This window comes from Anabrus simplex, chromosome 4 (genome assembly GCF_040414725.1).
Source record: "Anabrus simplex isolate iqAnaSimp1 chromosome 4, ASM4041472v1, whole genome shotgun sequence".
Lineage (NCBI taxonomy): Eukaryota > Metazoa > Arthropoda > Insecta > Orthoptera > Tettigoniidae > Anabrus > Anabrus simplex.
This window is the reverse complement of record NC_090268.1, coordinates 114,956,710-115,028,798: the sequence shown is the minus strand read 5'-3', so window position 1 is coordinate 115,028,798 and position 72,089 is coordinate 114,956,710. Positions and strand designations below refer to the sequence as shown.

The 72,089-nt window shown below is 39.6% G+C and overlaps 1 protein-coding gene across 2 annotated transcripts; it reads right to left on the bottom strand.

Annotated features, from left to right (window-relative positions):
• Positions 1 to 31,053: 31,053 nt before the first annotated feature.
• Positions 31,054 to 52,448, bottom strand: AIMP3 (aaRS-interacting multifunctional protein 3). Of its 2 annotated transcripts, XM_067146276.2 has the most exons (4): positions 52,311 to 52,448; positions 41,501 to 41,701; positions 39,521 to 39,616; positions 31,054 to 32,315 (listed from the first exon to the last, which is right to left on the bottom strand). In XM_067146276.2, the coding sequence occupies exons 1-4, from the start codon at positions 52,398 to 52,400 to the stop codon at positions 32,184 to 32,186; spliced, it is 519 nt and encodes a 172-aa protein (XP_067002377.1). In that variant the 5' UTR covers positions 52,401 to 52,448; the 3' UTR covers positions 31,054 to 32,183. The 2 variants fall into 2 exon arrangements, with proteins under 2 accessions (XP_067002377.1, XP_067002379.1); XM_067146278.2 differs by lacking the exon at positions 39,521 to 39,616.
• Positions 52,449 to 72,089: the final 19,641 nt, after the last annotated feature.

The following is a 72,089-nucleotide window of genomic DNA, read 5'->3' as shown; positions in this document are numbered from 1 at the left end:
AAGTTCAGCAATCACACCTTTGATCAGTTGCGCTCTATGAGGACGAGCGTTATCATGGTGCAATAAGACTGGTTGTTGTCTTTATCTTTTGTTGTTAATAGCAACGGCAAGCCGTCTTAGCTGGTCACTATACACAGCAGAGGTAATCCTTACGTTTTTCGGAAGACGTTCATGGTGAAGAATGCAATCTTTGTTGCACCAAACACACATGATTTTCTGTGGATGGGCTGAGCCGCTCTTTCCTCTTCTTCATGTTGACATACAGGCACCATTTCTCGTCACCGGTGACAACGTTCGGAAGGGATGCTTCGTGCCTATCACAAGCCAACCGGTGCCCGGCAAGCAATGACGAACATCGTTAATTTTTGTTACTGACACTTAGCAAATGCGGTACCCATATAACCAATTTCTGTACCTTACCCATCGAATGTGAATGGCATACAATAGCTGACTAATCACATTCAAAAACTTGCACCATTTCCCACGTTGTTTGACGAGGACTCTCATGAAGCAACTCATTATTTTCGTCAAAATCTGAAGGTGTTCCAGAACGTGGATCATCAGACAAGTCAAACCGCCCTGCTCGAAAGCGTGAAAACCATTTTTGTGCTGTTCTTTCAGCAATTGCTACATTCCCGTACACTTCATAAATTGTTCTCGCAGCTCCTGCTGCAATGGATCCTCGGTTAAACTCAAAGAGAAAATGTGTCGGAAATGCTCACTTTTCTCGACTTGACATTCCATATCCGTTTGTCTGAAATATACACAAATAAATGGTTCACAATCAAGAAAAACTGTGTTTCACAAAACACAAACTCCAAACTCAGTTAAAACAATGGAATAACGATAAGCAATCACTTCACACCGCATTGTTGCCAACCCAAAAGAATACCGTACGAACTTATGCATCGAGCCTATACAATACAGTACATTCCACGGCATTGAAGATATTGCCCGAATATATCTGTTACGGGAGACACGTCATCGATGACGATGATGATGATGACGACGCTTGTTGTTTAAAGGCACCTGACACCAAGGTCATGGCGGTGGTGGTGATTATTGTTTTAAGAGAAAGTACAACTGGGCAACCATGCTTTATATAACACTAATCACAGAGAAAATTTGGAAGGCATCCGACACTTCGAAAAATAAATGTATCGCCCAAAGAAAGGCAACGGTCACGAAGGCGCTAAAATGAAAGACTCCCTAGGATTCGCAAACCTAATAACGTCGACCAAGGGGGGTCGAATAAGATAGATTAAAGTGGTGGTGCTTATTGTTTTAAGAGGAAGTACGACTAGGCAATCATCCTCTATGTAGCACTAATCAGAGAGAAAATATGGAACACTTCGAAAAATGAAGGTATCGGTCAAAGGAAGACAAGGGCGCGAAGGGAGTGTAAATGAAAGACTCCCTTGGCCTCGAGTGCTCTAATACCGCCGGGGTCGGAAAAGAACAAGAGTTAACCAAGTGCGGTTGGATAGATAGATGAAAGTGTCGAGCTGGCACAAGTAAGTGGAAGCAATGTCAGGGCTCAGCTAAGGGCCCCGTGGTCGCCAACCCACGCTCACAAGTTGAGAGCCCCTGGGGCCAGGATAGATGAAATTGAGGAGCCTGAACAAATAAGTGGAAGCAATGCCAAGACTCAGCTGAGGGCCCCGTGGTTGCCATCCCACGCTCTCAAGTTGAGAGGCCCTGAGGCCCCTTTTTGTCGCCTCTTACGACAGTGAGGGAATACCATGGGTGTATTTTACCCGCCCCCCCCCCAGCTCACAGGGGTAATAAAAGCCACTAAGAGCGTGAAAATGAAAGACCGCTTCGGCCACGCAACTGAATACCGTCGGGGTCAGAAAAGAACAAGAGGTGACCAAGGGAGATCGAATAGAATAGATGAAAGTGAGGAGCCTGGCACAAGTAATTGGAAGGAAAGCCAGGACTCATCTCAAGGCCCCGTGGTCGCCAACCCAAGCTTCCAAATTCAGAGCCCTTTTAGCCGCCTTTTCGACAGGCAGGGGATACTGCACGAGATATTCTACCACCCCTATACAAAGGGGGTAGTGATCCGACAATTCGAAAACTAAAGATATTCAATAAAGGAAGACAAGGGCTAGGAAAGGCGTGAAAATGAGGTGGTAGTGGTGGTCATTATTCTTTTAAGAGGAGCTGCCCTCTACGGTATATAAAATTAACCAAAGAGAAAAAATGAAAGGAATGCGACACTTCGAAAAATGAAGATATTGGCCCAAAAAAATGCCAGAGCCACGAAGGGTGTCAAAAGGTTGATAATGATGATGCGTGTTGTTTAAAGGGGCCTAACATCGAGGTCATCGGCCCCTAATGGTACGAAAGGGAATTACAACAAAAACTTCAAAATCATCCACTGACCAAAATAAAGAAAATGTCATGAAGAATGAATGGATGGACATGAAACAAAAAAAAACAACAGTGGATCCAACTCAAGGAAAGATCATATATAGTAGTATTACTGACCAAGGGACCACTTATAAAGCGAAATCTTGAATCGAGTATGCTTGATGTCTAAAGGGGTTCAAAATCCAGGTCTAAGGCCCCTCAAAATGGTACTTATCGCTAGTAAAGTAGAACCATGGTATTTGTCATGTTGAGGTACTAATCAAAAGTAGGGAAGACTCACGGTGTTCCACACAAGATGGTACTACTCACGAGTATTGTCCTTCGTACAGGTAACGCAGACCTATGGTGTTTCTCACACAATGGCGCCACTCATAGCCAACGCAAACCGATGAGTTTCCTCACCTAGGTGTACTAGGCACGGGTGCCGGTCCCACGTGCCCCGTGGTGTTCCTCACATAGTGGGTACGAATCACAGGCAACGCAGACCCACGGTATCGCTCATATAGTGGTACAACTCACAGGCAACGCCCAGACCCGTGGTGTTACTCTCAATGGTACTAATCACGGGTACTGGAAACCCACAGGGGAACCACTCTCTGCTGCTACTAATCACAAACCTATTGTGTACGAAATATAGTGGTACTACTCGTAAGTAAAGGCGACCCATGGTGTTCCCCAAGTGATGCCACTTATCAATAGTAGTTTTATGGTTCTAATACCAGCATCCCTTGGTCGCCCCTTTTAGTCGCCGCTCACGACAGGCAGGGGATACCGCGGGTGTATTCTTCGCCTGCGTCCCCCACCCACAGGGGGTAGTGTGTTTGGTCCGCGAGAGGTATTTTATTTCACTCAAGTCCGCCGGCAAGCTGGTTAGGACCCCCCCTATCCGCCACCTCGGACGCGCCACGTGGGAGTATCACCTCTCCCCCTGCTACGCCAGCGTAGTAGGTTCGTGGGTGTGAAAATGAAAAGGTAGTGATGGTGATTATTGTTTTAAGAGTAAGTACAACTGAGCAACCGTCCTCTATTAACACTAATCAGCGGAAAAAAATGGAAGTGATCCAAGGCTTTGGAAAATGAAGGTACTGGCCTAAAAACCTAAGGTGTGCAAATGAAATATTCGATGATGACGAAGATTATGTTTAAAGGGGTCTAACATCTAGGTGGTGGCGGTGATGATATACTTTAAGGAGGAAGTACAACTAGGCAACCATCCTCTATTCACACTAATCAGAGGGAGAAAAGGAAAGCGGTCCGACACTTCAAAAAAAATGAAAATATCGTTCAAGATAGACATGGGCCACGAAGGGCGTAAAATTTAATACTCCCTAGACCTCGCAACATAACGCCGTCGGGGTCGCTTGAGAACAAGATTTCTCCAAGGCAGTTCGGATAGGATAGATGAAAGTGACGATCCTGGCACAAGTATGTGAAAGCAATGCCAGGACTCATCTCAAGGCCCCGTGGTTGCCAACACACGCTCCTAATTTCAGAGAGCCTGGGATCCCTTTATTCCCCTCTTGCAACAGGCCGGGGATACAGTGGATGTTATTCAATCGACCAAACCCAGAGGGGCCTAACATCTAGGTCATTGGCCCCTAATGGTACGTGACGCACCGCAATGATATGATTATAAAATTTCAAAAACCATCTACTGACCATAATTCAATAAGACGACAATGAAAAATGATTATGAATTTAAAAGAGTCAGTAGATCCAACCCGCAATGCCCTTTCTTCCCATAAAATAGGTTTAAACAATGGCAGAAACTGAACAAGGGACTGCTTCCAAAGCAAAAACCGTTTAGTTTGTTGTCCAAAGTGATCCAAGAACCAAGCCTCCGGCGCCTCATAATGGTACTAATCACCGGTAAATAAACCCATGGTGTTCCCTCTATAGTGGTACTAATCACAGGTAACGTATAGTCAAGATTCTCCACACATAGAGGTACTAATCACACATAACTCCGAGGCCCGTGGTGTTCCTTACATAAAGGTACCACTCAAAGGACCCACGGTGATCCTCACATTTTCAAATTTTACATGTCTGAATGACTGAAATAATATCTTCTTTATTTTTATTTGATGTGTTTGTGTGTAGTGTAAGAAGTCTTTGCATAGAATTTGTGCTTTATTTGGTACATTTTGATTAACTGCTTTTTCTCCCCACCGCCGTTAAGGTGATTCCCCCCCCCCCCCCCAAAGAAAACAAGGCATGTTCCTTTATGTTTTAATGAGATTCCAAATACCAATGTTCACGTCAGTTACCTTCAGTTTTGAGATATAAGTACCTCCATAAAAAGAATTAACCTTTTCGCTTTCTTTCACACTCCTCCCCCCCCCCCCCCAATCTAGTGAATTTTCCGGAAAAATACTTTTCTTTATTAGTAAAGGATCTTCTAAATACCAATTATCACGACTGTAACATCTTCAGTTTTGGAGATATGTGACCTCATAAAAGGAATTAAACTCTTTTTCACACACACACCCCCCCCCCAACATGATTTTCCCCAAAAAATGCGTTTCTATTTGATTTTAAAGGAGATCCAAGTACCAATTTTCACGTCTGTAACAACTTTAGTTTTAATTAGATGTAAGTATCCTCATGCAGTTAATTCAATTCTTTCACCCCCTCCCCTTCATTGGATTTTCTGAAATCAAAGGAATGCGTGTTTCTTTACTTTTAAAGCAGATTCCAAATACCAATTTTCACGTCTGCAACATTTTTCGTTTTTGGGACAATATATCTTCATAGAAAAAACTCAACTAATTATTCAATTACATATTTCTTACTTTTTAAAGGAGATTCCAAATACCAAATTTCACTTCTGTAACATCTTCAGTTTTTGAGATAACACTATCCTAATAAAAAGATTTCAACCCCATGTTCAATCATTTTAACCCCCCCCCCCCGCCATCCAAGTGTTTTTTTCGAAAAAAGAAATACACGTTTCTTTATTTTTAATAGAGATAAAAATGCCGTTTTCAATTCTTTAACATGTTGAGTTTTTGAGACATACTGTAGACATGCTCATTTTAAAATTTCACCCCCTTTTCAGTTCCCCTTAAGTGGAGCGTCCGGAAACAAATAACCTATGTTTCTTTACATTTACAGGAGATTCCTAATACCAATTTTTACGTCTGTAATATTTTACGTTTTTGAGATATACTGTAGATATATTCTTTCTAAATATTCACCACATTTTTCACTCTTGTTTAACTCCGGTTAATTGGATTTTCCAAAAACAAAAATATACGTGTTTATTTTTAAAGGAGATTCCAAATACCAAATTTCAGGTCTGCAATATCTTCAGTCTCTGAGATATAAGTATTCTCATTAAAGGCATTCAACCCTTTTTTCACCCCTCCTAGCGCGATTTTCCGAAAACAAAAAAATACGTGTTTCTTTACTTTTAAGGGAGATTCTAAATACCAATTTTTACATTTGTAAACTTTTAAAGTTTTGAGAAAATGATATACTCATTTTAAAAATTCAGCCCCTTTCTCTCCTTAGCGACGGAATATCCAAAAATCCTCCCTTATCGAGCACATACATTGGAATATAAATGTATCCTCAAAATTTCATTTCATATCCAGTAGTTTTGGCTCGACGATGATGAGTCAGTCAGTCAGGACATGACCTTTTATATACTGTATATAGATTTCGCACCTAGGATTTAAAATATCTACCGCTATTTGGAATTTCGTTTTCGTACGTTAAACCGTTTCGGAGGAAGGAATTAATATATTTGTTTACTGATTTTAACCCCCATTTTAACCCTCTAAAGGGTTAAATTTGTTTCAAACCTTCTTTTATTTAACACCTACGATATCATTCGACATTTTAACTTCGTAATTCAAACAGTTTGATATAAACGTCTATTTTGTCATCATTCCTCATCCGTCAATAAAAAACCCTTAGCGGTGTATTGTTTTAAGTCCCCTTCTTATTTGTATCCTCATAAAAAGAATTCAACTCCTTTTACACCCTCATTAAGTTGATTCCAAACCCCCTCCCAAAAGATGCGCGTTTCTTTATCTTTAAAGGAGATTCCAAATACCACTTTTCACGTCCGTAACATCCTTCGTTTTTGTGATATAAGTATCCACATAAAAATAATTCAATCCCGTTTGCAGTCAATTTTACAACCCCCCTCTCCCCACTGATGTGGTCTTTTCCGAAAACAAACAAATACTTGTTACTTTTAATTTTTAACTTTTTTTTACTTTTTTGTGATATACGCATTTTAAGAATTCACGCCATTTGTCACTCCTGTCACCACCCCTTACGTAGATTTTCCAAAAACAAAAAAAAATACGTGTTTTTTTATTTTTAACGAAGATTCTAAAGAACAATTTTTATTACTGCAACATCTTCAGTTTTCGAGATACAAGTATCCACATAAAAGGTTTCAACCCTTTTCACCCCCGTTAACAGGATTTTCTGAAAATAAAAAAAATTCGTGTTTCTCTACTTTTAATGCAGATTCCTAATACCAATTTTCACGTCTTTAAACTGTTCAGTTTTCGGATCCCCTCAGCGACGGAATATCCGAAAATCATCCCTTTATGAGCACCTACACCCTAATATAAATGTATCCCCAAAATTTAATTTATCTTCAACAGTTTTGGCTCGGCGATGATGAATCAGTCCGTCAGTCAGTCAGACATGATAATATATATATAGATAACTCCTTATCTATGGACCGACCTTATCTTGATGTCCAAAGGCATCCAAAATCCAGGTCATCGGCCCCTCATGATGGTACTTTTCGCTAGTAAAGTACAACCATGGTATTTCTCAAGTTGCGGTACTAATCAAGAGTAGCGTTCACTCACCATGTTCCACACGTCATGGTACTACTCATAAGTATTGTACGTCGCACAGGTATTGCAGACCTATGGTGTTTCTCACAAATTGCGCCACTCATAGGCAGGTGGTGGTGATTATTGTTTTAAAAGAAGTACAACTAGGCAATCGTTCTCTATATAACACTAACCAGAGAGAAAAAAGTGGAAGGGATCCGACACTTCGAAAAATAAAGGTATCGCCCAAAGAAAGACAAGCCACGAAGGGCGTGAAAATGAAAGACTCCCTAGGCCTCCAGTGCTCTAATATCATCGGGGTCGAAAAAGCACAAGAGTTGACGAAGAGAAGTCGGACAGGATAGACGAAAATGAGGAGCCTGGCACAAGTAAGTGGACTCAGCTAAGGGCCCCGTGGTCGAAAACCCACCCTCCCAAGTTGAGAGCCCCTGAGGCCTTTTAGTCGCCTCTTACGACAGGCAGGGGATACCGTAGGTTATTCCTCGTCTGTTTCCCCCCACATACAGGGGGTGTGAGCAAGAAGTCTGACCGCAATTAAAATTTAGCAGATTGATTTTACTGAATACCGAGCAAGTTGGCCGTGCAATTAGAGGCGCGTAGCACTGAGCTTGCCTTCAGGAGAGAGTGGGTTCGAACTCCTATTTCGGCAGCCCTGGAGATAGTTTTCCGGTGTTTCCCATTTTTAAACCAGGATTATTCTCGGGCTGTACGTTAATTAAGGCCACGGCCCCTTCCTTCCCACTCCTAGCCCTTGCCTATCCCATCGTCTCCCATCGTCGCCATACGATCTATCTGTATTGGTGCGACGTAAAGCAAAATGAAAGGTTAAAAAAAAAGATATTACTGAATTGTTAATACATAAGCAGATGTATTGTACGGCAAGTGTTTCAGGAATTAACACCACATAGAATGTAAAATAGTCTCACCTTGCCATTCTTCTTCCGATATCATCTCATGGAAGACTGGTGATCACCAAGGAGTAATTTTTCCAATCTTACCTTCTATGATCAGATGTATCAAGCTGTGTCATCTCTTAAAATGTGACCGAAATAGACTGCCTTCCTGCGTTTGGAGAGGGTGAAGACTTCCCACGACTTCCTGGCATGACGGAGTAGTTAATCGTTAGTGACGTGACCTTCCCCTGGGATATTCAACGTTTTGCGATACATCCACAATTCAAAACAATATAGCTGCGTCACTGACGAAGCCTTCAGTATCCATCCTTCGATAACTTAAAGCAGCACCGGTAAAACACCACTTAACGACAAGCAACAAATTTCGAATCATGTCATGGTTGCACAGAATATTTCATTTATAAATTTCAACAACACACTCATCTGGTTTTGATTTCCACATTCGGATCGCATGTTTGTGTTATCCAGCACGAAGGCATTTGAAATGGGACTCCATACTGTTTCCGTTAAACAGTGTTGTTGATTTTCTGATTGCTGATTACCACAATGATTGTTTTCCCCTCACCTTGTGTATAACAATATTTATGAGTCAGTATTTAGAATGCAAGGCGTACAAAGCAGCCTCCGTATCTGAAGTTAAGTCTTTTGAACTGTTACGAGTAGCCTCGCCCATGAAAGCTTGCCCTGCCAACTCCGGTTCGACTTCGCATGGGCCATGATCAAGGCCCGTGGCATTACATGACAAAGAAAACCGATGAACTTGCTATTATCAAGGACAGGATCTATGTATAAATAGTGGGACAGAGGGTGGTAAGAGCATAGTCTCCGCAAGAAGCTCTTGTACAAGACAACCCTCCAAGATGAACAAGTACTTCGTAAGTACAATCAGCACCATTTCTTAGCTTTGTGTTATTTTTATTCCCTTAGGATCTAGCAGCTTCGGTCATTAATAACACAGGGCGTCGATGGATAACTGTTCGAATTCAATAAAAATGAACACGACATGGAATCCTTTAGTTACACCTATTTATTTGCAGTGCATATGAAATGCACGTAAATTCTATATTTTGCCATTCCGAAATAATATTCAGTACGATCAGGTGGTGGTGGTGGTGATAATTGTTTTAAGAGGAAGTACAACTAGACAACAATCCTCTATATAACACTAGTCAGAGGGAAAAAATCGAGGGGATCCGACACTTTGAAAAATGAAAGTATCAGTCAAAGAAAAACAAGGGCCGCAAAGGGCGTGAAAATGAAAGACTCCCTAGGCCTGGAGTGCTCTAATACCGTGGGGGTCGGAAAATAACGAGAGTTGACCAAGGGAGGTCGTATAGGACAGATAAAGTGAGGACCTGGCACAACTGGAAGCAATTTCGGGACTCAGCTAAGGGCCCCGTGGTCGCCAACCCACTCTCCTAAGTTGAGAGCCCTTGGGCCCCTTTTAATCGCCTCTTGCGACAGGCAGGGGATACCGTGGGTGTTATTCTACGGTCCCCACCCACAGAGAGACAGATTTTAGGGTCAGAAGAAATTAATCTCTAACAGTGGGAAATAGGATAGGGAAGATTAAAAAAAGGGGGTTCAGATGGCGGTGCTGCTGATGGTTACTGTTTTAAGAGGAAGTCCAACTGGGCAACCATACTCTCTTAACACTAACACCGAGCTCGATAGCTGCAGTCGCTTAAGTGCGGCCAGTATCCAGTATTCGGGAGATAGTAGGTTCGAACCCCACTGTCGGCAGCCCTGAAAATGGTTTTCCGTGGTTTCCCATTTTCAGACCAGGCAAATGCTGGGGCTGTACCTTAATTAAGGCCACGACCGCTTCCTTCCCACTCCTAGCCCTTTCCTGTCCCATCGTCGCCGTAAGACCTATCTGTGTCGGTGCGACGTAAAACAACTAGCAAAAAAAATTAACACTAACAGTAGATCTCGGATTTCTAGGTGCTAATAATTTTATTTTAGGTGCCTAAAATACACTCTCAAGTATGAAAAAAACCTACAAATACATTTTAGGCAGCTTCAATTACACGTATTTGAATACGCATTTATCAATTCAAGTACCCTTTTTTATTTTATTAAATTGATGTTATTTAGCGTATGGCTTTTTGAGTACAAGCTGAGAAACACAAATACATTCTTCACTATAAACAAACATCTAGTTCTTGGATGTATTTGATAGAATTCGGGGTTGCCATTAGAATTCCTCATACTCTCCTCCGTCAGCTCTATTTCTGCAGTCTTTCTGTATTATGTTGTATGGTCTGCCGTGGTGCACCGCAGTCGCATGCTGGTAAGAATTGCACTCCCCACTTGAAAAGCAAGCGAGGATCCACATCTTCATGCCCTGTTCTCAAGCGACTGAGTGTTGTCCATACTTTGCGAGGTAGATCAAACCCAGGGACTGTCTCAGAGATGCAAGGTAACAGCTGACATGTTTCTGGAGCAATTTGAAGCCATTCTCTTCTCAAGGAATCAATGATGATAAATCTAGCGGGACTATTTCCATGTGTGAGAGGGGATGTCTTGAACGAAGTCTGTTGATTCTGATATCAGGAATATACGAATCCGTAGTAGTCCAGGGTTTGCTAAGATATTATTGTATTCCCTAATCAATGCTTTTTTTTTTTTCTTCGAAGATTTGGAGGTGTTATGTGACTTAGGAGAGGCAACCAGATGGCGGGTGTAGACCTAATTGTTCCTGAAATAATACGCCTACTAATATTAAGGTGCACGCCAATTGTGTATACATGGGCATTATTCAACCATGCTGGTGCACATTATTCCGCCGCAGAGTATACCAGGCTCAATCCAGAGGTCCGCAAATTTGTCGCACGAAGTGTTTGAATGATGTTAGTTAAATTATTATTATTATTATTATTATTATTATTATTATTATTAATAATAATGTTATTTGCTTTACTTTTCACTAACTACTTTTACGATTTTCGGAGACGCCGAGTTGCCGTAATTTAGTCCCGCAGGAGTTCTTTTACGTGCCAGTAAATCTACCGGCATAAGGCTGACGTACTTGAGCGCCTTCAAATACCACAGAACTGATCCAGGATCAAACCTGCCAAGTTGAGGTCAGAAGGCCAGCGCCTCAACCGTCTGAGCCACTCACTCCTGCAGCTAAATTGATAATAACTCTTTAGGTGAAATATACATTTAAAAATATTCACTTCTTTGCTACAAACGTCACAGAATATTCTTTTACTATCCCATATGAAATGGGGAAACTTCTGTAAACATTATTTAATTAAAGATGACTTGAAAGCCGACGCGTAAAGCACTCACTGACAAACGGACAACTGAAATGATCTCAAAGGTAATGATGATGATGCTTGTTATTTAAAGGGGCTTAACATCTAGGTCACCGGCCCCTAATGGTACGAAACGAAACGAAATGTAATGACAATTAATGACAATTTAGAAATCCAAAATCATCCACAATCGAGAATTCCAAACGTGATGACGAAGAATGAATGGATAGATATGAATTTAAAACAATCAGTGGATCCGACCCCCAATTCCCCCGCATTCCCAGAAACTAGCGTTAAACAATAGTAGTACTGCCCAAAGCACTGCTTCTAAAGCACAATACTGAATCGATGATGCTTGTAGTCTAAAGGGATCCAAAATCCAGGTCATCTGCCCCTCATGTAGGTACTTATCGCTAGGAAAGTAGAACCATGGTATTTGTCATGTTGCGGTACTAATCAAGAGTAGCGTAGACTCGCGGTATTCGACACATTATGGTACTACTCACAGGTAATGTATAGAGCAAATGTAACACACGCCTATGGTGTTTCTCACATTTCGGCACCATTTACAGGCAACGCAAACCCATGGCGTTACTGACATGTGTGTACTACAGGGACTCATACTACTCCGTGGTGTTCCACACATAGTGTGTACTAAATCATAGGCAAGGCAGACTCATGGTGTCGCTCATATAGGGGTACGAATCACGGGTACTGTAAAAGCCGAAAGCACACACTGTCGCTACTAACCACAAACCTATTGTGTACCTAACATAGTGGTACTACGCGCAAGTAGAGGCGACCCATGGTGTTCTCCGCGTGGTGGTACTAATTACAAGTAGTCTCATGGTTCTGATTCGATCATCCCTTGGTCGCCCCTTACGACAGGCAGGGGATACCGTGGGTGTATTCTTCGCCTGCGTCCCCCACCAACAAGGGTATGTGTGTTCGGCCCGCGATAATTATTTTATTTTGCTCCAAGTCCGCCGGCAAGCCGGTTAGGACCCCCCTATCCACCACCTAGAACGCGCCACGTGGGAGTATCACCTCTCCCCCTGCTACGCCAGCGTAATATGTACGTGGTGTTCTCAGAGAATTAAATGGAGAGTTTTGTTTCCAGCAGGTCAATACACACTGTATACAGCCTCGTGACGCACTGACTACGAGCGTGTTTAGTGGGGGAGGTTCGTAAGGACTTTTCGGGGAATGTGGTTTACAGCTTCTGACTTTTAAGATTTTGTTTGAAAAGTATTTCAAGATCAAGAATAGAGTTCAAGTTCAAGATACTGAAAAAGAGTCGGCAGAAGTTTTAGTTTTTCGGAATAAATTAAAAGCATGTTTAATAGATTAAGGGATAAAATGTTGGTATTACAGCAGGCCTAATATAGGCAAGTATAGGTTCTAATGTCAATTTAGGCACTATAGGACCACCAACCTTACAAATACATGAAACGTGTAAATAAAAATTCAAGTTATTTCTCCAGGAACAAATTATTTTTTTGCCTGAAATCCGGGGTCTTCTAATCTGAAAGAAAAAAGGAAGAGGTTCTACACTTCGAAGAATGAAGGATCGGAAAGACAAAAGGAAGGGCCACGACGGGCGTGAAAGACTCCCTAGCCCTCGCAAACCTAATAACGTCGAGGTCGGAAAAGAACAAGAGTTGACCAAGGGAGGTCGGATAGGATAGATGAAAGTGAGAAGCCTGGCACAAGTAAGTGGAAGCAATGCCAGAATCAGCTAGGGGACCCGTGGTCACGAACCCACGCTCCCAAGTTGAGAGCCCCGGGGGGTTCCTCTTCCAGTTGTCTCTTACGACGGACAGGGGATACCGACCCCTCCCTCCCACAGAAGGTGTTAAATGGTTCATTTGTGGTAAAACAGCAAAGTAGAAGCAATACCAGGCTCATCTGAGGGCGAGGATGCTTGCCAACGTATGCATGATAGGCCAAAATGGTGTATCATGAATGCTACACACGTCTAAGTCGTGATCCAGCATTCAGGAACAGCACACAACATTGAGCTTTGTGTTCTCCCGACGGATATGTAATAATAACGTTTTACGTCCCGCTAACCACTTTTACGGATTTGGGAGACGCCGAGGTGGCGGAGTGTTGTCCCACCGGAGTTGCCTTACGTGTCGGGCAATTTATCGACAGGAGGATGGAGTATCTGAGCTCCTTCAAATACCACTGGACTGAGCCAAAATGAAACCCTGCAATTCAGGCTAGCAAGGCCAGCGCTTCTACCTTCTAAGCTACTCAGTCCGGCCCTAATGAATTGAAAATACCAAGTCTTCTTGTTGTGGCCTTAATTAAGGTATACCCCCAGGATTTGTCCAGTGTGAAAATGGGAAATCACGGGAAACCATCTTCAGGGCTACCAACAGTGGGGATCGAACCCCGGATGCAAGCTCACAGCTGCGTGCACCTAACCGCACGGCCAACTCGCCCGCTACGGTCAAGAAAGACGAGAAAATTACTCCAAAGGTGGGCCAGGATGAACGAGGGGAAAATGCCAGGTACAATTAAGTGGATTAAGAAACGAGATTACAACTTCCGGAGGTGCACATGGCCCTGAGGTTCACTAAGCCTACACCAAAAATGAGTACTAGGTGAATTCCTGGGGGCAAAGGCGGCCGGGCGTAGAGCTAACCACTCTACCCCATCAAGTGCCGAGGTTACGGATAGTGGGAGCCTTTACCTTCCACCCCTCCAAGGGTCTTCATGGCCTGTACTGAGACGGCTTTGCTTTTACAAGTAAGTGGAATCTTAAAATCCTAAGTATGAAACTCGTGAGCTCCAGAACACATCTCACAAGCAGTGAAAATTGACAGTATCAGGTAATGTAGCGGCCTTCTGTTCGGAGCGCCCTTGGTTCCATTCCCGAGCGGACTGAGGATTTTAGTAGCGTTTGATTAATTCCTTTGTCCCGGGTACTGGGTGTCTTGTGTTCTAATTAACAGAAATCTATTTCCATGCCACATACCGCTCTAATAACCAGCACAGAAACACGGAATAGTGAATGCTGGACATTCTTCCACAGTGTGTTAGCGTTACGAAGGACATCAACCAGTCCCAATTAGGAAGTACAGAAAAGACTAAAATTTGTGACCATACAAAATGTAATTTTTAGGCAAGTAGGCAAGTTTTCAACATTAGTAACTAATGTCATGTGGTTTGCTTACAGATTGTCGTCATGGCCGTGCTTGCCCTCGTGGCCGTCGCCACTGCAGTGCCCTTCCCCTTCCCACAGGGTCAGGCTGCAGCACCCAAGGAATCCCTCAAAAGCTCGGAGGCCGTGTACGTCTCCTATCCTTATGCTGCTGCTGGTGTCTACCCCAGCGTCTACACAGCTGGAGTCTACCCCTACGTCGGTTGAGGATCACCACAGTGAACAACCTCGGACACGACCTGCCTGACGACATGGGACACTGCAGCTTGTCTTTTCATTTCTCTTTTAGCGTACGCTGTAAACACTACCTGTAATTTCAACTCACTTCATCTATTAAAATCTTTACAAAAATATACATTACTTTTTCTATAATTCCTCTTTTCCTCTCAATTTCACATACGCCATTCAATTATATCCCATAATTTTCCGAACAGAAACAATGGCACTGTAATATCACTAAATACATTGTCATTATTTCAAGGCATCGCAGTCACTGAAGGTAACGGCCGGCTAATATTTGTTTGGAAGTCCGATAGTGCTGGCGGACATGACTGATGGTTATGCCCTAAGTAAAACGGTGGTGAGGGTGATTGCTGTCTTGATAGTGTGTGGCGTAGGGAGGTATCATATTAAGGAGGCAAGTCAACAAGCTTATCAGACACAAAAATAATAGATGGAAAAGTAAGACACGATTCCTTAAAGAATGAAGGTATTCCCAAAAGAAAGGGAGTGTGTGGGGTTGAGGGCTTTATACCACCAGAGCTGAAAGAGAACAGGGAACGATGGGAGGTAAGATAAAAAGGATGAAAGAGACAAGCTTGGCACAAATGGAAGTAATGCCAGATTCAGCCTCAAGTTCAGTGACCTTAGTGTTTACTACTAGAAGTATACCACAAAATGGAGGAGAGGGAGAGATGGCGGGCCAGGGGGGAGAGTGAGAGAAAAATGTTTTTGTTTATCAGTTTCATAAATCATAAATAAGAATCAAACACCACATGTCAAGCTACAAACTGAAGTACCACAACATGGTGGAGAGGGAGGGATGGAGGGGCAGGGGGAGAGTGAGAGAAAGATGGATTTTTTTTCGGTGTCATAAATCATGAATAAGAAACTTTCAAACAGCACATGTCCAGTCACAAATTGAAGTACCACAAGATGGAGAAGGGTGAGAGAAAGAGGGATTTTTTTATTGGTTTCATAAATTATGAATACGAAACTTTCAAAACGCACATGCCCAGCTACAAAATGGTTTTCTCCAACCACATTTAGTTTGAAAATACTCACTATTGAGAAAGTTGGCCGCTCTGCTACTGAACTTCGCCCAGGATACATCACAGTAAGTCCTTCCTCCTCCCATTAATAGCATATCCAACAAGCTCAACGAGCTAATCGGTAAAAGAAAAAGGTAAAAGGCTAAGATCAACACATCAGAATGTAACCGAAACACATGGGCAACATTTCACTGCATATTTGGTATTAAACAACACAATGCAGGCCACTATTACTCGAGATCAAGTGATTCATCAGCTCATCTCGAATGGGAAGCCTGGTGAGTCCCAATGGAAACATCTCGCACACCTCACCCAGCCAGTAGTAGCTCAAACTTTCTAACTGGATATAATGTTTACCATTGAGGAAGCAGGAAACATCATCCAAAACCTCAAGGTACAGAGGTCTGCAGGTTTGGATGATATTATGGATGAATAAGTCAAGAACCTTGGTGCATGCCTCACTAATTTCTTAAACTGGTGCATTCTAGTGATGGGCAACGCTCTCGCTCAAGACTCTCGAGCCTGACGTCGCAGGTCTCAAGACTCTCGCGAGAATTTCGAGACCGATTCTTCTGTAGTACGAGCTGGGCAACGTACCAGTAACTACGAGTGTAAGCGTCATAGTATATCAGCAGCAGTTTTCATATGGAAACGTGTGTGACGATAAATTTTGTCAAAAGGCTAGGAAAGCACTGCAAGTTGAACTCTGAGCCCCTTAGTACTGAACACTTTAGGTACATATTTAGGGATACCTGCCTTTCTTATCTATCAGCAAAGTTCATGAGATCTGTCTCAACTCTATTCACGTAAATATTCAGTTCACCATGGAAATCGAATTAAACTGAAAACTGCCGTTCCTGGATGTCCTAGTAAAACGCAACATCCATGGGACTCTGAGTCACACAGAATACAGGCAACTCACACACACAGACAGGTACCTGAACGCCTCTTCTCATCACCACCCATCACAAAACCAGGCTGTTCTAACATCACTGGTTAACAGATCCATAGCGATATCAGACGCAGAACACCTCGAAGAAGAGAAAGAACACCTCACGAGAACCCTCAGGAGAAATGTATACTCGCTCAATAACATCCAACGAGTCTTTAGAAAATCAGAAGAAAACAAAGAAAAAGTAGCCGTAGGAGAATACAACGGGAAACAAGACCTGACCCGCCCAAAAAAACGATACTTCCATACATTAAAAACACTACAGATAGGATCGATGATGATGATGCTTGTTGTTTTAAGGGGCCTAACATCAAAGGTCATCGGCCCCTAATGGTACGAAATGAAAGAACAAAAATTGTAAAGGCATCCACTGACCAAAATAAAAATAAAATATGGCATGAAGAATGAATGGATGGACAGGAACCCAACAAAACACAAAACAAACAAACAAACAAAAACAAAAACCAGTGGATCGGATTCAATAGAGAACGAAAATTTCATTATTACCGACCAAGGAACCACTTATAAAGCACAATGATGCTTGGTGTCTAAAGGGGGTGCAAAATCCACGTCTAAGGCCCCACAGAATGGTACATGTCGCGAGTAAAATAGAACCATGGTATGTGTCATATTGGGGTATTAATCAGAAGTAGCGAAGACTCACGGTGTTCCACAAAAGATGGTACTACTCACAAGTACTGTACTTCGTACAGGTAACGCAGACCTATGGTGTTTCGCACACAATGGCGCCACTTAGAGCCAACGCAAACCGATGAGTTTCCTCACTTAGGGTACTAGTCACGGGTGCCGGTCCCAAGGGCCCCGTGGTGTTCCGCACATAGTGAGTACTAATCACAGGCAACGCAGACCCACGATGTCGCTCATATAGTGGTACAACTCACAGGCTACGCCCAGACCCGCGGTGTTGCCCACATGGGTACAACGCACGGGTACTGGAATCCACCAGGCCAGGCTTTTTACTGCAACGAATCACAAACATATTTCGTACCATGTTAGTGATACTACTCGCAAGTACATGCAACCCATGGTGTTCCCCGCATGATGGTACGAATCAAGAGTAGTTTCATGGTTCTAATTCATTCATCCCTTGGTCGCCCCTTTTAGTCGCCTCGCACGACAGGCAGGGGATACCGTGGGTGTATTATTCGTCAGCCTCCCCCACCCACAGGGGGTGTGTGTTTGGTCCGCGAGAGGTATTTTATTTCCCTCAAGTCCGCCGGCAAGCCGGTTAGGACCCCCCTATCCGCCACCTGGGACGCGCCACGTGGGAGTATCACCTCTCCCCCTGCTACGCCTGCGTAGCAGGTTCGCGGACAGATAGGATCGGCAAGATAATAGAACTACAGGCTCCTGGAGTATACCACACTGAATGTAGCTGCGGAGCGTGTTATGTTGGTGAAACAAAACGTCTGATCTCAACCCGCCTAAAAGAACATATCCGTCACACCAAGAATCAAAACACATATTTCAGCGGTAACCAAGCATTCCTACGAAACAAGACACGGAATATCACTTGACAAGACCAAGATCCTAGCAGCTATCCATTGGAATCTGGAAAGGAAAATCCGCGAGGCTATCGAAATCAAGAAACATCCGAACAATATGAATTTAGAAAGAGGATAATAAAACAGTAATTCTTGGATGCCTATCACACATATATTAAACCACCAACATCCAGTAATAATGCGGCAGGTTTCGTTGAGTAGTACATCAACTGCTTTGGCATGGCAAGATTTGTACCACACCGGGCATGCGTATTAAGCTGCGGAATAGCAGAGCCAAAGGGCAGATGTCCTCACTGTGTCTGGCTGTGCTCCCCAAGATGTTCCAGTTAGTTTCCGCACAATATTGTTTCTAGCAGCCAATTTCTGCTTGATGTTCAAACAATGTTTTCTGTAGGTTAAGGCACGATCCGGAGTGACTCCGAGGTACTTCGGGGTAGGATTGTGTTGTAATGCTAGGCCTTGCCAAGTGACCTTCAGAGTTCGGGAAGCTTCTCTGTTGTTTAGATGGAAAACACAGGTTTGCGTCTTAGTTGGGTTTGGTGTTAGTTGATTCTTCTTGTAATAGCCAGCAAGAGTGTCTAGAGCTTTGGACAATGTTTATTCAATCGCCTCGAAGTTATCCCCCTGAGAAGTGATGACACAATTATCAGAATAGACGAAACTATTCGTCCCGGCAGGAAGAGGCTGATCATTTGTGTAAATATTGAAAAGCATTGGTGGCAACACGCTTCCCTGAGGTAGTCCGTCCTTCTGTATCCTCCACCTGCTTCTTTTTCCCTGGAACTCAACGAAGAAACTTCGATTTTGTAGTAGGTTTCTAATGGCACAAGTCAGATGAAAGTCCTTTGTCATGCTTAATATCTTTCCTAGAAGAATTCGGTGATTAACAGTATCAGATGCTGCCGAGAGAACTATAAATGCATCTCCTGTGATTTTCCGGCTTTCAAAACCATCTTCTATGTGTTGACTTAATTTCAAGACTTCCCGATATCCGCCGTGAAGTGGCAGCCAAAAAAGAAAAGAGAAAGGTGTTGACATCGGAAGCCACCCTTTGTTTGAATATGAGCCACCATGCCAGCGGCTTAAGTCTGGAAAAAGCTTCTTGAGATTAACCGAAACACTTGGCAGGAACAGCGCAGCAAGCAAGAATGGCGCGCCAGGAGTCAATATACGAGGATCAGTCAATGGATGACCCCAAAAGAGGGTGAATTGGAGAGCACTGAATAGACTGCGCTCTGGTGTTACGCGGTGCAGGGCAAACCAGAAGAAATGGGGTTTCGAAGTGGACAGTACCTTGTGTGTATGTGGAGAAGAGCAGACCACAGCCCATTTGCTGCAAAGTAGTTCATGCCCATTCAGCTGCACAACAGAAGACCTGGTTAAAGCGAAGTCAAATGCACTTGAGGTTGCTAGATTTTGGGCTCATACAGTTTAATGTGGCTCTTCGTCATTGAAGTATTTATACTGTTTTATTTTTTCCCTTATATTTAATTTTAAACTTATCTAAGCTTTTGACAAGATATAAATAAATAAATTTGATAGAACACTACCCAAGTATTTGAAAACTGGAATACTGTCCAGTTGGGCTTCATTTAACATGACACCGGGCGAGTTGGCCGTGCGCGTAGAGGCGCGCGGCTGTGAGCTTGCATCCGGGAGATAGTAGGTTCGAATCCCACTATCGGCAGCCCTGAAAATGGTTTTCCGTGGTTTCCCATTTTCACACCAGGCAAATGCTGGAGCTGTACCTTAATTAAGGCCACGGCCGCTTCCTTCCAATTCCTAGGCCTTTCCTATCCCATCGTCGCCATAAGACCTATCTGTGTCGGTGCGACGTAAAGCCCATAGCAAAAAAAAAAATTAACATGACTATTGGTTCTACTCCTTCCCCAATACTTCATCACCACCATCTTGGTCTTATTGATGTTTAAACCATATTTCTTAAACTCCTCATTCCAGCTTTGCATTCTCTGTCCCAGTTCCTCTTCCGAGTCACCCCAGATAGCAACATCTGGAAATGTGAAGGCTTTGATATCTCCATGTTCTTTCCTTTTAATAGATTTCATTACTACATTCATCACGATAATAAATGGAAGTGGTGACAATGAGCTGCCCTGCTGCACTCCTCTCTTTGTTTCAAACCAGTCCGACAAACCATGTCCTACTTGAATACAACTTCTATTCCCACTATACAACATTTTCAATTTGTCCATGAGGCTGTCTCGCACTAGAAGTTCTTTCATGCATTGCCAAATTATTTCCCTTGGTACAATGAAGTAGGCTTTCTCAATGTCCAAAACTGTTAGAAATAAAGGCTTGTTCTTCTCCCAGTATTATTCCATTAGCATCTTAATTGCAAATATAAGGTCTGCAGTCGACCTTCCTGGTCTGAAACCATACTGCTCTTCTTCCAAAATTGGTTCAACAATATCTCCGATTCTGGTCTCTATTATCTTTTCCAATATTTTCAGGACAAGACAGTAGTGTATTACCACGATAATTAGTACATTTTCGTCGGTTTTCTTTCTTGAACAGAGGTACAATGATGACCATCTTCCAGCCCTCAGGAATAGTATTTTCCTCCCATATCTTGTTGAGCTCATTTCTCTAGTACGCTTCTTCAGTGACGCCTAGGCTATTTATGACAGCTGTTGGCGGAGTTGCAGAGAATCAACCCAGCCTTCGGGCTGAATACCCAACATACAACATATTGTTGAGCAGTCTGTAGAGCCATTGGATTCCTGGAATTCCCGCCACTTTCAGCATATCTGCACTTAGTTCGTCTATGCCCACTGCCTTTCCTTTCATGCTCTTTGGCGCATTTTCAACCTCAAGCCATGTAATTGGTGGTTCAGTTGTGGTTCCTCGAATTGGCTCTCCTCTATCCGTTGTTATGTTTCCTGTATCTCCATTCAGCATCATTTCGAAATAGATCTTTAGTTCCTGTTTAATTTCTCCCTCTTCTTATGCCAGAGATCCATCATCAGGTTCTAATGCTTTTATGGTCTCTTGATCCCTTCACTTGTTTTTCACTACTCTGTATAGCAATTTCTCCTCTACTGTCCTCTTCCAGTTTGTCTGTAGCCTAAACTCACTCCATTTCTTCTCTTTTTCTTCCCTTACAATGTTCTTTACAGCAAGTAAAGTATATTCCTTGGAGTCTTTGTATTTCTTGTTCATCGCGTTCTTCTCCCAGTCTTTTGTTTTTTCTTGTCCATTGCCTTCTTTATTTGGTTTCTTTCTTTCACAGCTGTTTCCACTCTATCATTCACCATGGTGTCTCAGTTTTTCTTTTGATGGAACTTTTAACTCCACATACGTTTTTAGCTTCTCCCACAAAGGTGTCTTTGAAAGCTTTCCACTCTTCATTAACATTGGTTACTTCACCCTTTGGCAGACTCTGTTAAATCCTTAGTTTGTGTTCTTCCTTTATTAGGACTTCTTGAAACTTCGAATTTTTAATCCTTGGTTGTTCATAATAATTTTTTGCGTTTCATTAGTCTTATGTTTGAAGTCTACTACCAGCAGTCTGTGGTCACTGTCTATGCTTTCACTAGGAATGACCTTTACATCTGTGATGTATCTACCAGCGTCTTTATTCGTGATTACGTAGTCAATGTTCTATACTGGCCATCACAACTGTACCTTGTTACTCTGTGATTGTCTTTTTTTTTTTTAAGAATGTATTTTTGATTATAAGATCATTTCTTCTGCACAGATTTAATAGTTGTTCTCTTTCTGGGTTCCTTTGTCCAAATCCATGTGGACCAACGATGTTCTCGTACCCCAGTCTGTCTACCAAAACTTGCACGTTTAAATCTCCAATAATAATATTTTCCTCATTAACTGTATCTTCCAGGTCTTGCCAAAATTTCTCTTTGTCTTCCTCACTGCAGCCTGTCTGTGGGGCACACACTTGTATGACGGTGTACTTAGTGTACTCCAGTTTCATGAACAGTTTAATGATCCTATCACATTTGCAGATAACTTCAGCTGTAGCATCAGTCCCTTCAGTAATTAAGAATCCAACACCATTTTTCGCTAGCTTCTCCTGTCCACTCCAGTATAATTTGTATCCTCCACAAAGTGTCGTACTTCCAATCCCTTTCCATTTGGTCTCACTTAAACCCAATATTGATATGTTTCTTCTATCCATCATGTCTAGGAGTTCTTCTACCTTTCCAGTTAATGATAGAATGTTCATAGTTCCAATTCGGTATTTGAATCCCTTATTTATTTTGGGTTTCCTTTCAGAACATTGTATATCATCAGCCTTACGGTCATCATATTTTACAAATGTCTGAGAGGACATCTCAGTCCGGTCTATAATCATCTTTCCGAGGCTCTTTTTCTTATTGAAAGCGACTGTACTCAATACTCTCCTGCTGACTTGCTAGGCCTAAAGTATAAAGAGGATTTTCTTTCAGGGTTTACTCCCTTAGCCTTTCAGGATGCCTTCCTACAAGGCAGAAGGTGCCATCTGCACACCCCCAGAAGGATGGGTGCCGGGCTGAGTGGCTCAGACGGTTAAGGCGCTGGCCTTCTAACCCCAACTTGGCAGGTTCGATCCTGGCTCAGTCCGGTGGTATTTGAAGGTGCTCAAATACGACAGCCCCGTGTCGGTAGATTTACTGGCACGTAAAAGAACTCCTGCGGGACTAAATTCCGGCACCTCGGCGTCTCCGAAGACCTTAAAAAGTAGTTAGTGGGACGTAAAGCAAATAACATTATTATTAGAAGGATGCGTTACCTCTTCCGCCATCTCCACCGTACCCAAGTCCATCTTCTCCACCGTAAATGCCGTTGAGGTCTTCACCCTTAACCCAGGGCAAGGGCCCTCCATATTTATGACCCCTGGAGAGAGGGTGTCCCAGTATTCTAAAGCCCCCAGGAATTGGGCTACCTGTTGGTCCGCGGGTTGTATTGGTTATTTCAAACCAGCCCTACGTACTGTAGGGGCCCCCTATCCGCCACCTGGGGACGCGCTCTGTAGGGGTCAGGTTCCCCTGGTTACTTATTGGAAGTTAACCCCACCCACAAGGAGTGAGATTATTTGCAGAGTTACTCAGATCTAATAGTATTAAAACTGTTAGATGACCATTATCCACAGCACATTCACATTACTTTCACCAGAGCTGTTGTAGTACTATGGTTAGGGCAAAATCCTCACTGATATTTATTAAGTAAATTGTTCTTATCTATGTATGTCATAATCTGCTTATGAACTAATTTTTCAAGAATTTTGGACAGAAAAGGTAATACTCCCTTAGCCTTTGAGGATGCCTTCTTCGTCCTACAAGGCAGTAGGTTCCATCTGTACACCACCAGAAGGATGGGTTGCCTCTTCCACCATCTCCACCGTACCGAGTACTTCAGATAAAGTATGATTATTGTTTTTTGGGATCAGGCGAATAAAAGCTTGCTTCCACTGCGAAGGAAAAATGCCAATCATAAGCATGTATTTATTATATGAGTTAAGGTGGGAAGGATAATATCTATTACATTGTTCAAAACCTTCAAACAATAACCATCACAACCAGTAGCACGTGAGCTTATGTGACAGGAATACTTGCTTCACTTGAGCAGGTTGAGACATGAGAGAAATACAGTTGGTTAGTATTTGGTTTCTGATCACATTTATTCAAATATTGTTTTTTCTTTGTTCTTCTATCGGATTCGGTCTTGTCACAAAGTGGCTGCTCAGCTCCTCAATATCTATGCTATTAATGAATTTGCTGCTTTCAGGAGCCTTACCTAAACTTAGGTCTTTAACTGATCTCCACAGCTTAGCTCTGCCATTGGAATTTAGCTGAGAGTGGGCAAAGCGAATTTTAGCATTATGAATAATTTGTGTTACTTTGTTCCTCAGTCTCAAATTTTACAACTGAATTAACATAATGGTAGATTTTATAGACCTTATCTCTACGAGTCATCTGTTCACGAATTTATTGGTCTAGCCAAGGAGCTGCTGTGCAAGTGACTCGTGCTCTTTTCATTGGGACGTGTCTATCGTACAGTGAAAACAAATAGTAACTAAGCTTTATCAACATAATTCAGATGCTGAACAGTGCAACATGGCATGAAAAGAGCGTTTTTAAAATCTCTGAAATTGAGTTTTCAGTTTATATATCTTGTCATGAATGATCCATATTCTAAGCATATTTTCTTGAGATTCAGAGCATTCGAGATCAAGGGTGTCCCTTGTATGGAGGAACCTGCTATCTAGATTCCACTGCATGCAGCTCAATGTTCAACTAGTATGTTGCAGAGAAGAGGAATCTGATTCATTTAGAAAAACTGGTTCATTTGAAACGATTCACCAACATAGCTGAATGCAAAACCATGGACTCAGATGAACCATTCTGTTATGTTCTTTATAACTGCTACTGCTTTACAAGTTTACAAGTTACAAAAAGTGAAATGTTCAAGGTAATTGCTAGCATTTTAACAAGAGTAATATCCTTTTTACAGGTTACAGTCGAAAAATGCTACACCACTGTCTGACTAATCCTTTCCAAACTTAAGAAGCAACCATTCCAAACTATATGACAATCAAATTTGAAAATTCTAGTAGGGATGGGACAAACAGTTACTTTCCAGTATCAGTTTCTATGTATCCATTACAGTGTAGTATTAGGTTGGAGCATTAGGATATAAACGTAACATAATACAAGTTGCAGGTCAACTTTTGGGAGGAACATTCACTATACCTGCTGCCTCTTGCAACCCCTAACCGCACCTTAGTAAGTAATTACAAATAGCATCTCACTTTCTTCTCTCCCACTCTCCCTTTTGCTGGCTCGTTATTCACATTCTTGACTATTCCTAGAAAATATTTGTAATGGCCCATATAGACTCCAAAAACGAATTCTTCAAAACCTTCATTTGTAAAAATCACCATGATTGCTAGGTATCTCTGTGTATTCCTAGATGCCCAAGGATCTGTATTTAAACACACACTCAGACCCGACATTATAAAACATGTTGACGAACGAGTGTCATATACACTTCAGATGCTACCAGAATAAAAGATGCTATCAGCCAAGATATAAGCAGAGTTTAATCAAGAACGCTTTTTTTTTATGTCGTACTGACACAGACAGATATTATGGTGACGATGGGATAGGACAGGACAGGGCTAGGACAGAAGCGACCATGCCCTCAACTAAGGAACAGTCCCAGCATTTGCTTGGTGTGTACATGGGAAACCACCCAAAACCATCTTTAGGGCTGCCGACAGTGGGGTCAAAACCCACCATCTCCCAAATACATGCTAACATCTACGCGACGCAAACTGTGTAGCCAACTTGCTCTGGAAATCCAGTATAAAAGTCTCCAAAATCTTCATCTTCCACCACATGATGAAGGTTGGGAATATGCTGTAAACAACTGTGTAAGTGGCTTGTCCACCATCTTACTCTGTACATCACTCCTTTTCCTTTGTACTTATGATAGCTGTCGTTGCACTGCCTTGCAGGTTGCAGTTGGTGACAAAGTTTCAGGAGGGACAGATACATGTGATGGCACTTATGATAGCTTTTCTGGACCTGATACTTGAATACCATGTTCATTAATGAGAATTACATTAAACAGTTGATTTATTATTATTATTATGTACCTTCTTACAATGTGTTTCTAAGAAACCATTTCCCTGTAATTGAGTTTTTGTCCACACCAATCGTATCGGGTCTTTAGCACTTTGTTCACATTACGGCATAAAACACGAGATGCAAAGTGGGAAGACCACGCGTAACAGTTTAGAGGAACTACGCTTCTATATGTATCACCACCTGTAAGCCTAATACAAAGCACTTTGGATAAATACAGAATATCTGTAACCGACCAGCAAGTAACAGGGTAGGAATATCAGTAATGCCTCTAAACTGTTACAAAATTATCGCTCGCACCTGCGCATGAGTGTGCCTTTAGTAAGAGCTGCTATGCTTCCTGATTTCCGATAGCCGATCAGAAACTCCTCCCCTTCCCTTGATTTGGCTCAGTTACTTTTGTATTAGGGTCTCCGGAGGAACATACTATTTCTAGAACAGCTTACACTGATGGAATAGGGTACAGTATCATGTTACGATATGTTACTCCCATCTCTAATTTATAGTAGATATGAACATTTTTGTGGCAATTCGAAAGTGAATATTGACAGCAGTTCACCATCAGTTCTTTACTTTTAATTCCTTTTATTATTATTATTTACCTTTTATGGCCTTCACTGGATCACTCTAGCCAGTACTTCTTCATTCTCTCTGATCTTATCCTTCTTTCTTCATCAGAAATCACCCTTCCTATTGTCTGTTTGTTGATCCAGGTTTGCAGTCTGGTTTGCTTGTCTGCGAGTTTCCTGATTTTGTCGGTTTTGTTTCTTAGGTCTTCCACTGTAATTTGTAGTTCATCCATATCTTCCTTGATTTCTGTAATCCACTTAATGTTGCACTTACTATTCCATAATTTTTCTATTATTCTCCTGATGATCCTGTTCTTTGGTCCTGATTAGATGTCCAAAACATGAAATGCGTTTCTTCCTGATTGTGCTCATTACTGGTTCTATTTCCTTGTAGACTGTTTCATTAGCAGATACTCTCCAGTGTCCATCTTTTTGGTATGATTTTTTGGTGCACATTCTAATGATTCTTCCTTTATCTTGAGTTATTTTGTCTATTTGTGCAGTGTTAGTTGTTTTGAAGATGGTTTCACTTGCGTATGTTATTTCTGGTTGAGTGACTGTTTTGTAGTGTTTTAATTTTGTTGCTATAGACAGGCCTTTTTTTCGTAGGTATTCTTGGTGACATATTCTGCTCTGGTCAATTTATTTATTCTGTTATGCCATGCTAGATTTTCATTGAGGTTATACGTTATGGTTTCTCCCAGATACTCAAATTTATCTACATTTTCTTTTCTTGGTTTACTATGGCAAGTTTGTTTATGAGTGGTGGGTCAGTAAACATGATTACTGTCTTTTCAAAAGATATTCCAAGACCAATTTTCTGTGCTATTTCCTGTAGTGATATAACTTGTCTGGTTCCTGAATATTGTTGGACAAGAGAGAAAATCATCAGCAAATCTTAGGCAATTATAATTTATGTTGTCTTTGGGTCTTCCAATTCGTATGTTCTTCGGGTTAATCTTGTACCATTCCCTCATTATTTATTCCAAGGCACTGTTGAACAGCAGCAGTGAAAAGCAATCTCCTTGTCTTAAGCCTGTTTTTATGAAGAATAGCTGAGAAAATTCCCCTCTAAACTTGACTTTTGATTTAGTGTTGGTTAAGGTGAGTTCTATCAATTTGATTAATTTTGGATAGAGCCCAAAATTTCTTAAAATTTTCAGCACTGAAGGTCTACGGTGTAGAGTTTCCTGACTCACTTATTTTAAAAATATAAAACTGAATTAGAATGAAAAATATGAAAATTAACATTCATTAAATAAAATACTCAATCGTCAGACCTTGTACTCACACTTAATTCTTACCTGATTACTTACACATACAATATTTGATGGGTGCCAGCTACAACTCACTGCAGCAATAATAGAATGACAGTCTTGATCTCTAGGGTGTGGGGTAATAAGCTTACTTTTGACAACATACCATATAGGTTTTATTTCCCCACTAAATTTGAGGTTATCTAATTCTACCATTGAAATAAAACGATAAATTAATTTAATAGAACAAAATATATTCTTTAAATTATTTAAGAAAAATAGTAAAATCTGCTGCAATATATCAGATGAAAATACAAAATTATGATATTACAACTGAAAGAAACTAGGCATTAAATTTGAATTTCTCTTGAACGGACATTTAAAAATTGTACACGAAATTTATCCCTTACTGGTTCACTAGACTGTACCTTCAACACTTTGAGTGTAATTACAACATATTCCTTTGAGTTGGTGTCTGCTGTAGGTGTCTCAATCCTAATTTGGTGATGTATCCTTTTTGTTTCACTGACGACTAAGTATCCATGTGACTGCTGCTTCTCCATCCAGATGACTGACCACTATCATCTCAGTACAACACTTCCTGGCAAGTGTCTGCATCCATATGATTTCAGGGCAAGTCTCTCCTTCTATATGACTTCATGGCAAGTCTCTCCCTCCAACTGAACTGACCGACTTAAGTCTCACCTTCCAATTGACTCTCTCACTGTTCACCATCCATCTGACTGACGCTATAAGACACGGGTCCAAGTATATATTGCCTTAGCAGACACAATCTCCAGAAATAACTATAATATTACTCCCACCGGCTCCAAATGTTACATACTATGTTGAAATTGCCTGGGGCAGCAATAGGTTTCTCCAAAATATGAGCTCACCGCCAAATGCACTCAATGACAGAGCGATGATTCGGCAGTTACGCCAGCAGTATTGCACAATGTTGTAATGTCACAAGTTATTACACACAATAGATCCACCCATTATCATACAGCAACCCTCACTGTACACGTCTTTAACGTTAATCTACACACACACACACATACATATGTATCAAATTAACTACACTCACGCAAGTGATAATCATTACAGAATTGAACTGAACAATAATAATAGTTACAATAGTAATAATAATAATAATAATATAGACATAACAATTATAATACAGATATAAAAATAATAATAATAATAATAATAATAATAATAATAATAATACAGATATCACCTTGTAAGGGGATTTGAACCGTTACAATGGATAAGTCGTAAGCTTTTCTAAAGTACACGAAGGTTATTGCAAGAGGTTTGTTTTGCTTCTTGTAATGTGCTATGGCTAATTTTAAAGTGATGATTTGTTCTGCACAGCTTCTCCAAGGTCTGAAGCCTCCTTGGTATTCATCTAATTCTTTCTCTAGTTGCTCTTTCATCCTCCTGTATAGGACTCGGGAGAAATTCTTGTATGAGCAGTCTAAGAGAGAGACACCTCTATAATTATCTGGATTAATTTTATTTCCTTTTTTGTGGAGTGGGTGGATTATGGCTCTGGTCCAATGTTTGGGGAACTTTTCTGTTATCCAGATTTTTGTTAGGGCCATGTGTAAGTATGTTCGAACTGTATCACTGGCATATTTCCACATTTCTGCAAAAACTTGGTCTTCTCCACATGCCTTATAATTTTTCCACTTTCTGAGTGCTGTTTCCACCTCTTGGATTGTTGGGGGGTTTATGAGTTCAGGCGGGGCTTTGATGGGCGTTTGTATTAATTGCTAAAAGTTCCTGGGGTCCTTCACAATTCAAAAGTTTAATGAATGCTTTTGCCATGATTTCGGCATTTTCCTTGTCATTATGTGTCATTTTTCCATCCTCACTTTTCAACATTAATGTGGGAGGGGCAAATTTTTGTACTTGTCTTCCAAACATTTTGTAAAACTCTCTGGAATTGATTTTGTGGTAATCTTTCTGTGATTGTCTTTTGGTTTGCCTGATAGTTTGTGTGAACTTTTTCCTGATATTTTTGAGGTTGGTTGCACTTTCGTCTGTTTTGTGTGTTTGAAATTTTAAACATGCCCGAGTCTTTCTTCATGAATTGTGTCACTTTCTGAGGTCCACCAGGCATGTCTTTTACGTGTGTTCAATGGGGCTAAATTTTCAGCTTGTTGCCTGAGAATTGGAACCAGTTCTTCTAAGTTATCTGTCAGTTTTATGTTTTGTGTGACTTCTCTATATTTATAATTTTTAATTAATTGGTGTGGATCAGTTTCTTTATAGTGAAGAACTATTTTTAAAATATCTGAAAGCAAATGTAAACGTGATCAGCTGACCGTGAAATAATCAACTGTGACAAAGCAACTGCTAAGTTATGGTTTTTTAAACTTCCGATTGTTCTTTAACAATATTCCTTATGATTTTCATTATGTTCACAAGCTACTCACTAGATAGCAACTTTAGGCAGGTCACTCACTCCCTGTAGTAGGCAGTGAAAGAATAGGAAACAAATCTGTGCCCACATGTAAGACTATGGATTTAATGTCATCCTCAAATGGATCATGGTCAATTTGGCAAGAATAACGGTTCATAAATAGTCAATACCGGACGACTATAAAAAGCAATATAACACATTGCCAGGCTGAGTGGCTCATACGGTAGAGGCGCTGGCCGTCTGACCCCAACTTGGCAGGTTCGATCCTGGCTCAGTCCGGTGGAATTTGAAGGTGCTCAAATACATCAGCTTCGTGTCAATAGATTTACTGGCTCGTAAAAGAACTCCTGCGGAACAAAATTCTGGTGCTTCAGCGTCCCCAAAATCCGAAAAGTAGTTTGTGGGACATAAAGCCAATAACATTATTATTATTATTATTATTATTATTATTATTATTATTATTAAATAGTACATAACCCCAATGAGACATTACATTATCAAAGTAAAGCACCTGAATGTCTTTAAAAAAAAAAAAAAAATTCTTTACCCTGCACCAATACAGATAGGTCTTATAGTGACAATGGGATAGGAAAGGGCTAGGAGTAGGAAGGAAGCAGGGCTGCCAACAGTGGAGTTAAAACCCATTATCTCCCAAGTGCAAGCTGACAGCTACATCAATCAAACCGTGCAGCCACTCGTTCCGTGACTTGTCTTTTGTTTAGTACGTTTGCACCTTAACATACTGCCGCTCCTCAGAGTAACCATAGAAATCAGAAAGGCGAACGCCAAAGGGGAAAGTATGGAACAATTTACGAAAATGCTTAAGGAATAATTAAGGTCATGTGTTAGATAGTTACTGGCATACATATCGCATTCACAAGAATCTATCATTTGGAGGATTTATGCCTTGCTTTATTTGCTCCCTTTGTCATCACGATGAAAATCCTATAAGTAATGTACCTTAATAGTCTTGTATTGCCTATATACTATAAAGAAATCATGGTTGCTATTTCACTTCCAGTTGCATATACACGTCATGACATGACAATATTTAAAAAAAAAACTTATATCGATTCTTACTATGGGCTGAGAACGAGAACGGGGAGGCTTCCAAGTTCCACACGTTAGTTCACAGTAGTTCACAAGTACGAGAACGGGAACCTTGAAGTAAACTTAACCTAACATTTCGCAACGAGCTGGAAGTTGAGTGTATATTACAGTTCCGTGACATGTTTGACTTGAAATGATGTGATAACTTCTTATTTTTAAAAAATATTTTTTCCTGTAAAGTTAGGTTAGAAGTATTTGACTTGTGAACTGGACTTTTAGTTCAGGTTAAATAAAAAATAACAGAGTCGTTCTTCACAAGCTGTCAATGATTCAAAAATGGTGGATACCAAATTTGGTAATATGAATCAGAACGAACGAGGAACCAAGGAACAAGTTGCGGCTGCCATCTCTCGATTCACAAACGAGTTGATTCATTTCGTTCACTGAATTATGATTCAATCGTTCAGTGCAACAATTTGTTCATTACGAATCGCTCGTTCACAATCTCCCCATCTCTAGTATGTTGACTGTTAAAGCAGTTTTGAATTTATATCTTATATAACAGCATGTTACATGTATTTCTATTATTGATACATACTTCATATACAAAAGAAAAGAAGAGGAAGCACATGGTTATATCAAACACCACTGAAAAGAATCAAGAGTGCATATGATTAGCAGGATTAATTTAACGTACCTGTGTTGCATAATAAATAAATAAAAAGCTATTTGGATATTTAATTGGAGTGAGAAATAGTGTGTGCTACTGGTGATCACATTGGTTGTAATGAATCAGTTACAGCCGAAATAATAGCTTGACGTAAATTATGGAATGAGTAGTAGCAATGGTCACAGGATCAAACAATTAACATTAAACGATTGCATTTGTAGAATTTGCTGAGCTAGTACTCATACAATCGCAGGCATTACAGCAGTCTTAACATAATAAATACAGTAACACAAATATGAACTAAGAATATAATAATGTTCTATTGAAGATAACCAAATTATTTTTCTGTCTCAAATTAGAATCCTGTTGAATATGATTGAACCACCTGGAGACATGAATATACTGCTCCTTCTCTTGAAAGGATAGTGTCATCTGAAACAAAACATAAAAGCAAAGCAAATTTGTCATGAAATCAATACATTTAACACGATCAGTACAGCATGCAGTAATATTCAGAATAGCTTAGTACAAAAACTCATTATTTGGGGTTTTAGTTGCTTTAAATGGATAATTATTTTAAGAGAATTTACTGTATAATTGTTGCAAAAGGCTACTCATCTGTCAAAGTTTTGTACTACAATTTGGGGCATAAGAAACAAGCTTATTTTGTATACAATGGTGTTCAATATACTGCTCTACCAATGTCACAACTGATGAAAGCTGAAGTCCTCAAAAACATGTAGTCAGTCACATACGATATTGAAGAGCAAGGGAGGAACGTCACCCACATTTTTAGCATTTCTTAAATTATACATGCTTCTTATGTAGTTGCTGAGTAATAATGACTGTGTGATGCCGTGTGGGCCTGGCTGGGCCTCATGAACAACTCAATCAGAAGACCTTGCAATTAACGAAAACAAAGAATCCATCCAAGGACTCTGAATTCCACTAGCATACTTTTGGGATCTAACAAGGAAAGGGCACAAACTGTTCTGGAGACTGCACAACCAGTATAGGTTGAATTGACAGGGTATAACATTGTCTCAGTGTACCTTACTCTACTGTACATGCTAACGCAGCTGACAGTCATTAAGGCCACGGCTGCTTCCTTCCCACTCCTAGCCCTTTCCTATCCCATTGTCGCCGTAAGACCTATCTGTGTCGGTGCGACGTAAAAAAAAAACAACTAGCTGACAGTCAGACGTGAATTCACTGCATGGAAAGAGTGTAACTGTGTGGTTGTGAGACTAACTGAAGCAACATTAGTTTGGATTAAACATTTGAAAGAAATGGGAGGTACTGTACACTACTATTTATAATAAAATTATTGATTTTATGTTCCATTAACTTCTTTTATGATTTTTGGAAATGCTGAGGTGCCAGAATTTTGACCCTAGGAATTCTATTACATGCAAGTAAATTAAAGTCAAAAATAGCCAAATTGGGCAAAGACATCGAATTTCTCAAACAGTGTATTGCTCAAAATCTGACACCCAACTCTAAGGGCAATTTTAAAAGACATGTTCTTCGTTTCAAATTACAAAGACCCAAACTAGAATAAATAAGATTTGGCTGAGAGAGGAAAGAAGATTAGATTTTTGTACAAGAAAAAAAATCCTTTTTTTAACCATAGACGATATGAGACTCACCCCGAAACTCGAAACTACAAGTTTACTTTCGGATGCTCACTGGGACATTTTTCAAACTAGATAATAGATTATTTATCGTTATATCTAAGAAACAAAAACCCTGAAGACAAAGCTGCACATGTTAATGAACCCTACACTCAATAATAGCTATGCTAAAGAAACCAGCAAAACCACTAACATGCCCAAGCAATTTCACCGTCCGATCATAAATTTGTCAAAGGTGTCACTGAATGATGATGAAAGTTCCATTTAGCCAGGAGTCCTAAACACAACTGGCCTAATTTTAACAGCCTTAACACAGCAATCACTACAACAATAGAAGCAGAATTAGCCATTAGCAAATTGCCAGCAGAAAAAACACGAAGTAAGAACTGAAGTAAAAAGAAAATTGAACAATATTAACCCAAAAAACAATATTAACTCCCCTAATTCACCCCTTACTGCTCATAACAACAATAGCTACAAAGATTCAATTCTTTACAAAAACAAATACATGCTCTCAAAAGGAGGATTAATGATGATAATCTTACCATTACAAAAGCAGATAAGGGTAACACCCCATTATAATGGATAAAAATAATTATATACACAAAACAAATCATTTTTTTAATCATTTTCTACAGTAAAGAAGGACCCTACCCCGAGAATCCAACATCAACTTCAGCAGACTATCAATAATACTTCACACATTGACAGATCAAGAAAAACCTAAACTAATTAGTATGAACCCAGGCCTACCCACCCCCAAAGCCCTCCCCAAGTTACACAAGACCGGCGTCCCATTCGCCCGATCACTAACTATAGACCGAGTCCTTTATATAAAGCGTCACAATTCGTTCGAAAGTTTTTAAGAAGGAACTATCGATTTTTATTAAATCTGTTAAAAACACTGAAGAACTGATTGATAAATTTAAAAGTTTAGTATTAAATCCAATTAATCTCTTCATTCATTCAATATTGTGAACATGTATCCTAGTATACAAATTTCCAAGGCATACCCCATCATTCAAAACAATTTAAGCAAATACAGCAGCCTAAGTAAATTAGAATTCCAGGATTTCATGTCCATCCTTAAATTAGTTATAAACAATAATTATTTCACTTTTGATAACATTTATCAACAAGAAGGATTCGGTATGGGATAGCTGGCCTCGGGTATCATAGCCGAGATTTACTTGGATGTTTTGGAACATTCCAAAACTGATAATAATAACAACTTTGACAACATCCTTTTCTGGGCAAGATACATAGATGAAACCATAGTAATTATGCATGAGAGCATAACACACGCTCCTACCACTCTCGTTAATCTATATAACATTTATCCACATATAAAATTCACACTTGAATCCGAAACTGGACAGAAAATTAATTTTTTAGACTTATATATTAAGGAGCCTGGGTGCCTGATAATAGTTAAGTTTTTCAGAAAACCTACCCAAACAGTCACTACAATCCATCAAGATTCTTCATGCCATCAAAGTCACAAATGAGCGGCATACAACAGCATGGTGTACCGAGCCTTCCATGTTCCAATGTCACAAAGAGACCTCAAAAATGAGTTGAACACTATTTGTAACATTGCTAAATCTAACGGATACAACAGTTTCTTTATTGAAAGAATGATCAATAAATATAAATATCACCCCTCAACCACTTTGAAAAAAGATAAACAAAACAACTCTTTTTCTACCTTTATGTTCAATGAACAAATTTACAAAATCACCAACATCTTTGAAAAGCAAAATCTAAAAGTAGTTTTCAAAACCAGTAATAGGAATGAAAAAAATCTTACATAATGACACATCCATAAACAAGTTCAATAGTTTTTCAAAATCAGGAGTGTACAGGATTAATTGCAACGGTTGTGATTCTTCTTACGTTGAACAGACAGGAAGGAGCTTTAATATAAGATACTTAGAACACGTTAATGCCCTGAAGTACAATAGGTTTTCGGCTGTGGGGTAGCATACTGTATGTGTGACTATAATCACAAATTCACAGACACAAAGCAAGATATGGAAATTCTCAAAATCCTTAACACTACAGAAAGTTGCTTCATACATATAGATCAATATTTTAATAATAATAATAATAATAATAATAATAATAATAATAATAATAATAATAATAATAATGTTATTTGCTTTACGTCCCACTAACTTACTCTTTTACGGTTTTCGGAGACGCTGAGGTGCCAGAATTTTGTCCCGCAGGAGTTCTTTTACGTGCCAGTAAATCTACCGACGCGAGGCTGCGTATTTGAGCACTTTCAAATACCACCGGACTGAGCCAGAATCGAACCTGCCAAGTTGCGGTCAGAAGGCTAGCGCCTCAACAGTCTGAGCCACTCAGCCCGGCGATCAATATTTTAACCCGAATTATAACCTTAATGACATTTTCTTGTTTGACCGTCTTCTAACTGCCATTTTAAGAAACGTGAAACCAAAAAGTCGTAATACAATTTTTCATACTATTCACAGCACTCTTCCTCAGCAGATTGTTTTCCCACATCCTTCAGCTCTCCCTTAACCCCCCCCTTCCTCTCTCCCCTTTTCTAACCCCGCTGTCTTATCTCTCCTTGCCCCGCCCTCTCCCTTTCCAAGTTTCCCTTCGTCTCTTGATGCAGTCTGAACTCCTCCCCGTTAGTATGAGGCAAACAACAGTAGGCCACACACCACGTGTTGCACCGAAAGGTCTCATATAACTTATGGTTAACACATTCCCCCTTAGTGTATTTTCCTTTTTACTACCTCAATTTTCTTGAGTCCCAGTTACTTGTCTTCTTCCTGGCCTTTTTCCCTAATTTATTGCGGTTAACACTTAATGTGGATTTGACCCCATTTTTTTTTTTTTTTTTGCTAGGGGCTTTACGTCGCACCGACACAGATAGGTCTTATGGCGACGATGGCATAGGAAAGGCCTAGGAGTTGGAAGGAAGCGGCCGTGTCCTTAATTAAGGTACAGCCCCAGCATTTGCCTGGTGTGAAAATGGGAAACCACGGAAAACCATCTTCAGGGCTGCCGATAGTGGGATTCGAACCTACTATCTCCCGGATGACCCCATTTTAGTCTCATACCTTTCCTAACACCAATGCTATGTGGAACACAATACTGTGTGTTTCTATTGTGGTTGGAAGTGTGGTGTGGTGCATGTAGATGAAGAGAAGTACACTAAGATGAACATGAATACCCAGTCCCCAAAACCAGAGGAATTAATCACACACAGTTAAAATCCTCGACCCAACTGGGAATCGAACCCAGGGTCCTCCGATCCAAAGGCCAGCAAACTGACTATTAATGCAAGAAACCAAAATCCTGCCTCCCAGTCATGGTCTTTTTGAATATGTTTTAAGAACTGGATATAGCAATTACCTCCTTAGCAGTTTACAACTGAAACTGTCAAGATTAAAAATTTGCAGTACCAGTACCTGCCAAGGACTGGGCATAATGATTCAGTAAGCAGCGAGAGCTCACACCTGATTTGCAACCAAGGCCCAAGCATAGCTTCTGAATTTATGGTACCGGTACTGTGTATTATAGAGAAGGCAATTTACTGAGAAGAAAATATTAAGAAGACTCAGTAATTAAAGACATGAGAAACATATATTTTGCAAATGGCAAAAATTCCTATGTCCATGTTCAACATGATTGTTGTGTGCAATAATAAAAATACTGATGACACTTTCTTACAAAAGAATGTGAGAAGATGAATCCATTCACACAGAAACTAAGAACACAGCGCAATTTGGTGACACCTAGTTTTTCATTTCTCTTTATTTATAGCAAATCAGCATCACTAATACTGTATATGTAGCTTTTGAGTGTCACTGGAATATGGATGATCTATGACTAGGAATACATCTCTATCATTTGCTGGGGCAAAAATGAAAGAACTACAGGAAATAAGGGCTGCCAATAGCAGGATTCAAACAAATTATTTTCCAAATGCAGGATTACAGAGTTATGGATGACAATGTAAGGCATTACTAAATAAGACTATGTACTATAGATGAAAGAGCAGTCCATTTGAATGTCTTCATAAACAAATGATAAAACTTGTTTTCAAAAGCTTCATAATTCTTAACAACAACAACAACAACAACAACAACAACAACGTTATTGGTTTTACGTCCCACTAACTAATTTTACAGTATTTGGAGATGCTGAATTGCTGGAATTGTCTACGACAGGAGTTTATTAAAATGCCAGTAATCTACAGACACAAGGCTGACGTATCTGAGCACCTTCATTTACCAGCGCACTGAACTAGGTTCATAATTCTTTATAGTAACGGTGTAGAGGAGACTGGAATTCTTAGGACACATAATGAGAATGCAGGATTCAAGACTTCTGAAACAACTGGTACAGTTTAACCTTGACTCAGAGAATATACAAAACAGTATGCTAATGGATCAGAGAAATTAGAGGGGATCTGAAAGAAACAGGCCTTACACTAGCAAGACACCACACGTAAGACAAAAATAAAAAAATAAAAAATCGAGGACAAAAACATCTGCTTCACACTCACATGAAAGAAACTCACAACACAAATATTTTCAACACCAGAAAGGGCATGAAGATCAGAACACATGAAAAAATACAGGAACGTTTGCAAGGCCTGAACAGTCCCTATGAAGAGAGCTGGATAATGGACCAACTAAAGTGATCCTATGCAGTCATAAAATTGAAAGACGACGAAGAATGGTGATTTCTCATCCCAAGGAAAAGAGAGAGTGGCCTTTCCTCTACCCACTCATCCACCTTCCTAGAGACTGTTGGTTCTTGGTAGAGGGGAAACCACTTAACCCATCCATTTACTTTATAAACATCAGTTCTGGCTCTTTAAATTACCATTTAAATGCTGGTGTTTATAAGGTTCATGCAAGACTGCGCTTAAATGATATCATTGCAACTACTGGCTCAAACGTTGTCAAACTTTCATAGAAATACTCAAAAATAATCATTTCAATTGAATGTGCTACATTACAGTGAAAAAAACTATGCACTATAAACTGACCTAGTAATTCTTACGGTGTGTCGGAACATTTACGTTCGTAATATTTTCATCTGCTTCTTGACTCGTATTACTACCACTAACTTCACTAAGCACAGATAACGTATCCACATCACTAGATTCACAGGTAGAAGTTTCCGATATATTATAATCTTCTTCACAATAGATAATGTATCCACATCACTAGATTCACAGGTAGAACTTTCTGATATATTATAATCTTCTTCACAATCACTATTCAGTAAAATATCCATGACTTCTCGCTCGGTAATAGCCTTGCGCATGCTCATCTTTACTCACTGAACATCCGTGACATCAGTGCAATGCTATCTTCAATTTACGTGGTTAATCCCCTAAACATGACTCAAATACAGCGGAAGAGACTTCCTTCAGATATAAAAAATGATTGTAATGCCATCTGTTGAGTTTTTAATGTACTACCTTCACTTTACCATCGATGAAGCAGGGCGCTGCATTACCCCATCGATTTGACGGTTAGGTAAACCGGGCACAGGCTCGCACATCCTGTCGATTCGACAGTTAGGTAAGCCGGTGGGTTAAACCGATGATACAAGGCAGTATTTTTGCACCTTATCTTGTTCCTCGCACCTTAATGAATACCATATCTAATAGCATTTAAGAGCACCTACAAGTGAATTATTATAATTATTACAAGTGATGAATCTCATACTTGGTTCCGTATCGACTGAACAATTTTTGGTAAAATTATTTAGAAGAATTTATTTGTGCTGGTCCACCTGTTCAGTTCAAGTGAACTGGCGATGGCTGCTTCTTTATCGTAACCAAAGTCCCATTTTTTAATTTTTTTTTTTCAGTTCTGCTTGTACTTCTTCCTTAATGAAGCATTATAGATTTTTTGTTCTCACAAAAAAGTGTCAACCAGGTTTCAATGTATCCCAGCACAAAGAGAATATGAGAGATCGCTAAAAACACGAGAAAATTTTACTCACCATAACAGGATATAAAACGTGGTACAGTACAATATCAGCCAACGTCGGTGAATTTCCAACGAAGTAAACTCGAGTTGAAAGAACGTCATTCAATTCCTATGGAGAATCCACAAAGAGAATTAAAGAAAAGAATGCATTCCCAATAAACATGGAAAATGAACAATACAATTTCTTTTTTTTTAATTTCAGTAACAAAATCTGATTGAACACAGCGACTTAGAAATCTTCAGCCAATACCTTATTACATCGAAAACAACACATAAGAGTAGAAAAGTTTAAGTATTTGGGAGAACTGATCCAACCCAATGGACTAGACAAGGAGGCAAACAAGAAAAGAGCTAGAAAATTAAAACTGGCGTACAGACTGACACAGAACAGGTACAATAAACGGGCAATATCCTACAAAGCCAAAATTAAACACTACAACGCTGTTGTAAAACCAAAGGGGCAGTACGGTTCAGAATGCCTTATATTAAATAAAAAAGGGGAACTTACTGTAAAAGAAATTGAAAAGAAGGAAAGAAAAATTCCGAAGAAAATTCTTGGACCTCAGAAAAGGACGGATGGTACGTGGAGGAAAAGGAGAAATGAGGATCCCTACAAGTATTCCGAAAAGATCATGGACACAATGCGAAAACGAAGACTGAAATTTTACGGACATCTCATCAGAATGAATGACAACCGCCTGACTAAAAGGATATTTAAATATATAATTGGATTGAGGAGAACAACAAAATGGGTGGAGGAGGTTAAGAAGGACGCAGAAGAAATTAAAATAACACCAGAATTGATCCTCAACAGAAAGAACTTCAGAACTTGAGTAGATGACCACAAATTCCATGAAGAGCAGCGGAAGAACAGGCCCAAATTTGTAATATCTGAGGAGCAGAGAAAAATAAGGAGTGAACGAATGAAGAAGTTCTGGGAAGAGAAAAGAAGAAGGCTGGCCAGAAAGCATTAAGTTTCACGCGGTCCACAGTTGGCCAAATTTGGAAGCAAGAAGAAGAAACTATACAGAACATCTTTACAGTATATATAATTGAAATAACAAATCTGCCTGTTGTCTTTTCCTGATACATAGACAGTATGTAATATTTGTGCATCTATCTATTAGCACAGGCCAGAGTAAAATGTAGCTTGCATTGAAGTTCCAGTCTCATTTATGATTGTGACAATACGAAGCTGCTGAGGTATGGATGGGCTGTCTAATGAACGTCATTTGGAGCACAACTTGTGTGTGTCTGAGAGCTATGAAAGGTATTACTCACAGGGTCAGTCCTACTACTCCAGTAAGGAAAGCAATGGCAAACTACTTCAGTCATCTAGCATAACATGCCTCATTTTAGCGATGCCATTGATTTTTGTGGTGGTGCTATTTGACGATCCAACCAGCCTCTGAGCTGATAACCTAACAGACAGATAGGACAAACCACACTATATATCTGTAGTTTTAAGGCTAATCAACAAAGTTAAATTTAAGTTACGAAGGCAGAAACATATACTAAATGTAAACTGAAAAGTCTACATGGGAAGAGGGAGTAAATAACATTTATCATTTTTATCATTTACCTAATATTTCCTTCCTCCTCCTTAACTCTCTGTCTTTGATGCATATTCAATTATTGAAAAATAGGAATTATATTCTGTAGCCTACAAATATATTTGTTATTTGGAATTTCATAATCCTATGAAATAGTAATACATAAACTAATGCTATTGATTTTACATCCCACTAACTAAATTTACGGTTTTTGGGGAATACTTAAAAAAATTCTGTAATATTTCTGGGTGATATCAGAATAAGACTGACTTCAGCCACACTGTCATTTTTTGTAACATAATTTCAAATGAACAGAAAACTGATAATTATAGAATTATTACCTTCTTTTTAATAACACAGCAAGAGTACTCGTACAGTCTAAAATTCTGGTAACATTAAACAATAATTAAAAATATATTACTTGAACATCAAATAAATACCTTTAGAACTTTGTGGGCAGTCTGTGAACAATGACTGGAATTCCCATAACAGACTGCGTACTCCAGCCATTGTCTAACCAGCGCTTCATCTTCTTTATCGTTTCCAAACTGTGGACGGTTGGATGCCCGTGCAAGCTGAGCAATTATAGTAGCAAATCCTATAATTTTATCTTCATTATTAGGGCCAGTAGTAACAGATATCTGGAAAGAAAATACAGCATATCATTCAGCACTAACAGTATAGCTAGAAAATGATGATGATGATGCTTGTTGTTTAAAGGGGCCTAACATCGAGGTCATCAGCCCCTAATGGTATGAAATGAAAGAACAAAAATGTCAAATTCATCCACTGACCAAAAAAAAAAAAATAATGTCGTCATGAATGGATGGACATGAACCCAACAAAAAGGAACCAAACAACCAAAATACAGTGGATCAGACTCAAAGATCATACATAATTGATTACTGACCAAGGGACCACTCATAAAGCACGATGATGCTTGATGTCGAAAGGGGTGCAAAATCAATGTCTAAGGCCCCACAGAATTGTCGCGAGTAAAGTAGAACCATGGTATTGGCATGTTGGGGTACTAATCAAAAGTAGCGAAACTCACGGTGTTCCACACAAGACGGTACTACTCACAAGTATTGTACTTCGTACAGGTAACGCAGACCTATGGTGTTTCTCACACAATGGCGCCACTCATAGCCAATGCAAACCAATGAGTTTCCTCACCTAGGTGTAGTAGGCACAGATGCCGGTCCCACGGGCCCCGTCGTGTTCCTCACAGAGTGGATACTAATCAAAGGCAACGCAGACCCACGGTGTCGCTCATATAGTGGTACAACTCACAGGCTACGCCCAGACCCGCGGTGGTGCTCACATGGGTACGACGCACGGGTACTGGAAACCCCCAGGCCACGCTCATGACTACTACTAAACACAAACCCATTTCGTACCGAATATAGTGGTACAACTCGCAAGTACAGGCAACCCATGGTGTTCCCCGCGTGATGGTACGAATCAAAAGTAGTTTCATGGTTCTAATTCAATCATCCCTTGGTCGCCCCTTTTAGTCGCCTCTCACGACAGGCAGGGGATACCGAGGGTGTATTATTCGTCAGCCTCCCCCACCCACAGGGGGTGTGTGTTTGGTCCGCGAGAGGTATTTTGTTTCCCTCAAGTCCGCCGGCAAGCCGGTTAGGACCCCCCTATCCGCCACCTGGGACGCGCCACTTGGGAGTATCACCTCTCCCCCTGCTACGCCTGCGTAGCAGATTCGTGGAGCTAGAAAATGATTGCAGTAGAAGTAGATCATCAACATATTTTCAAATGAAACTACTAGCTTATGTTAAAGCATGTTGGATGTTTGCAGATTGTTTATATAGAGATTAATACCTACAATAGTCTGAGGAAGATTTGTAGTCTCGTAAGTCTGTATTTCCTTCTTATCAGCAAGGAAAGCATGAGGTTTATTTTAAAAGTGGACTAAGTAATTAGGGTGGGTAGAACCAACCAACTACAAAGATCCATACTGGCCCATCTACTATTTAGTCTGTACATAGCAGACATGCATGAAACCACTTCAAGAAAGTTTGAATATGACGACTGGGCACACGCCATAAATCATAAAGTTCTGGAAGTTACCAAGTCCATTTTGACCAGGGACTCATTCACTAATAGTGTATATTTCTGAAAGTGCAGCATGGATGGAATTATCTACATTTCACCTAACCAAGTTGGCTAACAAAGAACTGAGTGGGTTTTTGAAGACAGATTACTTTCTCATACCATGTGCCCAAAATATCTTGTGGTCACCCTTAACAGAACTCTCACCTACAGACATTATTTACTGAAAACAGCAGCTAAAATTCAAGCCAGAAACAACAATTTGCAGAAATTCTCATGTACAATGTGGGGTTCCTCAGCCTCAACAATCAGGACATCTGCTCTTGGCTTGGTTTACCCTGCGGTAGAGTACTGTGCTGCGACTTAGCTGAACAGTATGCATCTTCTTGACACTCAGCTGAATCAAACTATACATAACTCCTCCATTCCTACAATGATCAAGCATGCTTGTTCGGGAGAACATGAATAGAGGTAACACCACCTCACTATGTATCCACGATGATATTCCTTCTGTTAAAAGGAACAGGCTGTGTTCTAGTCAACCTTCTCTCAAAACTGCAAGAGAGCTCATTGAAAAATGATTTTACATCAGAACGCATGGAAAGAAATACGGAAAACCAATGCTACACCTGAGCAGCTTGAAATACCCTGCATGTTATTTAAACCATAGAACTTGATCAGCTCTCAAAAGAATAAGGACCAACTGTGGTAACTGTAGTGACTCGTTGGATAAATTGAATAAAAATCCTCTAAGCTGCAATTAGTGTGGTGCAGGACAACAAACAGTCCAGCATGTAGTTCAAGAATGCCTCTCCCCAAATCCTTCCTTGGTGACCCAGCTGAGCTCCTGATGGCAACTACAAGAGCAATAGACATTAGATTTCTAAATTATAATCTGCTTTACGTCGCACTGGCACAGATAGATCTTATGGCGATGATGAGATAGGAAAAGACTAAGAGTGGAAAGGAAGTGTCCGTGGCCTTAATTAAGGTACAGCTCCAACATTTGCCTGGTGTGGAAATGGGAAACACAGAAAACCGTCTTCAGGGCTGCTGACAGTGGGGTTCGGACCCACTATCTCCCGAATGCGAGTTCACAGCTGTGCGTCCCTAACCCCATGGCCAACTTGCTTGGTAATAGACATTAGCCTGTGACCCCTTTCTGTACGGAAATCTGAATGTAATTTAACTAATTACCCAAATATTTTGTCAGTTGTCTTTTTCTTGATATAATACAAATGTAGCTTTATGGTAAATACCTAGAGTAGGTAGTAAAAAAAAATGAAATGGCGTATGGCTTTTAGTGCCGGAAGTGTCTGAGGGCATGTTTGGTTTGCCAGGTGCAGGTCTTTTGATTCGACACCCATAGGTGACATGCGCGTCATGACAAGGATGAAATGATGATGAAGACGACATATACACACAGCCCCCGTGCCAGTTAAATTAACCAATGTCTGTGTCTGTTAGGTCATCAGCCCAGAGGCTGGTTGGATCCTCAAACAGCATCACCAAAGGCTATGCAGTTATAGGGAAACCACAAGAACCAATGGCAGTACCAAAATGAGGCGTACTAGGCAAGACGAGGAGTGAGGTAGTTTGCCATTGCTTTCCTCACTGGGCCAGACAGTGCTATTGTAGCACAACTAACCCTATGAGCAACACCTTTCATGACACTCAGACACACTGGTTGTGCTCTGAATGTCATTAATCAGCACCACCCATAACCCAGCAGCTTCCATATTGTCACAGCCATGGATGAGACTGGGACTTCAGTGGAAGCTACACTTTGCTCTGGCCTGTGCCAAGAGATGGATGCAAAAGTACTGTATCCATCAAGAAATGACAGCAGGCAGATAATGGTTAAAATTCCCTACCCTGCCGGGAGTCGAACCCGGGACCACTGTGATCAAAGGCCAGCACACTGACCATTTAGACATGGATAAGGCATATAATTAAGGAACTTTTCTTTTCCATTTGCTAATTATCGTGTATTACCAGTGAAATAAATAAATAAATAAATAAACAAATAAATAAAATAAATAACGTATCTATCTATGGCCCACATTACAACATTTCACATGATCTGCAAAGAGTGGTGAAGGATCTTTTTTTTTTTTTTTTTTTTTTTGCTATTTGCTTTACGTCGCACCGACACAGATATGTCTTATGGCGACGATGGGATAGGAAAGGTGTAGGAATTGGAAAAAAGCGGCCGTGGCCTTAAGGTACAGCCCCAGCATTTGCCTGGTGTGAAAATGGGAAACCATGGAAAACCATCTTCAGGATTACCGACATTGGGACTCGAACCCACTATCTCCCGATTACTGGACACCGGCCAGTGAAGGATCAAGAACTACAACCTCAACACAGAGAGGTTAATATCTCATATGAAGAATGTTTCTAAAAGCTCACTTTACATGCAAAGGTTAAAAGAAACCAATTCTACTCTAGCTCTTCCTCTTCAAATTGCTCTTACTTGTTGGGTAACTTGGATAGATGCTGTTCTACAACATTATAGCAATTGTGATTCCTTGGAGAGAACAATTCAAAAGAAGCATTACCTGATTTATCATCTAGCAGCAATATGCAAGATTCATTTTCTTTTTCCAGGTTATCTGGGAGTTTGGCATAGGCCTACATAACAAACTTGTATAGAATATCAAGGACAGGAAACAGATATTTTCTCCAGATGATTTTTTTTTAAAATTTGTGCCTATAACATAGAGTGAGTTCAAGCAAAGTTTGTTCGGGAATTAAATAAAAAACAACCAAAGACAATTCACATTTGGAAATTTAAAAATGCATGTGATCATCCTGTACAATTTCCTTGACAGTGAGGGCTATTATTTTATTCTGAACTTTAAAAATCATTTGCACCTTCAGTACCTTTAATGATTGTTGTCTTAAATTACAGGGTGTATGAAATGCTGTATCTGGAGTAGTTGTGAACTTTTAGAAAATGACAGAAATTGCATATATCAGGTAAATATATTTGATTTAATAAATAACTACACAGTAAGTTCAGATTTTAGTCTTATTGGATCATATTTCAAAGGTTTTTAGGTCATGTCTCCTTGCATATTCCTAACACTTTTAGGTCACAGAAACTTATCACCTGTGTACCACCATTTGCATGATACCATATCGGCTATGATCAGTAACAAGATTTTTGGTCAGACCCGAATGAAGCAAAAGGGGTTAGATGGGAGAGATTCAAAGCACACACTTGGTGCATTGTCAGGATATCCCATCATATTGGCTTGCCAGGTCACTAATGATTTGCACAGGCTGACCAATAATTTAAGTCATCCTAGATCTTGCTGACTAGCACAAAATATCAATATAATGCAGATTCCATAAATGGAGGAACACTTGAGAGATCTGAAGCCACATAAAAAGGCCCAAAAGGCTGGTTCGATCCTCAACTGCTCCACCCTCAGCTGTCATAGATAGCGTAGGTATCACCGAAGTAGGAATATTAGTCTGCCAGTCCACTAAAATAGACCAACTGACCCTATAAGCGACACTTTCACACCATCCACATCAAGGACTGGCTACATAAGGAATGGCATTCCTAGCATTGTTCATAGTGTCAAAACTAAGAATAAGAATCAGATAGATCAATGAAAGTAAAAAATTTGCTTTAGCCCATACCAAAAGACACAGCGCTCACATGACAAAGTGTCAAAACAGGGTGAATTCTCTACATATGCCTAATCAAACTCCAAACGACTTAGTGATGCCACAGATGTAACTAAAGAGAGTATGTGAAGCAGCTGCATCCAATCGATATCTACGAGGGTAGCCCAGAAACTAATGCACCACATTTTCTACCGTCAACAATTATTTATTGAACACAATGAAACTTATACACAAGAAAGAAAGATGTTTATTTTACAATCCCTATTTTTCCACAAAATCTGCTTCCCGTTCTACGGCCTTCCTCCAGCGAGATGCTACGGCATGCATGCCCTGTCGGTACCACTCATTGTTCTGCTCCTGAAGCCATTTCCTCACTGTGCAAATCACCTCTTCGTCGTACTCAAAATGTATCCCACAAATGGCATTATTCAATGGCCCAAATAAGTGAAAGTTTAAGGGAACTAGGTCAGGGCTATAGGGTGGATGGAGTAACACTGTCCAACCCGCTTTCGTGATGTGTTCCGACGTCCTCAAACTTGTGTGAGGGCATGTATTATGTTGAAGCAGACAATCACCTGGCTTGTTATGGCGTTCAAGTCCCTGGAAGCGCTTCTTGAGTTTGGTTAATGTGTTTACATACATCTCAGAATTAATGGTGGTGCCTCTTGGCATCACATCAATGAGTATGACACCATCACAATCCCAAAACACAAGTGATCATGACCTTACCAGCGGAAGAAGTTGCTTTGAATTTTTTCTTCTGTGGAGAATCAGGATGGCACCATTCCATCGATTGCTGTTTTATTTCGGGCTCAAAATGGTGATCCCAGGTTTCATCACCAGTCACAATCTGGAACAAGAAGGCTTCCCCCTCAGCTTCAAAATGTTGCAGCAACTCAGAAGAAATGCTTTTTTCTGAGAGTTTTGTGTTCCTCCGTAAGACGACGCAGAACCCATCGTGAACACTTTTTTGCGCAATCAAGAGCACTGATGATTACACCTACACTTCCTTTGCTGATTGGCAACTCCTGCGCCAACTGCCGAGTCGTTATGTTTCGGTCCTTGCGAATGAGCACATCAGCACACTGCATCTTGTCAGGTGTGACAACTGTGAGTGGCCTCCCCAACCGCTGCAAATCTCAGCTGAACCGTTTTCAGATGGCCTCACCTTCTGTGCCCAGCGACTGACCGTACTTCTATTAAAAATAGGAGAGGATTTCCACCAATCAATACTTATTTATTGTATATATTAAACTACAGGACCGGTTTCGACCTCATATTCAAGGTCATCTTCAGCTGAACCATACGTACATATTTATATAATGAAGCTTTGGTTAAGATTGTGGTGTTGAAGGAATGCCATATGATGATGATGTACATTTAGTTACATACAAATGGGGCACGTCTTAGCGTGAACTGGCGTATATGTCATTCTGTACAATATTGCAACTGTATGTCTAAAATGTTGAAGGTCTTAAAACTAGTGTATAAAACACGTCTTTTCCTAAACTAACTTATATATATGTACAAGATAAAAACAATATATAAAAACACTTCATGCATATGAACATTCGTTCTTGCTTGGTGGTCAATACATCGACTAACTTCCGTATTTAAGTCTTATTCACAGTTGTACACTTCAGTTGCTATTCTTGGAGTTTGTAAAATTGCATGGATAAAAGTTTTGTCTTCCTGTGCGTATGTGAGATAAAACACTTTCAATTTTAAAAAGGTGCCAAATGTATGGATGAAATTCAAGTTCAGAGCTGAACATATTTTACTTGAATTTCATCCATACATTTGGCACCTTTTTAAAATTGAAAGTGTTTTATCTCACATACGCACAGGAAGACAAAACTTTTATCCATGCAATTTTACAAACTCCAAGAATAGCAGCTGAAGTGTACAACTGTGAATAAGACTTAAATACGGAAGTTAGTCGATGTATTGACCACCAAGCAAGAACGAATGTTCATATGCATGAAGTGTTTTTATATATTGTTTTTATCTTGTACATATATATAAGTTAGTTTAGGAAAAGACGTGTTTTATACACTAGTTTTAAGACCTTCAACATTTTAGACATACAGTTGCAATATTGTACAGAATGACATATACGCCAGTTCACGCTAAGACGTGCCCCATTTGTATGTAACTAAATGTACATCATCATCATATGGCATTCCTTCAACACCACAATCTTAATCAAAGCTTCATTATATAAATATGTATGTATGGTTCAGCTGAAGATGACCTTGAATATGAGGTCGAAACCAGTCCTGTAGTTTAATATATACAATAAATAAGTATTGATTGGTGGAAATCCTCTCCTATTTTTAATTGTGCAATTGTCAATACGGAAATGAAAATTATAGATTACGTGACCGTACTTCTGTCAACCGCTGACACTCCATAAATTGTACATAAATGTTTGTGAATGTTTCCAATCATTTCCTGCTCCGCAGTGAAAAATTCAATGACGACACGCTGCTTGTAACGTACATCACTTACAGACGCCATGTAGAACCATTGCTGAAAGTATACTCTCCATCGAAAGAAACTGAAACTTTGTGCCGCACTACAAAAACTTCACAGAATTCATATCTTAAAGTTTTGCATTCGTACCATTGTTGGAGGAAGAGAAAAAATTAAGGTGCATTATTTTCTGGGCCTCCTTCGTACCTCCAGAAAACCACGGGGAACGAGCCAATATAAGTCATACGAGACTCAAACGATTGAAGTTTCAATATTTCAAGCAATCAAGCTAACAGTTCTTTCATTCTCCCAATACCTCTAGCTGTCAGTGCCTAGGTAGTATGAATCACACCAGTTATTCTGTGACCCTTCTCAAAATCACGCAAATTAAACCATTGTGACCAACCCAAATATCTAGTGGTAAAGTTGGACCATGCCCTAACTTATAAACAGCACTGTATAGATACCAAACAGAAGGTATGCAGCAAGAATAATCTAATTCGCAAACTCTCACATACAACATGGGGAACACAGCCTAACGTCCTCCGTACATCTGCCCTTGCCCTGTGTTTCTCTGCCACTAGAGTATGCTGCTCCAGTCTGGAGGAATTCCGCTCATACAAACCAAGTGGATGTTACCCTCCACAAGACAGATCGCATTGTTACAAGCTGCTTACAACCAACTCGTGTTAATAAGATCTTTCCACTTATGGGAGTAGCACCTCCAGATGTTAGGAGACAAGTTGCAGCAGAGACTGAGAAGAAGAAGCAAGAAACAGATCCAAGATATACAATGTTTGGACTTCATGCCCACCCATCAAGATTGAAATCAAGGAAGAGCTTCCTACAAATAACAACGTCAATCCCATCATGAGCCGAATCTCGGCGAAAGGAACTCTGGAGAATGAAGTCACCTGTAGGATTATGGGAAGTGAAAGAGAAGCCAGCTGCAGGACATCATCTCCAATATGGACATTGGAAGACGCTTAACAGATTAAGATCTGGAGTGACATGATGTAAAACCAACCTGAAAAGGTGGCAGCACGGTGATCAAGATTTGTGTGAGCGAGGTGAAAAGCAAGATCATGGACACCTTCTTATCTGTAGAAATCTGCCTAAACCATGTAGTATGAAGGATTTGGTGGAAGCCAATGAATGTGCCATCTCGACAGATAAATACTGGAAAAACAAAGTGTAAATAGAGTAGTTGTAAATATACTGTAGTGATTTTGGACACAGATAAATAAATAAACTACTTGCTTTACGTCGCACCGGCACAGATAGGTCTTATGGTGTCGATTGGATAGGAAAGGTCTAGGAGTGGGAAGGAAGCGGCCATGACGTTAATTACAGTAAGGTACTTCCTTTTTTTTTTGCTTTATGTCGCACTGACACAGATAGGTCTTATGGTGACGATGGGCTAGGAAAGGCCTAGGAATGGGAAGGATGCGGCTGTGGCCTTAATTAAGGTACAGCTCCAGCATGTGCCTGGAAAACCATCTTCAAAGCTGTTGAGAGTGGGATTCGAACCCACTACCTCCCAGATGCAAGCTCACAGCTGCATGCCCCTAACTGCACGGCCAACTCACCCGGTCAATTAAAGTACAGCCCCAGCATTTGCCTGGTGTGAAAATGGGACACCACGGAAAATCATTTTCAGATCTGCCGAAAGTGGGATTCAAACTCACAATGGTTCAGTGTACTGGCACGCTGTAGAGACAGGCATTAGTGCCACATCTTTATTGTGTACAAGAGGCCAACTCTAGAACAGTACCTAGCACAGATGACACGGTGAGCAATATGATTTTACTCTGTTACGTATCGCCTGTCGCCATTACTGAATTCACTCGTTGAGGAGAGCAACCAGGAACTCTACCTGCACAGTGTTATCTTCTTTTCAGACTATGGTATCAAGGTCTAGCCATCATATAATTTTTCATCAGTCTACCCATTTTCTTAGGTTAGGCCTAAATGAAAGCCGGCATTGTGATGTAGGTGCAACATATGTGTCTCTTACCCAGAGGCCCGGGGTCGATACCCGGCCAGGTCAGAGATTTTTACCTAGATCCAATGGCTGGTTCCAGGTCCACACACCCTATATAATTGCAATTGAGTAGGTATCTGGCAGAGATATGGTGGCCCCGGTCTACAAAGCCAAAAATAATAGCCGAGAGGATTCGTCATGCCGACCACACGACGCCTGATGCCTTCAGGCTGGGCACCAGTCATTTGGTAGGCCATGGCCCTTCGGGACTGTTGCGCCATGGGGTTTGGTTTTGGCTTAAGTGAAGTGTGTAAAATCTATTTTACAGTAATGTCAAAAAAACTGAGTGTACTTGTATACTGTACGGTATACCATTATTTTGGCTTAGGAAACATGATAGCTGCTGTAGGACTTACAAGTGAGGCGATATCTCGGAAGCCAGAACATACATGAATCGCAGAAAAAATGTCTCAGGATAGCCTCGCCACGTTTGAGACTTCTCTACCGTCTGACGTTTGCGAGATACCTCTCTGAGATGTAAACTAGATATTCATAAAAAGCGTGTAGCCGATGGTCGAAGAGATCATACTTGGAATCGTACTATCTGCACAATATGTTCATCCTATTTCCAACAAGAGAATTTTGAAATAAAATAAACTTCTGCAACGGCCAATTTGGGTACATAAAACTTATGCACAATTTTTAAAAGCAGACATATTTCAACGGAACTGGCCGCTTGCAACGATCACGAATACCTCCATATCCAACCATACGGTAACACGGCTGCTTCCGGAGTCTTAAGACAAAACTCCATGCGCGTATGCTTAGCACTGACCACGACCCAACGTTAACCTCACTCTGAATATTTTTTTAACTGCATTTATCATTTTAAAAAAGTCAACCTAGTACGGTAACAAATCACAAAGGAGCCACTCAACGGAACAAAACTGGACTGTCACGTACTGAGAAAATACCTCGTATATATAGCAACGAAGGTAAGCAAGTACTGCGTTCGTTTTTTGGGTTATACCTATTATGGTTAAATGGAGGGCATTGGAGTAACTTTCATCAATACTCACTTTTCCCGAAGCATCACAAGACAATTTACCAACAGGAACATTCAGATACTGTCCTATTTGACGCACACATTTCTCATTGCAAACCACCATTTCGTCGGACTATTTGTGTTGATTTGGTTTGGCCACCATAACCTCCATAACCAAAGAGAACATAGCAAAGTGCAAAGAAGAAAGAATGATGAAGTTGGCCGACTCACATTTATTCTCTTTCATCTCTTTCATCGACTTTTATAATTTATTTAACGCGCACAATGTGCGACTTTTGCAACCAACGTAGCAATTCTTTTTCTAGCATTTTCCCTAATTTATGGGTTCGATACTTGATGTGTATCTGTCCCAGTTTTACGATTGGGCGACCCTGAAGCCAACGTTATGTGGAGGAATATATTCGCTATTAGAAGTTTCTGTGATAGCTGATAGGACGATGTGTTAATGAAGAGGATTGGATTAAAATGAACATAAACATCCAGTCTCCCCGAGCCAAAGGCATTAAACCTTAGCCTACAAGGAATACAAAGCCTGCCCAATAGCCACTCATAGCTGTCCGCCCTGTGGATGCTATATTTGCCGCTAGAGGCGCTGCAATTCAACCTCACATGAACACGTCGGTTGGCGGTATTTCTACACACTGTATGCTTACTGGTGACGAAAAGTTGAATGTTAATACCGATAGAACTAATGAAACTCAATAATGATTTTGTTTTGTCCGAATCCTTGGCTGAATGGTCAGCGTTGAGGCCTTCGTTTCAGAAGGTCCCAGATTCGATTGCCGGCCGGATGGGTGATTATAATCACGTCTAATTAATTCTTCTGGCTCGGGGACTGGTGTTTGTGTTTGTTGATATAGTGATTACTAGACCTCGGATTTTTAGTTGCTAAAATGTTATTTTAACTGCCTAAAACAGACTCTCAAAATGGGCTCTACAGTATTTTTAGGCAGCTGCAGTTTTAATATGCATTATTTAAAACACCGTGTTGATTTTGTTAAAACCGGGCGAGTTGGCCGTGCGTGTAGAGGCGCGCGGCTGTGAGCTTGCATCCGGGAGATAGTAGGTTCGAATCCCACTATCGGCAGCCCTGAAAATGGTTTTCCGTGGTTTCCCATTTTCACACCAGGCAAATGCTGGGGCTGTACCTTAATTAAGGCCACGGCCGCTTCCTTCCAACTCCTAGGCCTTTCCTACCCCATCGTCGCCATAAGACCTATTTGTGTCGGTGCGACGTAAAGCCTCTAGCAAAAAAAAAAAGATTTTGTTAAATTGATAATAATTCGTTATGGAGAAATATAAAACAAGTTTCACTCACCTCTTGCTGCAAACGTCACAGAATATAATTTTACCATCCGATGTGAAACGGGGAAACTCTTGTAAATTGAGGATGAATTGGAACCTGACACCTTCTGCTTAATTCACACACTGGCCAATTGGGAAGAGGATATGGTTAAAATACGTCAATCATATTACGCTGGTGTGCTGCTGCGTTCCGTTTTGTAAACAAGGCTCTAGAAATAAAGTTCCTGGAACTAGTTTCCATGAAGTCCCTTGCTAAGAGCCAACTAGGGAATTATGGATTAAAGCAATAAACAGACCAGGTATGGTACAGTAAATACGCAGACCATGAGACGGCAAAAATTAGGTTACTTATTATTATTGCTCCTATTCTGCTGATAATAATTTCCTTATTCTGTTGTGTAGGTGGTACCAAGAATAAGTTATGGAACCTTAGTGACCGCTCCGTCGAGTGCTGCAATGGCATATTGGAGGGTATTTGGTAAGAGTTATCGAAGACCACATGCCATGTCAAGAGTGTGTTGATAAAATGAGTAGTATCCAGAGTCCATCTCCACTAACGTCATTAAAAAAAATCAAAGACAGAGGTGGCCTCAGGTATCCAAAGCCAAGTTTTGTTTCACTGCTGATGAAACTGGGGCAAGTAAGGGGCGAAATGTTATCGGTAACGCTGGGCAGTCCAAAAACAGCACAAACATTAACCAAAATACTGTTGCCACGTGTTGCTAAAAATCCTATTGTACAGTGTGAGAAAAGTCCTCATCCTGAGAAACAAAGCAGAATAATACTGCAGAAGTTTCTGCACCTCTCTGTCACTAACTACGCTAATGGCATGACAGATGAGTATCGCTGAGAATACTTCTCGATAAGAAAAACAATTTATGAGAAGAAAATATCAAGGAAAATAGTTAAAGTCGTTCCTTTTCACTGAAAATCTATGGTGCGGTAGTAAAAATATCTAGTGCAGACCGTATATCCTTTTAAATGCCAGACATAAATTTCGACAGTTATATGTGTTATCTGAAATGAAAATCCACAGCTGAATTGAACTCCTAGGGGTAAAAGGCGAACATTAATTATTTTCTACTTCATTCTGTTCAGTAATGTATATAATATACAGGAAGTATAGTCAATTTGTGCTGGTTTTAACTCCCGTTACCAATGCTACCGAGTGCTGATGTGAGGTGGTATACTAGCGCTGCAGCGGTCAAGACGCGCACTGCCAGGCGGACACTGTTTCTGAAGAGAACACTGCGAGTGAGCAGGCTTTGTATTCCTTGTAGGCTAAGATTAAACGCAGTTATAATCCTCGACCCAGCTGGGAATCAAATCTGGGGCTTTCTGAATCAAAGACCAGTTCGCTGACCATTCAAATAAGCGTAAAACGCTTCCAACGTCGGAATCCGACCAAATCAACCACAGAAGAAACTCCCAGTTACAACCGAAAGCACGGAATTCTTGCGATATTACCCACAACGCCACAACCCTCCAATCCCACCAAAGAGAATCCCACTGAACATTCACTAGCTTTTGATACATTTCAGGAAGCTCCCATAATTCATCTGAGTTACGTAATAGCCAAATTCGCCTTACTAATGGATCCTAACAAGAGAGTTTTAAAACCACATAATTATGCGTCGCGGGCACCATCCATGTAGGCGAATGGCTGACTCGAAACACAGTCCCAGCTATTCTGGACTCAGTCATGACGTGCTCAAACTTTGCTCAAACCTATGGAAAACAAAGAGAATGGGAACCGTTCAAGCAAATACAGCGAATACAGTAGAGACAAATCGCGACACTTAAAACAGATTTAGCCATGTTAAGATGGGATACAATTAGACGGTGGCGCTCCTAGTGACTTGACCTGAAAAGTCGCGCTAAATTCAAAAATCAATGGAAATGCATATACGAAAATGGATACATAAATTACGTCTAGAAAGAAAGTACCGTATTATTGAGATATTAACTTCCAAGTTGCTAAAGCAATTCTGGATAAATGAATGAAGAATTATTTAAAATGTTATTATTTAAAGACTGAATTTAGACATATAAACAAGATGTGAAATGGACTGCTGTGAAATGGCTTGATCTTTCATTTATGCATTACGTTTTTTGCTTTAGCATTCCTGCCTGAACTTTCACGGTTAGATTTGTCTTTTTTCTCATTTAGAAAACATTGTATCATTACATTAAGACACTTGTCAATAAAAATATCGGTACATTCCTTACACACTTGATGCAATGAATTGACATTTAAAAGCAGGACAATTTTCCTCTGAAGCCTACTAACAGAAAGAAAATCTATAAAATCCCGGCTTTAATCTGAGAAGAGGGATAAAAGAAAGAAAAGTATGAAAATGTTGTCGATAGTGATGCTTTGAGGAATATTTACTTACTCATATTTTAACTGGCTTAAAATATAATACCAGTACGCATATTTTATTGTACAGTGCAGCAGTTAACCTTCAATACCGATGTGTTGTTGTAGGTGTGATCTGTGGGTTTTGAAATGTCACAGAAGTGATTTGGATAAGGTGTACAAGAAAGAAGGGACGTTACGCTTATATAAGAATTATAAGATCTCTTCAGATCATTTCCAGGCCAGCGATTCTTTTTACGTCACACCGACAATGGGATAGGAAAGGGCTAGAATCGGGAAGGAAACGACCGTAGACTTAATTAATTAATTAAAGTACAGTCCCAGCATTTACCTGGTGTGAGTCCAGATTTCACTCTTCCTGTAAATAAATAAATCCAAATTATTTCCTGCAAAAAATATTCTTGGGAGTTAAGACTGCATTTTGAAACTTCTTCAGTTTTCATTCTAGTTTGTGTATTTTTGCCGGACTAAGTGGCTGAAACAGTTGAGATACTGGTCTTCTGACCCAAACTTGGCAGGTTTGATCCGGACTTAGTCCGGTAATAAATTTGAAGGTGCTCAAATACTTCAGCATTGTATTAGCAGATTTATTAGCACATAAAATAACTCCCGCGGGACTAAATTCCTGCACCTCAGCATCTCCAAAAACCGTAAAAGTAGTTAGTGGGACGTAAAGCTATTATTATTATTATTATTATTATTATTATTATTATTATTATTATTATTATTATTATTATTATTATTATTATTATTATTATTATTATTATTATTATTTTAAAAGTTTACCGAGCTCAAAAACTGCAGTCGCTCATGGGTGGCCAGTAGGCCTATCTATTTCAGGAGATAGTGGGTTCGAACCCCACTGTCCAGTAGTGGCTATTGGAAATTAAAAGTACGGGGGCAAAATAATATACAGACAACAAACAGTACCTGGATTTGTGGAATATAGCGGACAGGGGGGTGGGGGCGTTATACATAAAAACTGAAAAAGAAAAAAAAGTGCTACAAAATAGTAAGTCTTTTATGCTCTCTCAGCGAATTTCCACAGAGCGGTAAAGGTTGACAGTTTGACAAAAGTGTGGTAATAATAGTTTTTTGAGATTTTGATTCAATACTATACAATAAGAGCCTCCGTGGCTCAGACGGCAGCACGTCAGCCTCTCACCGCTGGTTGCCGTGGTTCAAATCCCGTCACTCTATGTGAGATTTGTGCTGGACAAAGCGGAGGCGGGACAGGTTTTTCTCCGGGTACTCTGGTTTTCCCTGTCATCTTTCATTCCAGCAACACTCTCCATTATCATTTCATAGCATTTATCAGTCATTAGTAAATCACCTTGGGAGTGGCAACCCCATTGTAACAACAGCCTATATATGTTTCATTCATTACATCCCTAACCCGGTCAAAGACTGGAAAACAGGTTGTAGGTTTTCATTTTTCACTATACAATAAAATTTTCACCAAAGGGACAATATTACAGATTTTACAGATGTATTACAATTAAATAGAAGTATGGCATGATTATGCAATTAAAAAAACATTTAGTTTTTGACTGCACACTAAGAAACTAACAGACTCTAAAGAGACTGCCAGACTGACAAATGCGCACGGCAAGCAGATGAAGCATACCTCAGTGTCCATGACCTTGGCAGGAAAAAACCCTGCTAGCCTTCCTCATAGCACAAGCAAAGTCTCCACTACTTGTTGTGGTGCTATACAAATCGGTTAGACATGACGAACAACATTTTGTGCGAATTTCTGCTAATAATTTTGTTAATAATTAAAGTAAATAAAGGTAAGAATCAGCTGATAAGACAAGAGAGCTTGTACTAAATGTTTTTTTTTTTTTAAATTCATATAATTCCTAGTTTCAGCCACCTGAAATGGAATAAAAATGTATTGTTTTCTCCAAAAAGTGGGGGGACTAACCCCCCCCCCAATCGACGCTACTGCCACTGTCGGCAGCCCTGAAGATGGTTTTCCGTGGTTTCCCATTTTCACACTAGGCAAATGCTGGGACTGTACCTTAATTAAGGCCACGTCCACTTCCTTCCCACTCCTAACTCTTTGTTGTCCCATTGTCGCCATAAGACCTACCTTTGCCGATGCAATGTAAAGCAACTTTTGGAAAAAAGTAAAAAAATATTAATCCCTAAGGGTGTTAAATGGAGATCAAGGCCTGAAAACTAAAATACTCATTCCTCCGAAAACTTTTACATACGAAGATGAATTTCCAACTGGTATTTTTAAATCCTAGATGTAAAATAGTTCACATTTTATAACATTCTACCCCTAAGGCATTAAATGAGGTTAGCTCGGAAACAAAATTATTCATCCCTCCAAAACCGTTTGATGCACGAAGTTGTAATTTTATAAGAATGTCCTAGGTGCCAAATTTTACGTTCTTCAAAATGTTTTTAATAATAATGATGATATTATTGGATTTACGTCCTACTAATTATCTTTATGGTTATCGGAGACGCCGACCTGTCAGAATTTTGACGTACGGGAGTTCTTTTATATGCTGGTAAATCTACCAGCATGGTGCTGACGTGTTTGAACACCTTCAAATATCACCGGACTGAGCCAGGATTGAACCTGCCAAGTTGGGTTCAGAAGGCCAGCACTTCAACTGTGTGAGCCACTTAGCCTGGCAAAAATCACTAACTAGAATCAAAACTCAAAAAGTTTCAAAATACATTCATAACTCCCCTTAATATTTTTAGCAGGAAAGAATTCAGATTTATTTACAGGAAGAGTGAAATCTGGAATCAGTACAAAATTAATTACGGTATATAATAAACTAGGACAAGGAACTTACGAGATGTTATTAATGTTTGCTTTAATAATGACTTACGCCACTTTCATTCTCAAGGTGTCAATTTCGTTTGAATTATACTTCTGGTATTATTTCATGATACTTATTTCATTCAGTTCACTGCCAATATCTGTTTTTTTCTTCTTTCCTCTTTATATTGAACATGAAAAGCTTTACACTACGATCACTATAACATTCTGAAATATAGCAGTTCATGACACAACAGTGTCATTTAACAAAAGGATGTTCCATATTTCCGCTGTAGGTAAATTACATGTTAAAATATACTATTATACAGACAAATAACAAATCTTTCCGTTAATCAACATAACATTCGTGCATTAGTTAAATCACCATGGACTGCTTCCTACCTCACTGTTTCATCACGTTTAGTGCTAATAGTCACTTGCACGTTTCACAATATTCATATATAACAGATTACCCACAACGGCTGGCTTGCGGTCATTGGTTATTCGAGTGTGATGTCACACAAAAACCTGCTCTCTGATCATGGGAGCACTTTCCAAAGGAATTTAGTGACTGCGATTTGTTTTAACCAAACAATTATTAGCTCGTGTGTTCCCCATACCTGCTCAAACTGACTTTGTAAATAGCAGACAACAAACACAATAATGTAAAATACAAGAGCTAATCATGTCACAAGACCATGGTTATTGCTAATAGGATTTTAGTGGCCACACTACACTACTGAAATCCAATAAAGTATTCTGAGTTAAACAAAAATGGATATGACCAATAAGCAAACAAGTGAACAAAAGAATGAACAAACAGTTCTATTTTGATAAAGTGAATCTTACCTTAACTGGTAAGTTTCTTAATTTTCTTTATCTTCTTGACTTTCACCTCCATAACATTGACATGTTTTTCCTTTTTACTCACATTTGTTTAAAAATGTTATACGAGCATATGTCCTCATTTCCGTGATAAGAACAGAAATGTTTCTCCATATCTCGTACAGTTTGTGACCACTCAGCTGTTGGCACTGTAAGACCTCTGTATGACAGACTTTGAACCCAGGGCCCCGAACAATACATACTGTCGTATGCTCCTCCTATGTCTGTTGGGGAACCTAATTGTGGATGAGTTCTTTCATGTTTTTTAGCCATCAAACCTGCAATGTAATTCACACCTTCGACCCCCATTTCAGTCTCATTTTCACCGGCAAATGTTAGAACAGTATCATATTTGCCTTCTTCAAAATAGCTTTCAGCAGAGGTTGCTGTATGCCTGTTCTTCTGTTACTCTATTTTACCAGCATTATTTCCGAGAATTATCATCCAAAGATGATATAAAGCATTCGGCGGTGTAAGGTGGTCATATAATCCTCTGCAAGAATGGATCTGAGGAAACATATTCTCGAGCTAATCTTGGTTCAGTTGGTGGGTTAAAATGTAATTCATTCCTAGATCCTGAAATTCTCAGATCAAATATTTCAAGGAAGAGATAGTCACAAGGATAGCTTTCTGGAACATTCGCTTAACTTTTTTTTCCCCTTGTGGGTCGTACTCTTACCAAGCTCAATAGCTTCAGTCGCTTAAGTGCGGCCAGTATCCAGTATTCGGGAGATAGTGGGTTCGAACCCCACTGTCGGCAGCCCTGAAGATGGTTTTCTGTGTTTCCAATTTTCACACCAGGCAAATGCTGGGGTTGTGTCTTAATTAAGGCCCCGGCCGCCTCCATCCCAGTCCTAGCCCTTTCCTCTCCCATCATTGCCATAAGAACTGTCTGTGTCAGTGCAACATAAAGCAAATTGTATTTAAGATCATACTGTTAATAAGGCACCTTCTGAAAACCAAAACCATAATGTTAATATATATATGACAAATTAGTTAATTTTATTCATATTTTCCTTAAAAATGGGATTGTGAGATTCAGTTCAATGGAAATCATGCAAGTAGATTGACTTACCCAGTAATATGAAATTTAGGTAGCTGTTTCATATGTTACAATAACAGAAATATTTTGACATGAAAATCAGCATTTAAACGATGAAGAAATGTTAGAGGGATGTATAGAAAGGGGACTGAATGATAGAGAATTGTGTTTGTATTTACACTGGCCGAAGGTCTGCTGAATAAAGGTTATCTAATAACTCTGGATAATTACTACAGTAGTCCAGAGCTATTTGACCTTCTCAATGACTTTCAGACAGATGCTGTAGGCACTGTAAGACCGAACAGAAAAAATCTCCCAAAAGATGTTATGGGGAAGAAACTAAAAGAGGGGGAAGTTGCGTTTGTTTATCGTAACAAACTCATTGCTCTCAAGTGGAGAGACAAGAGGGATGTGTGTATGCTAAGTAGCATACATGATGCCGAAATGCGCACTGTGAAAAACAGGAAAGGGGATACAGTAGAAAAGCCTGTCATGTGTATAGATTACAATGACTCAATGGGTGGGGTCGATTTATCTGATCAGTGTATGGTCCCGTACAGTACAGCCCGAAAGCGAATCAAGAAATTCTACCAAAATATTTTCAGGCACTTGTTGGACATAACAATGTTCAATTCCTTCGTTATTTATCAAAAACATGGAGGAAAATTCACTCAGAATTTTGTATGCACGTTATCCAGAAGCTTTTTGACAAGTATGATAAATCAACCCCTGCTGAAGCCCAGCCAGTCAGATCAGTAGTGTCACTGTCAAATGACCCTTCGGATCGATTCTTGGGAAGGCACTTCCCGGATTTCAATGCCCCCTCAAAGACAAAACCCATTGCAAGCAAGAGATGTGTTGTTTGCAATGCAAATAATAAAAGAAAGGAGACACAGCACTGCTGCAAAATCTGTGATGTAGCACTGTGCCCGGCTCCTTGTTTCGGAGTGTACCACACCGCTAAAGTGTGAACTGAGAGGCGTCCACTGCACGTGTATTGTGAATAGTGTTCCTAATTGTGTAAATTCATGTATGTGCATGCGTGTAGACAGTGACGGCGACTGGGGGATGAAGAAATTAGAAACAAAATGGTAGGACCTACATTTGAACTGCAAATTTAATTTCTTTTTTATATGGCTAAAATGCAATAAAAATGTTATTTTTCCCCAGAAAGTGGAGGAGCACTACCCCTAACCGCTAACACCCCCCCCCCCCATTGTTACCGCCACCGTGTGTGTGGATATATAGTGAAAATCTCTGAGTGAAATTAGTGACTCGGCAGTTTCATATCCAGAACAAGAGAAGAAAGTAGATATTTGGTGAGTACATTTTTCTCTGATCATTTTTGTATTCTTCAATAGTGTAATAATAGTACAATATAACAATATATTATAGTGCTTGTGGGACTACAATGACAGTTTGATTTGTAAATATTTACTGCTTATGTAAGAGTTTCGGAAAGTAACTATTACAATGCCCATAAGAGAAAAAAACGGGAAATATGAGACTTATGCGTTTGTTGCACTAAAAAACGCCGTGCTTAAAAATCATTCTTTATCGTGAATATGTGGTGCAGTATCGAAATTAATGTATCTTATTGTCACAATATACAAGTAATATTAGATAGATACATGTCAGGTTGCATAAATCCAAGTATTTAAAAAAAAAAAATAATGATGAAAACACCTCCCCACCATAGTGTGTAAAGAGGAAGAGCTCGCTCCCCACTTAACGGGTTAAACATCTTTCTCCACCATATCCGAACACAGTACAATACTAACTGACTTTTAAAATATTCTTAAAGAAACATTTTAAAAAATCAAAAATTAAGTTGATCACAAAAAAAGAAAAGAGGGAAGGAAAAATTTGGCAGAAGAGAATGAAGTACAATACATTTTTGTTTTTTATTCTATCTCCTTGTGGCCTTATAGAAGGTTTAATAACAAAGAAACATTCAGATACTTTCCTTAGTTTAATCCTTTTCTCTGTATTTATTTCACAAGAAATTAAAGTCTCCAATTGTTTATGTTGATTTGCAAATAATGATTCTTAGAATCTAGTGTTGATGAGATTGAAGTTAAGTTCAGATTTAAATGTATTTTTAAAACTGAAAACTAATTAGCTTGCATACTTCACTGTATCAGTCAGGCCAGGTGAAACACTGTAAGTCTTAAAACTGAGACATTGAGTGCTCAACTACACCAAGCAATTCTTTTAAATGATTAAAATAAATACAGTTAAATAACCAGTGTTCTCATTATATCTAATACAATTATCCACAAAGAACGTATCGAAAACGTTTCTTATTCATACGCTTAAAACGAGATTTTGGAAAGTCTCTTTTAGCTAATGATGGCAATAAAGTTTGGTTTGGTATATCAGAAACCAATACTGAAGACATGTCATTTACAAATAAAGTAGTTTTGTCACTGAGTTTTGTGCACTGAATTCCAACACAAACAGCAAGCACAATGACCAATGGCACCTTCTGAAAACCAAAACCATAATGTTAATATATATATGACAAATTAGTTAATTTTATTCATATTTTCCTTAAAAATGGGATTGTGAGATTCAGTTCAATGGAAATCATGCAAGTAGATTGACTTACCCAGTAATATGAAATTTAGGTAGCTGTTTCATAAGTTACAATAACAGAAATATTTTGACATGAAAATCAGCATTTAAATGATGAAGAAATGTTAGAGGGATGTATAGAAAGGGGATAGAATGATAGAGAATAAAAAATTTAAGCAGAGGGGTCATTTCAAGTACTTGGGCTCTGTATTTTCTCATGCTGATACAGTATTATTGTCTGAGAAGTAGATAAAGGTATATCATAATAAATCTACTACAATGTGTTGTTACTTTTACTTTATTATATTTCACAAATAACATGTTGAGTTATTTCCCTGGAAGAACAAATTCTCACTTTATCATTTCGTATTCAGTTCTTGGTGCTTAGCATTTGGTTCTTTTTCATTCAGTTGTGCACTTGTATCAAAAATGCCCTGTTTTTAAAACATAAGTTTCCCAATTTAAGTTTGTACAGATAATATATATATATATATATATATAAATAAAGCAGAAGGTCTGTCTGTCTGTCTGTCTGTCTGTCTGTCTGTCTGTCTGTCTGTCTGTCTGTCTGTCTGTCTGTCTGTCTGTCTGTCTGTCTGTCTGTCTGTCTGTCTGTCTGTCCCTTTTACAAATCCATCCCGTTTCAACAATCTGAACCGAAGTTTGTATAGTTACCTGCGTGTACCACTCTCTACAAGAAATTTGGACAGCCCTCTCCGTTCCCTATATTTAGGCCCTTCAGCACATTTGCATATGATAATATATGCAAAATATCAAATTTGTCTTTCAAGGATGAGAAAAATCTAATTTTAAACCTCACAACGTGAGAAACAAAACTTTGTATATCCTTATGGGACCTTGAACATCATCTTTAAAGGCCCTAAAACCATCTGTTCTCAAGATATTGGTATTCCACTACCCCCACTCTGGAATCAGATGAAGAAACAACTGAATGGAGAGTACAGCACTCGGACTGCCAGTCCCTATTCACATGCTCCGCATTATCACTTGACGTAATGCCACTGCTTGAGCCATCGATCAGTAGCAAAGGACTAGATCTCTCAACCGAGTCCCCTTCCATACTTTACACTTCGAGTCACTTTCAAAGTATATAGATAATCTAACACTTTCACATTTAACTAGATCTCTTTCAGTATTGAGATCAATAATGTAAGCTTAATAACCTTAAAACTACCACTGGTAAAAACCAAACAGAAATTAAATTTACTCGCTTCGGAATGCCCGAGCGTAGCGCCTGAACAACATGACAGGTGGACTAGGCAGCTTTACCTGTTCCTTTCCCTCAAGAAGAGCCGAACATTTCTGATCCTTACTAAGCAATCACAGTCAGCACTCGGGTGGCAGTGTATGTGAGAATAGTAGTACAAAATGTTATTTTCGGGCAAAAATTGAGAACTATAAAGTACAACATTTTTATTCCTGTATGTTTATCACAAAATACTTAAATTAAAATACCAGGGGACTAGCCTAGTCACCTAGACCCCTGACCACACGTCACTGGAAGACTGTCCGACTCGTTGGCTGAATGGTCAGTGTACTGACCTTCGGTTCAGAGGGTCCCGGGTTTGATTCCCGGCCGGGTCGGGGATTTTAACCTTCATTGGTTAATTCCAACGGCCCAGGGGCTGGGTATTTGTGCTGTCCCCAACATCCCTGCAACTCACACACCACACATAACACTATCCTCCCCCACAATAACACGCAGTTACCTACACATGGCAGATGCCGCCCACCCTCATCGGAGGGTCTGCCTTACAAGGGCTGCACTCGGCTAGAAATAGCCACACGAAATTATATATACTGGAAGACTTATCTTCCATTTCTCTAAGAAATACCTCCATGGCCTTTCCTTTCATCAACTCAATATCAGAATTTATTGTCAAAAATTTCATTTTTGGTCCGTATTAAATTGAAATTGACAGTTATAGATAAGGATAGAGGTTTCCACCTGTTCAGTACAATAAAATAGTGAAATTATTAAAATATCACATATTTACTAATCTGTCATTTTGGGACTGGTTTCGGCACCTTCCTGTGCCATCATCAGCCTAAGAAATTCTTGCAAGGTTTTTTAAGTAGCTGCATGAAATACTTGTACTAGTGTAAAAACATGAACAGAGCCTTCTATACTAAGCTGTAAATTTTTCAATTACGTATGTAACATATATGTTTTATGATGTGTCTATTATCCCATAAGGATTAATCTAGTATCTGTATTTTAATTACATAGATTTTAAGTCACATACGTAATTGTAAAATTTACAGCTTAGTATAGAAGACTCTGTTCATGTTTTTACACTAGTATAAGTATTTCATGTAGCTACTTAAAAAACCTTGCTACAACTTCCTAGGCTGATGATGGCACAGGAAGGTGCCGAAACTGGTCCCAAAATGACAGATAATAAATATGTGATATTTTAATAATTTCACTATTTTATTGTATTGAACAGGTGGAAACCTCTATCCTTATCTATAACTGTCAATATCAGAACTCATAATAACAGCGATCTACTTATCAACATTGAATAGAAATCAATAAGTCAGCCAATCAATGAACAAAACAGCTATAAACTAATTATTAACGATTGACTGCTAGCTATTTCTTAACTTTTAGCTAATTATTAACACTATATACTTCACAATCAAATTAGAAAGTGTATAGAATGACAATGATAACAGTCATATTCAGGATGTAAGGAAATGTTATACCGAAAACGTCAGTGATGTATAGAAAATAACCGAGCTCGATAGCTGCAGTCGCTTAAGTGCGGCCAGTATCCAGTAATCGGGAGATAGTGGGTTCGAGCCCCACTGTCAGCAGCCCTGAAGATGGTTTTCCGTGGTTTCCCATTTTCACACCAGGCAAATGCCGAGGCTGTACCTTAATTAAGGCCATGGCTGCTTCCTTCCTGTTTCTAGGTCTTTCCTATCCCATCATCGCCATGGGACATATCTGTGTTGGTGCGACGTAAAACAAATAGCATAGTATAGAAAATATATGAGGTCTGTAAATAAAGTAGGCAGTATTGACAGAACGCAATATTTAATGAACTAACAAGTACAATTGCATTACATTCCTTCAATGTAGTCACCCACAAAGTCTATTACCTATTGCCAAATGTCGGTAAGTCGTTGGGGACTGCTGGCAAGCAATTCTCTATTGTGACAGTGACGGAGCACCCTACTGTGAGGAGTACAGATGTCACATAAGGAAATTGGCAGCCTTGGAAACAGGTCAAAGTCACAAAGACTCATGTCTGGTGAGTTCACAGGATGTTCCAAGACCTCCCATTGCCACTGTTGCAATAAGAGCTTGATATTGTTTACGACATGACAACACGCATTGTCATGCAACACAATAGGGCAATCGTCCTGCATTAAACATGGATGTTTGCACTGCCCAGCTAGACGCATATTATTATTATTATTATTATTATTATTATTATTATTATTATTATTATTATTATTATTATTATTATTATTATTATTATTATTATTATTATTATTATTATTATTATTATTATTATTATTATTATTATTATTATCATCAAATACACCACAATGATGACAATGATCATTTACAGTAGTGTGGTAATAAAGTAATGTTAAAACACAATTACCCAACAACAACAACAACAACAACAACAACAACTACTACTACTACTACTACTACTACTACTACTACTACTACTACTACTACTACTACTACTACTACTACTACTACAACTACTACTACAAGAGTACCTACAACAAGCAATTCCATAGAAAGAAAATATTACAAGAAATACTACTAGTTTAACATTCTAAATCCAGTATCATCATATAAAAATTCACGCTCAACTTAAGTATTTCCAGTGCTAAACACTATGGCTTACAGTACTATGGGTTAAGCTTACTACTAGCTTAACACATTACAACACCATCATATACAAATTCACATGTACCTGAAGTATTTAAAGATTTTACACTATGACTTACAACAACAACAACAACAACAACAACAACAACAACAACAACAACAACAACAACAACAACAACTACTACTACTACTACTACTACTACTACTACTACTACTACTACTACCATTACAAAAGTAGTTAAAAGAAAATATTACAAGAAATACTACTAGTTTAACGTTCTAAATCCAATATCATCATATACAAATTCACATACAACTTAAGTATTTCCAGATGTTGCTCCAGAAATCAGCAATAGTAGTCATGGTTGACGGTTTGTCCCTAATGCACAGCTTGCAAAAGAATAACACCCTCCTAATCATATGCCACAATCAGCATAAGTTTCATCCAACAGTGCTGCTGTCAACATTTCTGTGGTTGTGGTGAACCTTAGTGACACCATTTATTTGACTGACACTTTAATTCAGGCTCGTAGGCTCATGTCTATTCTCATCAATGTCAACAATACACTGCAGAAATGCATCTCCTTCGTTATGGTATGTGTCCAGATGGATGCCAGCAGTGCATACTGGTGCCATTCCTGTACATCGATGAATGACTGAGATTAACCTCTACTACTACTACTACTACTACTACTACTACTACTACTACTGCTGCTGCTGCTGCTGCTGCTGCTGCTGCTGCTGCTACAAGAGTAGTTGAAAGAAACTATTACAAGAAATACTATTAACATTCTAAATCCAGCATCATCATATACAAATTCACACACAACTTAAGTATTTCCAGACATCGCTCCAGAAATCAGCAGTAGTTGACAGTCCATCGATGGTCTACAGAAACAAAACCATTCACGATGTCAATCTGATCTTGAGGAATGGACAGCCGACCTGTGCAATACAAATCCTCAGTCTCATTCCGACCTGCATGAAACGCCTTGACCCATTGTGCAACCATCCTTTATAGTAATGCAATCTCGCTTCACGTAATCCTTGATAACATTCAGATGCATTTTGCCAAGGGCAACCTCAATTTTAATCCACAAACACTGTTCACCTTTTGAAAACATGCTTTAGAGCAGTGAAATCGACACTCTTCACTTCAACGCCACACAGCAACAACACTCTCAATTGGATGCCGTCAAATGCACACTATTCATCAACAATAGTGTCACCCGACCACTCCCATATCTTATTTGTGCATTTGCCTATACTTTATTTACAACCCTCATAACATATAGGAGCTTTATAGTGTGTTGTTGCAGTTCATTGCCTCAGCTTATTTTGATCTTCCTTTTTCTGTTAGATCATTCCTACTTTAATTTTCCATATGACCCTGTGATATATAATTTTTGAGTCTGTACAATATAATTTGACAAGATATGTGCTATTTTATAAGGTGATGGACTTCAGAAAATTCGGAGCCTTTGTAATCATTAGACCAAGCCAAGCCATGTTCAACAGCTAGTAAACTATAAGAATAAGAATTCCTATACTCTAGCAATTATACAACTGAACATTTTCAAATGGTACATTCTAATCTCACCGTCGGCAGCCCTTAACACATTGGAGATGCTGCTCGTAGAAACTACAGGTGCGCTATTTCATTGCTGCTGACAAAGCTCGGAGAATCTATGGGCACGTTTTCACTGTAGCTAAAAATAGTAGCTGCCGTTTCAGTGAGCTGTGACTTCACTAGGATACTATTGAATGCTCCTATAAGCATAAAATGTACTAGTTATGCACATAAGTCGAGAGCTCTTCTTTCAAGGTATTGATAACACAGCCCCGTTCCTACAGAACCTGAGGCTTCGTCATCGTTGACACTGTGAAATGAGCGGCAAAGTATGTACAGTTCATGCAGAAAGGAAGAGTGTGTGTTCGAGAGAAAGGCTTGTTTGTGTAATTCTTGTGAATATTTAGCATGTCTAATTCAAGTGTATGAAATTTCGACAACGAATACATAATAGATGTTCTTATGGAAGACACAAGTTCTGACAATGAGGATGAGGATAACAATTACACACTAAGTAAACATGATGACTGTGGTCCTTCAGACAAGTAAATGTAGATAATGAGCTAATTTCAAATTGGTGTGAAGTGTAACATAATTTTATACAGCTTCCTGAAAGGGTTCTGTAATATAGTTTTATACCACTTCTTAAAAATGTGGGTGTTCCCCATGTACAGATGACAACCTGCAGCAACTTGATGCAACCCCATTGTCAAACAACGAACAGTGGGAAAGCAAATCACTGGCTGTAAACAAGGATACCGGTGCCAATTGACCAATTAGGTTAGAATCTGTATCAGTGTGTTTCAGTAGATGTGTCCACAATATTAGACAAATTCTGAAATATTAACCCAACTGGCAACCATAGCTGTGTCAGATTTTTTTTTCAACCGGGCAAGTTGGCCATGCGGTTAGGGGCGCGCAGCTGTGAGCTTGCATCCAGGAGATAGTGGATTCGAACCCCACTGTCCGCAGCCCTGAAGACGGTTTTCGGTGATTTCCCATTTTCACACCGGGCAAATGCTGGAGCTGTACCTTAATTAAGGCTATGGCTGCTTCCTTCCCACTCTTAGCCCTTTCCTATCCCATCATCACCATAAGACCTATCTGTGTCGGTGCAACGTAAAACCAATAGTAGACTTTTTTCATTTGTAAAACTTATCTTCATAAATTTATATTTAAATGTGTGGACTATTATGATAATTAAAACTCATTTTTATGTAGAAGAAAGTGTGATCTTTCTAAATATTCCAAAATGTATTACTATCATTGCTTACCCTAGCATTGAAAAAATTTAAAAAACAATTAAAATTCCTGCGACTTCTGGAGGGTAGCACATTTAAATATGGCCATCTCAAATGTGTTAAGATGGTTTTCTGTGGTTTCCCATTTTCACACCAGGCAAATGCTGGGACTATACCTTAATTAAGGCCATGGTTGGCCCATCCTAATCCTAACCCTTTCCTATCCTTGCGTTGCTGAAAACCTTTGATGTGTTGGTGTAATGTTATACCACTACAGAATAAGAAAAAACATTTCCAAGTCATTTTACAATTGTAGGCCTATATAATATTTCTGTTCTGTGAACGGATCATTTCATGCAACTTATTTTGGAGGCATTCCCATTCTATTAAGAGTAGTAGTAGCATACAGGAGAACAGAAGAAACACAAAAAGCAACAACTGATCTCTGACAGCAATTTACTGCACATAAGTAATGGTAACACTACTGTATTGCTAAATCAATTTACAACTGCTCCAGGAAGATATGACGGTACCACTCATGCTAAGATAACAGATTGCATCAGTTTGTTTAGAGCAAGTGGCTCCTCTTGCTGGCACCGGTAATCACTTGTCAGATGCATAATATTGGCATTTTCATAACTTATAACCACTCATATTGTATACAGAAAGATAGTAACATACAATAGGATAAACACAATGACATGCTAGCATAAAAAAAAAGGGTGCAGAAGAAAGAGGAGAAAAGAAGAAACATGAAAACATAAAAGGGACGTGGGCTATCTCCACATCTTCATATAGATAGACTTTCTCCACAATCAATTTCTTCTGTGGCCATTTCTCTTCAGGTGCAATAAGTTTATTTCAGCTTCTCAGATTCATCAGGAGGACAGGCAACAAAACTCATTGCTACACTGATATATCTTCAAGCTTGATGCGGAAGTGTAGGATAGGAAGAAAGCAAAAAAAAAAACAGAATAAAGAAAAGACAAAAAGATCATTTCATATGTTAAAGAACAAACACAGAAGGAAAAATAGAACCCAATGGATTAATGTAAATAATGAAAAGGAACAAAAAAAGTTGCATAAAACACAAGAGGACAAGGATAATCTCTGCCTCTCATATTCTGCCATCTTCATCAATTCCAGTTCTTCTCAGTCTCCTTTTTGTGTTTTCATATTTGTCCTTGTTTCCCCTTTCTATTGCTCCCTTTTCCTGCAGTGACCTGTCACTCTATTTGTTTCTATAGTTCCACCCAGACGTTTGAAACCTTTGCAAATTCTGTAACTGTCTGAATCAAAATTATTTTCATCAGCATATCTGGTTTCTTGGAGTGCTAACATTTGGATGTTGAATTTATCTATTATGTTAGTTAGATGCTTTAGCTTTCCATTCTGACAAAGAGTAATGATGTTTAAGGTGCCAATGAAATCTTTGCGCTTTGGGCAAAAAGATTTAGGAAGCACCGATCCATTCCTGCATGATGTTCTTGGTCCCCCAGAATCTGATTACCTAGAAAGACTAGTATGAATACTAGAGCCTGGGGTAGTAGTGTCATGAATTGACGTTTCCATTATGCTAGTAAGTTGAAGAAAATGGGGAGAATGATCTTCGTCAACCTCACTGGTACAGCTAAGGTGTTGAGCCTTAGAGGTTGCCTCATGATATTTTCTGGATGTACCTGTTTTTGGTCTGTGAGAAGTATTTTATTTCCCTCAGACACTCTGAACAAGTCTGGCGAGCACCTTGATCCGCCACCTGGGACGTGCCCGATAGAGGAACAAGTTAAAAACTTTGAAATAATAATAATGATAATAATCCCGTGGGGTTTCCCTGTTCCTCTATCGGGCACGTCCCAGGTGGCGGATCAAGGTGCTCGCCAGACTTGTTCGGAGTGTCTGAGGGAAATAAAATACTTCTCACAGACCAAAAACAGGTACATCCAGAAAATATCATGAGGCAACCTCTAAGGCTCAACACCTTAGCTGTACCAGTGAGGTTGACGAAGATCATTCTCCCCATTTTCTTCAACTTACTAGCATGATGGAAACGTCAATTCATGACACTACTACCCCAGGCTCTAGTATTCATACTAGTCTTTCTAGGTAATCAGATTCTGGGGGACCGAG

Coding starts and splice junctions, on each gene's coding strand:
- AIMP3 (XM_067146276.2), bottom strand. CDS start 52,400: ATGGTGGTTTGCAATGAGAAATGTGTGCGTCAAATAGGACAGTATCTG. Junction 41,702..52,310: donor CTTGTGATGCTTCGGGAAAA/GTGAGTATTGAT, acceptor TTTTCTTTCCAG/ATATCTGTTACTACTGGCCC. Junction 39,617..41,500: donor CTGCCCACAAAGTTCTAAAG/GTATTTATTTGA, acceptor GATTCTCCATAG/GAATTGAATGACGTTCTTTC.